The 72,089-nt window shown below is 41.9% G+C and overlaps 3 protein-coding genes across 4 annotated transcripts in view; 1 reads left to right on the top strand and 2 right to left on the bottom strand.

The window, feature by feature from the left end:
- SLC16A9 (solute carrier family 16 member 9) overlaps window positions 1-27,516 on the bottom strand; it is an 83,925-nt gene extending 56,409 nt beyond the window's left edge. Inside the window, exon 1 of one of the 2 annotated variants that reach the window (XM_086382448.1) lies at window positions 26,887-27,516. The gene's annotated coding sequence lies outside the window, so the exon portion shown is untranslated. The remainder of the gene's footprint in view (window positions 1-26,886) is intronic. The other variant, XM_086382450.1, reaches the window with a different exon arrangement.
- On the top strand, window positions 2,476-3,223 carry LOC147343083 (centromere protein W). Its single transcript, XM_086382452.1, has one exon. The coding sequence runs from the start codon at window positions 2,812-2,814 to the stop codon at window positions 3,076-3,078; it is 267 nt and encodes an 88-aa protein (XP_086238578.1). The 5' UTR covers window positions 2,476-2,811; the 3' UTR covers window positions 3,079-3,223.
- A 21,750-nt stretch (window positions 27,517-49,266) lies between the features above and the next one.
- Window positions 49,267-56,053, bottom strand: MRLN (myoregulin). The gene is made up of 3 exons (XM_086382447.1): window positions 56,025-56,053; window positions 51,892-52,002; window positions 49,267-49,497 (listed from the first exon to the last, which is right to left on the bottom strand). Exon 3 carries the CDS (start codon window positions 49,475-49,477, stop codon window positions 49,337-49,339), a length of 141 nt encoding a protein of 46 aa, XP_086238573.1. The 5' UTR covers window positions 49,478-49,497; window positions 51,892-52,002; window positions 56,025-56,053; the 3' UTR covers window positions 49,267-49,336.
- Window positions 56,054-72,089: the final 16,036 nt, after the last annotated feature.

Genomic DNA, 72,089 nt, shown 5'->3' with positions numbered 1-72,089 from the left:
GACAAATACGGGTCTGGAATCAGGAACAAGCTTAGCAGCTCTGGTGTAAAGTGAAAAGAGTGGATCTTCAAAGGCTTACAGAGGAAAATATTAGAAAGACAGCAGTTTCCACTGAAATTTAAGAGCAAAGTATCCCAAGAAGCTTGAGTTTAGAGCCCCAAGAAAGGATTCTTTTCACACTTTTTGTAATAAATCCTGGCATTAATAACCCATTATATAATCTAAATGGTGGATTTTTTTCCCCAAAAATATAGCAAGATCAAGACTTACCTGGTGGCCCAGAAGCTAAGACTCCCCACTCCCAATGCAGGGAGCCTGGGGTTCACTCCCTGGTCAGGGAACTAGACCCTACATGCTGTAACTAATAGCTTGCATGCCACAACTAAAACTTAGTGCAGCCAAATTAAAAAAGAAACAAGAGCAATAAGTACCAGAACATTTGGACTAGTGTTCCATGAGTATACTCAAAGTTTGGGACTCTTGTTCATATAACTGTATGAAAATATGCTTCTATATACTACATGTATTGTTGTATATTCTAGTACACTCTTTGAGAGTTTGGAATCTTTTAACCTGTATTAACTTCAGACTCTGATGACATCTTATAAAACTCAAAATCAGAAGCTATTTTGAAAGACAATTTGAAGAGACTTGATAGGGAAATCAAAGATTTTACAGACAAGCAATAGCTAGAAGAGTGCAGAACCACCAAACCAGCTTTACAACATATGTTCATAGAACTTCTCTAGGTGAAAAAGAAAAGGCCTGAACTAGAAACAAGAAAATCACAAAATGAAAAAGCTCACTGAAGGAAATACACAGTAAAGGTAGGAAATTATCTACACATTACAATCTAGTGAAAGTGAAAGTGAAGTCGCTCAGTCGAGTCCAACTCTTTGCGACCCATGGACTGTAGTTGGCCAGGCTCCTCCGTCCATGGGATTTTTCAGGCAAGAATACTGGACTGGGTTGCCATTTCCTTCTCCAGGGGATCTTCCTGACTCAGGGATCAAATCCAGGTCTCCTGCATTACAGGCAGACTCTTTACCATCTGAGCCACCAGGGAATCCCAAGAGAGGTTAAAAGACCAAAGTAGTAAAAATCATCTATATTCGTAAGAAACAGTTAAGGAATACACAAAAAATTAAAAGTAAAATATGATATCAAAGACAGTAATTATAAGGAGAGGAGAGTAAAAATGCAGGGTTTTTACAATGAATTTGAAACTAAGAGATCAGTAACTTAAAACTGGCACATATAAATACAGACTTCTATATTAAAAACTTCATGGTAACCACAAACCAAAAATCTGTAATAAATATACACACAAAAAAGAAAAAGAAATCCAAACATAACACTAAAGATAGTCATCAACCTACTGAATGGGAGAAGATATCTACAAATGATATGACAGATCAGGGATTAGTATTCAACATATATAAACAGCTCATACAATTCAACATCAAAAAAAACACAAAACAAGTCAATTAAAAACTAGACAGAAGGACTAAATAAATATTTTTCCAAAGAGGAAATACAGATGGCCAACAGGCACATGAAGGGGTGCTCAATATTGCTAATTATCAGGGAAATGCAAATCAAAACCACAATTAAACATCACCTCACTTATGTCAGAATAGCTGTCATCCAAAAGAACACAAATAACAATGTTGACAAGGATGTGGAGGAAAGGAAACCTTGTACATTGTTGGTGGGAACACAAATTGGTGCAGTCACTGTGGAAAACAGTATTGAGGTTTCTCAAAAAAATAAAAATAAGATTAGCATATGAGCCAGCATTTCTACTACTGGGTATATGTCCAAAAAAGACAAAAACACTAATTTGAAAAGATGCATGCATCCCAATGTTCAGAGCAGCATTACTCACAATTGCCAAGGTGTGGAAGTAATCTAATTGAGTCCATCAACAGATAATTGGAGAAAGAAGATGTGGAGTATGTATACAATGAGATACTATCCAGCCACAAAAAACTGCCAAATTTTACCATTTGCAGTGACATGAATAGACCTGGAGGGTGTTATGTTTTAGAGAAATAAGTCAGACAGAGAAAGGCAAATACTATATGATACCACTTACATGTGAATCTAAAAAATACACCTAGTGAACCCAGCAAAAGGAAGCAGACTTACAGAGAACTTTTAATAGTGCTTATCAGTGGGCAGGACTCTTGCCTGGAGAATCCCATGGATGGAGGAGCCTGGTAGGCTGCAGTCCATGGGGTCGCTAAGAGTCAGACATGACTGAGCGACTTCCCTTTCACTTTTCACTTTCATGCATTGGAGAAGGAAATGGCAACCCACTCCTGTGTTCTTGCCTGGAGAATCCCAGGGACGGGGGAGCCTGGTAGGCTGCCGTCTATGGGATCGCACAGAGTCAGACACGACTGAAGCAACTTAGCAGCAGCAGCAGCAGCAGCAGTGGGGAGGAAGGGCAATATAGGGGTTGTGGGGAGGAGGTACAAACAACTGGGTGTAAGATAAGCTCAGGGATGTACTGTACACCACAGGGAATATAACCAATATTTTGTAATAACTGTAAATGGAAAGTATCCTTAAAAATTATATGACTTTTTAAAATTTAAATAAAATGCCTGATAAAGTAAAAAATGTTGGTCTTTAAAAATATATCTATCCCACATATTATTATAAACCTCCCTCGGACAAGAAAGAAGAACAATGGTGGGAGCGTCTGAGTCGGGGTTCTTGGTGTACTCGCTGGCGTGAGCTTCAGTGCTGCGCAGGGAAGACCCAGGAAGTTGAGGCGGCTGCTGCCAAAACTCGAGGGTGAGAATGGCACTCTCCACCACGGTCTCGCAGAGGAAGATGATAAGGCGCAAGGCTCCTCGCGGCTTTCTAAAGCGCATTTTCAAACGACAGAAGCCTCACCTTCGTTTGGAGACGAGTAGCGACCTACTGGTGCATCTGAACTGTTTACTCTTTGTTCATCGATTAGCAGAAGAGTCACGGATAAATGCTTGTGGGAGTAAGTGTGGAGTCATTAAAAAGGAGCATGTACTGGCTGCAGCAAAGGTAATTCTAAAGAAGAGCAGAGGTTAGAAGTCAAAGAACACATATTTGAAAATTGTATGATGTATTATTTTAGGTGGTAACAGATCATGAAAGCACTTTTTATAAAGTAGTTAATATTGTGTATTAAAACATTGGCTAGTTGAAAAAAAAAAAAGAAGAACAATAAATAAAATGAACCATAATAAAATCACACCATTCAACAAAATTAGATTATCATTAGTATAAAGGATAGCATGTACTCCTAAAGTTATCATTTGTTCTGTTAAAGGAAAAGGAGAGTTATGTAAATTGCAAGACATTTGCTTCAGAAAATGAAAAGGACTGTTGATGAAAGTCTACATTACACTCATGGAAAACTTTTAAGCTCTAACATCTTAGATGGCATTCAGTTCTGTTCAAGTGATGCCAAGTCTTTGTTATTTCCTCAACTCTACACTGGCTGAAAATTTCTATTCTCCTGGATATAGGATGGGATGTCAGAATTGAGTATTTGACATTTATGAACACTTAATGTTGACACAGAAGCTTCCTGTCCCTGAAATGTATACAAATGTTCTACACTATTTTTGTCAAATACAGAGTGATTTACAACTGTTTGGTCTTATTTTCAGTCATAGCTGCCTCAGTAATTTTTCTCTAGTAACTCCTTTTTGAATGTTACCATTAAATATCTGTCTAAGGATTCCTAGATACATTTTTTACTTGAACAAAAGTAGGCAAAAACAGCAAATTTTTATTTGAATCTCAATCACTACCAAATTATGTGGTGCTGAATTATTACTTTATTTTAATTGAGGGCCTACAATCATGGGCTACATCCTGGGGGAAAGCAGTTTATTCCAGGTTGATTTTATCTTCATCTAGGCATCCATCCGTGAGGAGTGTCAAAAGTCTGAATTAGCCTGGGTTTCATGACCTTTCCTCAGTCACGTTAATGCCACAGTCATGTGGGCAGCTCTAAAGGATGGGCAAGGAGGTAGATCACAGACAGCCTCCCGTGTTGCTGGCGGGGATGCAAAGGCAGTGGCCACTCCGGAAAAGTTTGAGGAGTGGAAATGGAGAATGACTGGTAAAGGGACAAGGTTTCTTTGGAGTGATAAAAATGTTTTACAATTATTTTTATTTATTCATTGGCCGAACCTTTTGTCATATGGAACCTCCCTGACCGGGGATCAAACCCACATCCCCTACAGTGGGGGCTCAGAGTCTTAACCACTGAACCACCAGCGTAGTCCTACAATTATTTTTAAATGTTTTAAAATTAGATTTTGGTATAGTATGCACAACTCTTGAATAAGATCCATTCAACAGTACACAGTAGGTGGGTGAATTTTATCACATGTGAATCTTTATCTGTCAAAAGAAAACACATTCAAAAGCTCCTAGAGTATAACTGATTCATTTTGCTGCAAAGCAGAAATTCACACAACATTGTAAAGCAACCATACTCCAATAAGAATTAAATTTTTAGAAGTTCCTAGAAATTGTGTTTTAGTTCTGACTCCAATACAGGTAACAAGTTTTATAAACTCAAGAGCAGACCTGCTCTGCCAGAGCTGTTCTAGTGTTCATATTGTTCTTTCCCCACTGTGCCTTTGTCCCAAACATACATCATTTATTGCCTGCTACCACAGTTTGGGAGAAAGGGATTCTGAGAACTGGGAATTCTAGTAAAATCGTAGGTAAACAAATCAGTCTTTGGGTGCTGTGATAAAAAAAGAAGGTAAGCAAATAATTCTTTGTGAATTACTGTGAATTATGCTTATTAAAATACAGACAAAGAAATATATACTGCTGCTGCTGCTGCTGCTGCTAAGTCGCTTCAGTCGTGTCCAACTCTGTGAGACCCCATAGACGGCAGCCCACCAGGCTTCCCCGTCCTTGGAATTCTCCAGGCAAGAATACTGTACATACTAAAGTTCATTGTTGTTGTTCAGTCACTAAGTCATGTTCGACTCTTTGTGACCCTATGGACTGGAGTACATCAGGATACCCTGTCCTTCACTCTCTCTCAGAGTTTGCTCAAATTCATGTCCACAGAGTCAGTGAAGCTATCTAAACATCTCATCTTTCTGCCTTTTTGCCTTCAATCTTTACCAACAACAGGGTCTTTTCCAATGCACTGGCTGTTCCCATCAACTGGGCAAACTATTGGAGCTTCAGCTTCAGTATCACTCCTTCCAATGAATATTCAGGGTTGATTTCCTTTAGGATTGCTTGGTTTGATCGCCTCGCTGTCCAAGGGACTCTCAAGAGTCTTCTCCAGCACCACAGTTCTAAAGCATCCATTCCTCCATGCTCAACCTTCTTTATGGCCCAACATTCCGTCCATACAAGACTACTGGAAAAACCATAGCTTTGACTAGATGGACTTTTGTCAGCAAAGTGATGACTCTGCTTTGTCACATGCTATCTAGCTTTGTCATAGTTTTCCTTTCAAAGAGTAAGTGTCTTTTAATTTCATGGCTGCAGTCATCATTCAAAGTGATTTTTGAACCAAGAAAATGAAATCTGTCACTGCTTCCACTTTTCGCCATCAATTTGCCATGAAGCGATGGGACTGGATGCCATCATCTTAATTTTTTGAATGCTGACTTTTAAGCCAGCTTTTTCAATCTCCTTTTTCACTTTCATCAAGAAGATCTTTAGTTCCTTTTCACTTTTAGACATCAGAAAGATATCATCTGCATATCTGATGTTGTTGATATTTCTCCTGGCAATCTTGATTCCAGCTTGGGATTCATTCTGCCTGGCATTTCGCATGATGTACTCTGCATATAAGTTAAATAAGCAGGGTGACAATATACAGCCTTAATGTATACTCCTTTCCCAGTTTTGAACCAGTCTGTTGTTCAATGTGGGGTTCTAACCATTGCTTCTTGACCTGAATACAGGTTTCTCAGGAGACAGGTAAGGTGGTCTGGTTTTATTTCAGTCTCCTTAAGAATAATAGCTGGAACATTCTCTGGCATTGCCCTGCTTTGCGACAGGAATGAAAACTGACCTTTTACAGTCCCGTGGCCACTGCTGAGTCTTCCAAATTTGCTGGCATATTGAGTGCAGCACTTCAACACATCATTTTTAAGGACTTGAAATAGCTCAGCTGGAATTCCATCACTTCCACTAGCTTGGTTCGTAGTAATGTTTCCTAAGACCCACCTGACGTCATTCACACTCCAGGATATCTGGCTGTAGGTGAATGACCACACCATCATGGTTATTTGGGTCATTAAGACCTTTTTTGTATAGTTCTTTAGTGTGTTTCTGCCACTTCTTAATCTCTTCAGCTTCTGTTAAGTCTTTACCATTTCTGTCCTTTATCATGACCATCCTCACATGAAATGCTTCCTTGATATTGCCAATTTTCTTGAAGAGATCTCTAGTCTTTCCATTCTATTATTTTCCTCTATTTCTTTGCACTGTTCCTTTAAGAAGGCCTTCTTATCCCACCTGGCTATTCTCTGGAACTCTGCATTCAGTTCTTCCCCCTTGCCTTCCACTTCTCTTCTTCCCTCAGCTATTTGTAAAGCCTCCTCACACAACCACTTTGCCTTCTTGCATTTCTTTTTCCTTGGGATGGTTTTTGTCACTGCCTCCTGACTAGTTCTTCAGGCACTCTGTCTACAAGATCTAATCCCTTGAATCTATTTGCCACTTCCACTGTATAATATACCTGAATGGCCCAGTGGCTTTCTCTCCTTTCTTCAATTTAGCCTGAATTTTGCTAAGGAGCTCAAGGTCAGAGTTACAGTCAGCTCTGGGTCTTGTGTTTTGCTGACTGTATAGAGTTTCTCCATTTTTGGCTGCAAAAATAGAATCAATCTGATTTTGGTATTGACCATCTGGTGATGTCCATGTGCAGAGTTGTTTCTTGTGTTGTTGGGAGAGAGTGTTTGCAATGACCAGTGTGTTCTCTTGACAAAACTCTGTTAGCCTTTGTCATGCTTCATTTTGTCCAAGGCCAAACTTGCCTTTTACTCCAGGTATCTCTTGACTTCCTACTTTTGCATTCTAATCCCCTATGATGAAATGGACATCTGTTTTTTGGTGTTAGTTGGTGAAAGTGCTGTAGGTCTTCATAGAGACATTCAACTTCAGCTTCTTCAGCATTACTGGTTGGGGCATAGACTTGGATTACTATGATGATGAATGGTTTGCCTTGGAAAGGAACCCAGATCATTCTGTTGTTTTTGAGATTGTACCCAAGCACTGCATTTCAGACTCTTTTGTTGACTCTGAATGCTCCATACATATTTATGTGTGTATATATATACATTTTATACATATATATTATATATACAGTATAAAACTGAATCACTTTTCTGTACAACCGAAACCAATACAACATTGTAAATCAACTATTTGTTGTAGTTCAGTTGTTCCATCATGTCCGACTCTTTGCAACCCCATGGACTGCAGCATGCCAGGCTCCGCTGTCCTTCATCATCTCTGCCCTGTCTCCATTTTTAAAAGTCTTATTAACTAAAATTTTTTAAAAAGATGTATAAGTAATGATGCCTGTACCTAGTTCTTGACTTCTCCTATCATTTCACATCTACTTTCATTTCCTATTTCTCAAGCACTTTAGTTCTATGATGTGTTTTAGGGGTGAGAAGTGTAACATCTGCAGTTACAAGAGTGTCAAAACTATTATGACTGATTTTTGATAATTTATGAGTAGCATAAAGCTTTAAAATAATGTAAGTTTCTTCTGGGTCAAAAACGTAAACTTCCTATGTATTGATTTATATATTTTTGAATAGAATAACCCTAACACCAATGTTTGGGCTTCAAAATCACTGCAGATGGTGACTGCAGCCATGAAATTAAAAGACATTTACTCCTTGGAAGAAAAGTTATGACCAACCTAGATAGCATATTGAAAAGCAGAGACATTACTTTGCCAACAAAGGTCCGTCTAGTCAAGGCTATGCTTTTTCCAGTGGTCATGTATGGATGTGAGAGCTGGACTGTGAAGAAAGCTGAGCACCGAAGAATCGATGCTTTTGAACTGTGGTGTTGGAGAAATTGGACTTCTTGAGAGTCCTTTGGACTGCAAGGAGATCCACCCAGTCCATTCTAAAGGAGATCAGCCCTGGGATTTCTTTGGAAGGAGTGATGCTAAAGCTGAAACTCCAGTACTTTGGCCATCTCATGCGAAGAGTTGACTCACTGGAAAGGACTGATGCTGGGAGGGATTGGGGGCAGGAGGAGAAGGGGATGCCAGAGGATGAGATGGCTGGATGGCATCACTGACTCGATGGACGTGAGTCTGAGTGAACTCCGGGAGTTGGTGATGGACAGGGAGGCCTGGCGTGCTGTGATTCATGGGGTTGCAAAGAGTCGGACACGACTGAGCAACTGAACTGAACCAACTGAACACCAATGTTAGTCCTTCAAAAGTAATAGTCGTTGGATCAGTTTTGACACTTACCAGTGACATTTCATAAACAGCACAGTTTATGATTTCTAAAGTAAAATAATTTGTTATATATCAATATTATTTTTTAAAAGAAAAAGAAACTACATGTTGTCTTCGTAAATTAACTTTAAAACTCCTTGTAAAACCATATGAGTTATCCTTATTTTATACAGATACACGCACATATATATTAGGGCTTCCCTGATGGCTCAGCAGTAAAGAATCTGCCTGCAGTGCAAAAGACGAAGGAGACATGTGTTCGATCCCTAGGTAGAAAAATCCCCTAGAGGAGGAAATGGAAACTCACCCTAGTATTCTTGCCTGGAGAATCCCATGGACAGAGGAGTCTGGCGGGCTACAATCCATAGGGTCACAGAGTCAAACACAACTCAGAGACTGAGCCCACACATGCACATATATACATATGTATATATATTTCTATATCTACAATTCTATATGGAGAGGGCAATGGCACCCCACTCCAGTACTCTTGCCTGGAAAATCCCATGGACAGAAGAGCCTGATAGGCTGCAGTCCGTGGGGTCGCTAAGAGTCATTCACGACTGAGCGACTTCACTTTCACTTTTCACTTTCATGCATTGGAGAAGGAAATGGCAACCCACTCCAGTGTTCTTGCCTGGAGAATCCCAGGGATGGGGGAGCCTGGTGGGCTGCAGTCTATGGGGTCGCACAGAGTTGGACACGACTGAAGTGACTTAGCAGTAGCAGCAGCACAATTCTATATGCATTTTCCACAGTATTAATAGCTATAAAAGAGAATTAACTCCAAGCAAGAATTTTAGTACAACTGTAAATCCAGTTGTTTCGACCTTAATCAGACTGTCTCAGTAGTCAAGGGAGGACTTCCTGCATGTGTGCTCAGTCGCTTCAGTTGTATCTGACTTTTTGTGACCCTATGGACTATAGCCCACCAGGGCTCCTCTATCCATGAATTCTCCAGACAAGAATATGGGAGTTGCCATGGGGGATTTTCCCAATCCAGGGATCGAACCCAGGTCTCTTGTGTCTCCTGCACTGGCAGGCAGGTTCTTCAACACAAGCACCACCTGGCAAGTCCAAGCTACTTTATACTCCTGGCATATTAGTGAAGGAAAAAAAGCCTAAATGAGGATTTAAAAATCAAGGTATCTATTAAAGGTTTACTCTTTAAAAATCAGTGCTAGGGGACTTCCCTAATGGTCTAGTGATTCAGACTTCATCTTCCAATGCAGACAATCTGAGTTCAATTCCTGGTCAGGAGCTAAGAGTCCACATGCCTTGCGGCCAAAAAACCAAAACATAAAGCAGAAGAATATTGTAACAAATTCAACAGGCTTTAAAAATGGTCCTTATAAAAAAAATCCTAAAAGAAATCAATGCTATCAGCCAAAAAAGTAGAAACAACCTGAATATCCAACAACTGATAATAAATAAAATGTGGTATATCTACACAATGGAATTTTTTCTTTACTATAAATTGTATTTAGCTTTTGGTCTCCAAGTTAACTGAGGAGGTAGGTTGTTTTATTCTTTAATTTAAAAAAAATCATTTTATTGAAGTATCGTTGGTTGACAATGAAGTGTTGCTGTTGTACAATGAAGTGTTTTACAATGAAGCATTTCTGTATATGTGTAATTCTTTTTCATACTCTTTGCCATTATTGTTATTACAGGGTATTGAATATAGTTCCCTATGCTATACAATAGGACCTTGTTGCTTACCATCCTGTGTATAATCGTTTGCATCAGATAGTCCCAAACTCCCAATCCATCCCTTCCCCACCCTTACCCTTGGCAACACAAGTTCTCCATTTCTGTGAGTCTATTTCCATACACAATGATATTATTCAGCAAGGAATGAAGTATTACACATGCTACAACATGTATGAACCTTAAAAACACTGTATTAAGAACTAAGGGAAAGCAGCCAATCACCAAAGACTACATATTACATGGTTCCCATTTCTATGAACCTTCCAGAACAGGCAAGTCTACAGAAAGTAGGTGAGTCATTGCCTAGGACTAAAAGAGTCGGGAGAAAAAGAGAAATGACTGCTGACAGGTATAAGGTTTCTTTTGGGGGCTGATGAAAATATTTCAGAATTAATTACAGTGATAGTGGTACATGTCTGTGAATACACTGAAAACCATCAACTTGTACACTTTAAATAGGTGAATCATAAGGTTTGTGAATTATGTTTTAATAAAGCTGTCAAAAAATTAATGCAAACCCCAACTGTTTGCATTATTTCTCAATATTTGCAATATTTCTCAAAATTCATCATACTGTATGCTTAGACCTGTTGGATTTTATTGTATATAAAGTATACCTCAGTAAAGTTGACTTTATAAAGACAAATTATTAATGCTATAAACACACATATGGTTCCAATGACTGCTCTATGACCTGATTTGGAGATAAAATCAACAATATCTGTTTAAGGTCTTTCATAAACGTGAGGTTCCCTCCCCTCCTACACACCTCCCAACACACACACACAGATTTCTTTTTTCTGTGATGACCCCTCCAGGTCATGATTCTTTCATGTAACTTAACTAATGCAGACACGGTCACTTCCTAAGTCAGAGCATCAAGTTCACTTCTGATCACACCCAGATTTCTAACCTAGGTACAGATTTAAACAAGGGCAATAAAATCAGGAGATTATGCTTTGCTTATTCTGTTTGCATTGTAGCTCCTCAAATAAAGCAGTAACAAAGCTCCAGTTCAAGTGCAGGAATGACTACACATCATAAAAGAAGAATCTAAGCAATGAAAATAAAATGTAGGTTCAGGGCTTCTAAAGTAAACGTCAGTGATCCCTGGCTGCTTTGTGTACGTATAGAAGAATGTACAGAAAATGATAAGGAGCAAGTCAATACTTTCACTTGTTTGATAGCTTCCTTTTTTTCCTCTTAGTTTCACCATAAAGACAGGGTAGAGAGGAAGAGAGGTTTTGCCAGTATCTGGTTGCACAGCAGAAGGAACTGAGGAATGGTTAAGGTCATGAGCTTTATTCAGTTCAGCTCAGTCGCTCAGTCGCGTTCAACTCTTCACGACCCCATGGACTGCAGCACGCCAGGCTTCCCTGTCCACCACCAACTCCCGGAGCATGCTCAAACTCAAGTCCTTCAAATCGGTGATGTCATCCATGATGCCATACATGAGCTTTGTTATCACATGTATATCTGGTTCTGAACCAGTCTACAGTACTTACCATATGTTTTTGAGCTAAGTACTTAATGTCTGTGAGCCTCAGTTTTCCCCATCTGTAAAATGCTGAAGCTGAATCTCCAATACTTTGGCCACCTGATTTGAAGAACTGACTCATTTGAAAAAACCCTGATGGTGGGAAAGAATGAAGGCGGGAGGAGAAGGGGACAACAGAGGATGGGATGGTTGGATGGCATCATTGACTCAATGGACATGAGTTTGGGTAAACTCCGGGAGTTGGTGATGGACAGGGAGGCCTGGCGTGCTGCAGTCCATGGGGTCACAAAGAGTTGGACACAACTGAGTGACTGAACTGAAAATGGTAAATAATGAGTTTAAAGTACAAAGTTGACTTATATGCGGAATGTTAAAAAAGAGTACAAATGAACTTATCCACAAAATGGAAATAGAGCTACAGATGTAGAAAATAAACTTGAGGTTATGGGGAGAAGAGGGGAAGGGATGAATTGGGAGACTGGGATTGACATATAGACAGTATTATATATAAAATAGATAAAAAATAAGGACCTATTGTATAGCACAGGGAACTCTACTCAATACTCTGTAATAGCCTATATGGGAACAGTATCTAAAAAAAGAGTAGCTATATGTATAACTGATCCACCTTGCTGAACACCCGAAACTAACACGACATTGTAAATCAACTATACTCCAATAAAAAAAATTTTAAGTTCAAATCTCAGTGTCTGGTACACAATAAAACATTTTACTAAGCATTAGCTATGATTTTATTCCTATAAAGGATTTCTGGGGACTTGATAGCCACTTTCTCAGAAGTAGTTCCTTGTTACTCACACCAGAATTCAAGATCAACTAGTTACTGAATCATTTCTCACTCTAGGGCTTCTAAGACTTTTTGATCTTTAGTTATTTCTTAATCTTTAGTTATTTCTTAATACTAAGGACCTTGAAACCAAGATCTGGATACTGGCAGGTTGCATTTGGAATGATTCAAAACCGTGTTTACTCCTGTTAAAACTTGATTTGGTTTCAAGTTTAGGAATTCCAGAATTTGCATTTTTAAAAAGTCACCCTATGGGGAACTCCCAGCATTCCAGTGTTAGGACTCAGAGCTTTCAATGCCATGGCCCCAGATTCAGTTCCTGGACAGGGGACCAAGATCCTTCAAGCCTCGCAGTGCAGCCAAAAAAAAAACCACCCAATGATTCTGATACAGGTTATCCACAGATACACCTTGAAAACTGCTGCCCAACCACAGTGATTCTCGGCCATGACTGCACTAAAATCATCTGCTGCTGCTGCTAAGTCACTTCAGTCGTGTCCAACTCTGTGTGACCCCATAGACAGCAGCCCACCAGGCTCCCCCATCCCTGGGATTCTCCAGGCAAGAACACTGGAGTGGGTTGCCATTTCCTTCTCCAATGCATCAAAGTGAAAAGTGAAAGTGAAGTCGCTCAGTCGTATCCGACTCTCAGCGACCCCATGGACTGCAGCTATCTGGGAAGCTTTTAAATATCCCTGATGCCAGGTCCCACCACCAGCCTGCTCTGGGGTGGAGCCTAACACTTCCAGCCACTCTAATGTGTAGCTAGGCTGAGCATCACTGTCCTAGAGGATAGAACACCTTCTGACCAACCGTCCCATCTTCCACCCCAGTGGAAGAAAGACACAGGTAAGGGAGACAGAGAAGAAGATAAGCAGTTGGCGATAGTGAACTGAGCAAGTGGAAACTCTGCCTGGAGCCCACCACCCCAATGCAGCATCCAGCACTTGGCTGTCCTTTGACTCTATTCTGTCATTTACCCTGTCAAAGACAAAGCTTACTCAGCCCCACACCTAAATCTCTACTGATCATCAGGTCTATGTTGGTTTCAAATAGAAACAAAAGCAAAAATTCTTACAGCAGTGATAACCATGGCAAAAGTTAGTTTCTTGATTTTCTATAAATGCTTGCAGAAAAAATGCAGAAGAGGATCACTGTCTATAATAAAAAATTTAAAAGATGATTACATCCATTTATCTGTTTTTTTTTTAATGAAAAGAAGAGAACGTGGTATAAGAAAGTATATCAAACAATGCAAAAAATAAATAAACACGCCTACCATGCTAATGCACCTAAGTGACTTGAAAGTTATAGAAAAGTCAGCATCTCTCTCCAAAGAATCAAAAGTTTACCAAACAAGAGAGCAGAATAATTGGACCATCTCAGGACAGCATGACTTTCATTTTTCTAAAGCCCCCTGGAGTGTAGAAGAAGGAAAAAGAAGGAATGAATGGTTGCAAGCTCCCTCTTCACTTGTGACATCTGGCGCTGTCCCCACTGGCGGTGGCAACGTTATTAATCCCACCCTTTGATGTGGCAAGTGCCCAAAACCTGTTGGCTGGTTTCTGGCCAGAGAAGGAGCAATTTCACCCTGACGGCTCCAGAGAGGGCAAACACACACACTGCCAGATAGAAGAGGGAAGAATCTTTTCCCATCTCTCCCACTGTCCCAGATGGCCAAGTCTGGGTGCACTGCCTCTAGAGCATCACTTCACCACCCATAATGCCGTCCTGCTACTACAAGTGCAGGGAAAGACCTGGGAAAAGCAGCTTCAAGAATCTCCAGGCAGGGGCTTCCCTGGTGGCTCAGTGGTAAAGAATCCAGCTGCCAATGTAGGAGACACAGGTTCAATCCCTGATCCAGAAAGATCCCACGTGCCATGGAGCAACTAAGCCCATGTGTCACAACTATTGAGCCTGTGCTCTAGAGCCTGGGAGCTGTAACTACTGAGCCTTTGTGCCCCAAATGTTGAAGCCCATGTGCCTAGAGCCCACGCTCTGCAACAAGAGAAGCCACAACAATGAGAAGCTCGAGCACCGCAACAAAGATCCAGTGCAGCCAAAAATAAATAAGTGTGTGTATGTGTGTGTGTGTGTGTGTGCATGCTCAGCATGTACGACTCTTTGTGACCCCATGGACCAATACAAAAATAAAAATTAAAATAGATATATATGTATAATTGAAGCACTTTGCTGTACAACAGAAAGGAACACAACACTCTATATCACCAATACTTCAATAAAATAAACTTTTTTAAAAAAAGGGAAGAGAGAAGTCTCGGTGAGGAAAGACCCCAGTGACAATGACAGTCTGCTCTTAGGTCCTAAAGAGCCATCAGATCACCCACAGCCCAAAGAAGACAAAACAAAGAGCCACTGAAGTCAAAGAGAGGCTTACTTTCATTCCTTTCTTTCATTTCCTTCCTTCTTTTTCCTATCAACTCAGGGAGCTATGTAACTTATGCACACCTCTTTGCCGCATGCTACTCCAGTTACCAGGGTACTTGTTGGTAGAATGGAGGTGAAGATGTATCCTCAAAGATAACAGGACAAAATCAATTCCTTTGTCTCCTGAGCACTGCAGGAAGTCAAGTTCACCTTGACAGTCTTCATACCCAGTTTTCTACTCTTCCCCAGTTCAAAGATACCCCTTTCTGACTTCAAATGTACCAAAGATCTTGAGGACACCCTGGTTGTTCAGTGGTGAGGATTCCATACTTTCCCTGCCAAGGGTGAGGGTTCAGTCCCTAGTCCGGGAACTAACATCCTGAAAGCTGTGAGGTGTGACCATAAAGATACCTAAGATCTTGTTTTCTAAACTAGTTCTTAAGAAAAGGTGATGACTCTGTGAGCATTAAAAAAGCAAACAAAGGACCCAATTTTAAGGTTGTATCTCCACACAAGCATGTTTCTAATCATTAAAGCATATACTTTTCAGGGGATTTCAAACCTGGCTGTGTTGGCTCAGACAGTAAAGAATCTGCTTGCAGTGCAGGAGACCAGGGTTTGATCCCCAGGTCGGGAGGATCCCCTGGAGAAGGGAATAGCTACCCACTCCAGTATTCTTGACTGGAGAATCTCAAAAACAGAGAAGCCTGGTGGGCTACAGTCCATGGGGTCGCAAAGAGTCGGACACAACTGAGCAACTAACAATTTTCATTTCAAACCTGGCTGTACCTTAGGGGCTTAAAAATGACCAATGTCTGCGACTTCTCTAGACACATGAAAACAGGATCTCTGGGCTTGAGGCCAGATTGCTAAAGGGCTCCAGGTGATCTCAATGTGAAGCTTCTAAAAGAAAGGAGTGGACCACTGCACTAGCTTACATAATTGCTCCTCTTGCCAGACAAGCCTAAATTGAAAGACTTGACTGATTTTAGTTATTTAAACTGATCTAACATCTATTTCTGCTTTATTGCCTATGCCAAAGCCTTTGACTGTGTGGATCACAATAAACTGTGGAAAATTCTGAAAGAGATGGGAATACCAGACCGCCTGATCTGCCTCTTGAGAAACCTGTATGCAGGTAAGGAAGCAACAGTTAGAACTGGACATGGAACAACAGACTGGTTCCAAATAGGGAAAGGAGTACATCAAGACTGTATATTTCCACCCTGCTTATTTAACTTATATGCAGACTACATCATGAGAAACGCTGGGCTGGAAGAAGCACGAGCTGGAATCAAGATTGCCGGGAGAAATATCAATAACCTCAGATATGCAGATGACACCACCCTTATGGCAGAAAGTGAAGAGTAACTGAAAAGTCTCTTGATGAAAGTGAAAGAGGAGAGTAAAAAAGTTGGCTTAAAGCTCAACGTTAAGAAAACGAAGATCATGGCATCTGGTCCCATCACTTCATGGGAAATAGATGGGGAAACAGTGGAAACAGTGTCAGACTTTATTTTTATTTTTCTGGGCTCCAAAATCACTGCAGATGGTGACTGCAGCCATGAAATTAAAAGACGCTTACTCCTTGGAAGGAAAGTTATGACCAGTCTAGATAGCATATTCTAAAGCAGAGACATTACTTTGCCAACAAAGGTTCGTCTAGTCAAGGCTATGGTTTTTCCTGTGGTCATGTATGGATGTGAGAGTTGGACTATAAAGAAAGCTGAGCACTGAAGAATTGATGCTTTTGAACTGTGGTGTTGGAGAAGACTCTTGAGAGCCCCTTAGACTGCAAGGAGGTCCAACCAGTCCATCCTAAAGGAGATCAGTCCTGGGTGTTCATTGGAAGGACTGATGCTGAAGCTGAAACTCCTGTACTTTGGCCACCTCATGTGAAGAGTTGACTCATTGGAAAAGACTCTGATGCTGGGAGGGATTGGGGGCAGGAGGAGAAGGGGATGACAGAGGATGAGATGGCTGGATGGCATCACCGACTCGATGGACGTGAGTTTGAGTGAACTCCAGGAGATGGTGATGGACAGGGAGACCTGGCGTGCTGCGATTCATGGGGTCGCAAAGAGTCGGACACGACTGAGCGACTGAACTGAACTAAACGGAACACTTTCTATGTATCAGACACAGTGCCAGGATTTTCAGATGTTATCTTTTTAATCTACGTAAGATAAATTAGAAAAGTATTAATAACCCTCCTTCTACCTCCAATGTCCACAGAATTTTTGCTAGATTCTACTTAAGGCTCTCTCTCTCCATTTAACCCTAGGATTGATCACCTAATGGAGGTTCATAAATGGTTCGTAAGTTTGCATTCTTTTACTTTGGGAAGTTATCTTAAACTTTTTTTAATGGATACTCTTTAACATAACTGGACATGCTAGCATCCTTCAAGGGCTTATAGTGGACAAACTAATGTCTACATAATAATAACGATAGCTTGACCACTTCAAGGACCTTTGAGAATAATACATAGAATACTGTGGTCTTCAGATCTCCTTTGGCCCTAAGTCCTAAAAGTCTTTACCAAAGACATTTCTATTTATTTCATAAAAGTCTTTTAACATTCTTGCAGCACACACACACACCAGTATCCATCATTATCCCTATGTTCCACAAGCCATTCTACATGGCTTGCCCCTCTCTTCTTCTTTTTTTTTTTTTTTGCTGGTCTGCCTTATCATTAGCCATTAATTGTCTTTCCCTTCACTACACTGAAAATTCCTTGGGGTTAAGGGATACCATATGTTCTTTATGTTCCTTCCACATCTCTGCAAACAGTAGGCACTGAATAAATGTTTGCTGATGTTAATAGAAAAAGATATTAAGCTATATAGTTCAGGGAGCAACATAAAGTAGCTAGCGGGCTAGAGGGGTGTGGTCCAAACTCTGTAGTACATCATCGGTCGTGAGCAGCAATGTTTAAAAAACTGAAATTCAGACTAGAATAACATCGGTTACAGTAGCAAATATAAGCCCTCCTGCACGCTGCTAAGGGTTGAGCACTACTTTGAGAGACTTGGCTTCAGTTTACATGTGCGCCTGTGTTTGCTGGCAGGGTCAGGCTGTAAAATAAATCTCACTATGAGTCACAGTCAAAAACACTGAAAGCCCCTAGTCCAGAAGGGTCCATGTTCAACCTGGGTACCTAGGTGAGGTTAGACCACAATTAATAGCAGAGCATTAGCCATGTGAATTTAAGCAAGGTAAAAAACCTCAGTTTCTTCATCTATAAAATGAAAATAGGATAGGAAGAACTCCTTTGTCATAGAATTTTATGAGGAACATACGAAATAATCTCTATGAAATACTAGGCGTTGATACTTGGCACAGAGCAAATGTTTACCAATACTGTTACTGTTGTGGCATGTTCTAAAGGTTTTCTAGAAAAACTTGAATGAGTACCTCCCTCCCCTTCACTTTCTCATTTCCTAATCATTCTTCAACTCAATGTTTCCTGGCTTCTATGCATCCAGAGAAAAAAAATGTCCTTACTGTGATGTTTAACTTTTAAGTGCAAAACAAAATCAAAGATGATTATTCCTGCCCTCATGGAGATTCAAGCCAGGCATCAATGAACAGTGTGATCCAAAAATTATAAATAGGGTTTCCCAGGTGGCTCAGGGGTAAAGAAGCCACCTGCCAATGCAGGAGACACAGGTTCAATTCCTGATCTGGGAAGATCTCACATTTCATGGAGCAACTAATCCTGTGTGCCATAACTATCGAGCCTGTGCTCTAGAGCCTGGGAGCTGGAGCTACTGAAGCCCATGTGCCCTACAGTTTGCACTCTGCAACGAGAGAAGCCACCACAGTGAGAAGCCTGAACACCACAATTAGAGAGTAGCCCTGCTGTCTGCATAGTTGCAGAGAAAAGCCCGTGCAGCAACAAAGACTCAGCATAACCAAAAATATATAAATAAAATTTTTTAATTATAAAAAATTATAAATAAAAAATAAAAACTGGTTTTACAAATATGTATTTTGTTCATATGACATTTGGTATTTAGATCTTTCAATACCCAGCTAGCTACCTGATTCTTTCTATTTTCCCTAAAGATTTGCAACAATTCAGCCCCAACTACCTCTGCAGGATTACCAAAACCTGGGCTCTCTAAACCACTGTCACAATTCATCCCTTAAGCCATGCTCCTCTCCTTCTGCATGCCTTAGACTCTTCACTCCCCACCAGCTGCTGGAGAGGCTGTAATCCTTTCTGAAACTCCTGCTTCAAGTTGTTCAGTTGCTCAGGCGTGTCCAACTCTTTGCAACCCCATGGACTGCAGCACATCAGGCTTCCCTGTCTTTCACCATCTCCCAGAGTTTGCTCAAACTCATGTCCATTGAGTCAGTGATGCCATCCAACCATCTCGTCCTCTGTCATCCCCTTCTCCTCCTGCCTTTAATCTTTCCCAGCATCAGGGTCTTTTCCAATGAGTCAGCTCTTCACATCATGGGGCCAAAGTATTGGACCTTCAGTTTCAGCATCAGTCCTTCCAATGAATATTAAGGACTGATTTCCTTTATTGACTGGTGGGATCTCCTTGCAGTCCAAGGGACTCTCAAGAGTCTTCTCCAAAACCACAGTTCAAAAGCATCAATTCTTGACTTAGCCTAAATGTCTCCTCTTATTTGATGCCATCCAAACCCTTCAACAGTTAGTCATTCCTTCTCGAAGGTTTCACAATAATTTGGGCAATCTTGTTCTTACAACATTTATCACAATATGTTATTATTCATTAAGGTATGTAACCAACAAGATTATCCTGCATCCCTAGCACTAAGAATTGCGCTTGGCACATAGTAAAGGCTCAACAGGTCTTTATGAAATGAATGAATAAATGAATGCATAGAAAGCCTACTGACCTAAATCTCCTGTATATCAAAATGATTAACCATACAGCTTTCATTCAACAGAAAGAATTGAGTACATTTGGGAGGTATTTGTGTATTTGGAAGAAAATGAATGTATTTTGAAGAAAATGAATGTATCTGGAAGGTGTTGTGGACCAAAGGTGGATCTGGTTCCTTCCTCCAAAGGGCTTAGAGCCTGCCTCCATCATTAAACCTGAAAGGCTAGCCAAATACTTGGGTAAACATAGAATCGACTTTTTTAATTTAAAGTTGTTATCAGTATAAGATCAGATGGTATGTCTTTAATGATCAGACAATTACCTGATTCTTGCAGGTTTGTTTTAAATGATAAACATCCAGGATTGGCTGACAAACTCCCATAGGTGCAAGGGAGGGTCAACTCACCACTGGAGCAGGGACAAGGACAAAGTGTGGCTCACAACTGTCACTGACAGCCTTCCTCTGGTCCTCTCTGTCAGCTCAGTCACAGTAAGGTCTGTGATTTCTCTGAAAACGCCAGGCTTCTTTTACTCAGATGCTTCCTTCCTGTTGTCAGTATCTGCTCTGAGCTTTTCAGGTAGAGGCTGGCCCACTTGTTTGTAAAGCAGCTTATTAGCATAAAGCAAAGAATACATCTTAGCTCATCACATTCATGAAACTCTGCTTTAAAAATATTATATTATAGAATTTAACTGTACTGTTCCCCCAGGAATGAGTTATTCAAAAGAACTGGAGATTGGAATCACATGCAAGTCCACTACTTTTGTTCTCATTTTTATTTTTGGGGATCCATATAAATATGCTTTTAAAAAAAACCCTAAACTTCCATATTAACACATAAGAGCCAAACTCTTAACTTATTCACCTTGTTGCAATTGAAGAACATCCCCAGATTAAGAAGAGAGACAGACTACAGGGCAGACTCTTGCTCAGGTAAAGATGATGAAGATTTGTCTAAGCACTGTAAGACAAGCCTATTGGGAATTCCCTGGCGATCCAGTGGTTTGGACTTCAAGCTTCCAAGACCAGGGGTCTGGGTTCCATCCCTAATCAGGGAACTAAGATCCTGCAAGCTGAGTAGCATGGCAAAAAATAAAGAAAAGAAAAAACTAAGCTTATAAATACACCTTGTCCAAGTGAAAACCAGGATCTATTTTCCAGCTGTCATTATCTTCTTACGTTTGAGTGAGAAGAAAGAACAGGAAGGAAAATATTTAGAGAAACAGCTCTGGGTCCCGGAATTAAACCAAACTAACTGTCCCTGAAAGGGATAATTAACACAAGCAATTAACTGCCGGGGCCTCTGAATTATGTCAACAGCATGGCCATCGAAAAAGGGCATTCTTTGATCTTAAAGGCCTTATAAATCTATCATGGTCCAGCACTCACCAAAGAGATCTTCCAAAGCTATCATGCTTTAGATCCGGTGAGTACTGGAATATGTGTCAGTACAGAAGAAGTGGGTTAGAGATCAGATGGACTGAGTGTAGGATCATGGAAGTCTGAAACCAGAAGAAAGCTTGGAAGTCATCTAGCAAATTAGTGGCAAAAAAGCCAAATCTGATCTCTAGAGGTGTTTTGTTTGGCCTGCTCAATTCTTATTTTCTTTTATTTTTAGCCATGTTGAATGAATTGTCAATGTTTTCCCATCAAAATCTGAATTTCTGGATTCTCTTGAAGATCTGGCAACACTGGGCTCTTGTTCTTACATAACAATTGGCTGGAACTGGGTAGCTCCGGCCCTCATGAATGGGCATGTTCTCCCCAGCTCCTTCCACTCCCTCCTCACCCTTTCACAGGACCAAGGCTGACTTGCCTTGGAGTTTCACCTGTGCCCTCCCCACTTCCCACCCTGGTCTGCTGCTCTAAGAGGCCAGTCAGCCCTGGGAGAATCTAGAGAACTTACTGCCCCTAATCTTAATAATTCCTCAATTTCTTCCTCTGTTCAAGCTGGTTTTAGAAAAGGCAGAGGAACCAGAGATCAAATTGCCAACATCCGCTGGATCATGGAAAAAGCAAGAGAGTTCCAGAAAAACATCTACTTCTGCTTTATTGACTATGCCAAAGCCTTTGACTGTGTGGATCACAATAAACTGTGGAAAATTCTGAAAGAGATGGGACTACCAGACCACCTGACCTGCCTCTTGAGAAATCTGTATGCAGGTCAGGAAGCAACAGTTAGAACTGGACATGGAACAACAGACTGGTTCCAAATAGGAAAAGGAGTATGGCAAGGCTGTATATTGTCACCCTGCTTATTTAACTTATATGCAGAGTACATCATGAGAAATGCTGGGCTGGAAGAAACACAAGCTGGATTCAAGATTGTTGGGAGAAATATCAATAACCTCAGATATGCAGATGACACCACCCTTATGGCAGAAAGTGAAGAGGAACTCAAAAGCCTCTTGATGAAAGTGAAAGTGGAGAGTAAAATAGTTGGCTTAAAACTCAACATTCAGAAAACGAAGATCATGGCATCCGGTCCCACCACTTCATGGGAAATAGATGGGGAAACAGTGCAAACAGTGTCAGACTTTATTTTTCTGGGCTCCAAAATCACTGCAGATGGTGACTGCAGCCATGAAATTAAAAGACGCTTACTCCTTGGAAGAAAAGTTATGACCATCCTAGATAGTATATTGAAAAGCAGAGATATTACTTTGCCAACAAAGGTCCGTCCAGTCAAGGCTATGGTTTTTCCAGTGGTCATGTATGGATGTGAGAATTGGACTGTGAAGAAGGCTGAGCACTGAAGAATTGATGCTTTTGAACTGTGGTGTTGGAGAAGACTCTTGAGAGTCCCTTGGACTGCAAGGAGATCCAACCAGTCCATTCTGAAGGAGAACAGCCCTGGGATTTCTTTGGAAGAAATGATGCTAAAGCTGAAACTCCAGTACTTTGGCCACCTCATGCGAAGAGTTGACTCATTGGAAAAGACTCTGATGCTGGGAGGGATTAAGGGCAGGAGGAGAAGGGGACGACAGAGGATTAGATGGCTGGATGGCATCACCAACTCGATGAACATGAATTTGAGTGAACTCAGGGAGTTGGTGATGGACAGGGAGCCCTGGCATGCTGCGATTCATGGGGTCACAAACAGTCGGACACGACTGAGCGGCTGAACTGAACTGCGTCTTTGTATTTAAGGCTGTGAGATTCACTAAAGTTTTTCTCATCTCATATCCCATCTCTTCTCAAAGAGCTTAAGAGTTTCTTTTGAGTGGGTCATAAAAGCACAAGATCATATAATAGTTTGAAGATGAGGCTTCCTTGGTGGCTCAGAGGTAAAGAATCTGCCTGCTAATGCAGGAGACACAGGTTTGATCCCTGATCCTGGAAGATCTCACATGCTTTGGAGCAACTAAGCCCATGCGCCACAACTATTGAACCTGTACCCTAGAGCCTGAGAAGCGGAAACTACTGAAGCCCCTGTTGCCCATTTTTCTGCAATAAGTAAAAAAAAAAAAAAAAAAAAGCCAGGACAATGAGAAGCCTGCAGCGAGAGAGTAGCCCCTGCTTGCTGCAACTAGAGAAAGCCCACGCAGCAATGAAGACCCAGCACAGCCCAAAATAGACTGATTAATTTAAGAAACAAGTTTGAAGATGTGTTAAAACACTGAAATATGGGTCATCACTGAACCTATAAAGTAAAAATAATCAGATAATGTACAGTATAGTGACTGTAACATACTGTGGTATATATTTGAAAGTAGCCAAAAGAGTAAATTTTAAAAGTTCTCATTCTGTTGTGTGTGTTAGTGTCCGACTCTTTTCAACCCCACGAATTGTAGACCACCAGGCTTCTCTGTCCATGGGATTCTCCAGGAGAGAATACTGGAATGGATTGCCGTTCCCTTCTCCGGAGGATCTTTCCGACCCAGGGATTGAACCCTGGTCTCCTGCTTTGCAGGCAGATTCTTTACCATTTGAGCTACAGGGAAATCCTCAAGTTCTCATCAGATACATAAAGAAATTAGAACTACGGTGGTGCATGTTAATTAAACTTACTGTGTCACCATTTTGCAGTATATATATAGAATCATCATGTTGTACACCTAAAAGTAATATTTTATATGGCAATTATATAAATTAAAAAATAAAATTAAAATGATAGAAATGAGGATGCAAAGGAAAAACAGAGAAAAACTTCTCCTACAGGTAGCAGGCCCAATTTCTAATTACTGTGAATAACAGTTAACATATATTATGCCCCTGCCCAAAGAATGGGCTATCAAGACAAACTTCCTGGGTTCAATACCTGGTTCTACCATTTACTTAGGTGAGTGACCTTATTAAAATTCTCAAGATCAAGAGATCAATGTGACTTCCCTGGTGGTCCAGTGGTTAAGACTCTGCACTTCCAATGCCAGGGGCTTCAGACTGATCCCTGGTCAGGGAACTAAGATCCCACATGCTGTGCAATGAGGCCAAAAAGAAATTCTCAGAATAAGTTTAAAATTATGTCTCCCTAGATAAAAGAAGGTATGTAGCTCACTTAATATGTCATGTTTAATAAAGATTAATAATAATTATTATTACTGTCAATAATCAAAACAGTGAACAGAAAGTGACTTTACTCTGCATATTGACCCACGAAAGTGGGGGTATTTTCCTATCCAAAGTTTTAATCAAACTAAAAGTTGTTGTATCACAAGATTGCAAATTCAGGGGAAATCATTGTTGGATTTGAATAAAGCATTGAAATCTACTTGAAAACACATTACTTTTTCACATTTATAGAAAGTAAATGCTATTAAGATCTTGTTCATTTACTTATTAGGGGAAGCTCACAAAATTGAACTTCAAGGAATAAACTACAGTGAAGGATGTTAACCCTGTTAGTATAAATACAATAATAATGTTCAATCACACTTTAATTTCTTACCATGGCTTGTCATCTCTATAATCTAGCCCCGTTCTACCTCCCAGTCTTCTCTAAAATTCCAGACTCCAGCCATTCCAAACTGCTCTGCTACCTTTGAACACACCAGACTTGCACACCTCCATGCAACATGCTTGTTCCAGCAGCCCTCCTTTGCATCAAGGAAATCCTCTTCCTTCTTCAAGTCTTAGCTCAGATGCCACACCCACCACATAACTTTTCTCATTTCTTAACCCTGAATGAACCTCTCTGCCATTCAGTCATACACTATTGATGTCACTGCCATATGACTACATTTTTACTATCATGTATTATAGATATTTATAAACAGGCCTATCTTTCCCACCAGACTAAATGCTTTGAAGGCAGCGGTCATGTGTTCTTTCCTTGAACTCAGTTTTAAGTCACACTTCAAGCTCATTATCTGCAGGGAACACTCGAATGTCTACAAAGAACCTCCCAAAGAAAAGGCCAGCTAGCTCAAAATATATGCATTCTGGCCAACTTTAATTAAAATTAAAGTCATTAGGTGATACTTTCTCGTAAAGCAATAATTAAGCAAGCAAGACACTGTTTCTTTTGTACCTACCCACTGGCTTTCTATACCCAATTGCATTGTATGAAGTAAGTTCAAGTAATGACTCGCTCAAGAGAAAGACTAAAAAAATTGCAGGCTCAAAATATCAGGTGAGAAAATAAAGCTTGAAAAGCTAACTACATCTAATTGTCATTCTCTTGCTCTAGTTTTATGACCAGAACCACACCCAAAGCACCAAGCTCTGCCTTGATACAGATTCAGACACCAATCAATGCACATATCACCACCATCTTTTCAGAGTCTCAGTCAGAAACTAGAGAAGGCTTCCCAGTGTCCTGATCTACCTCTGCGTATCTTTTGTCTTTCCCTATAGGCATCCCACAGAGAAAAAGGGTCCTTGTTACCCCCTCTTGCCCACACACAAAAGGGAAGAAACAGAGAAGTGTGTTCTTGGGCAGTCAGTGCTGCTACAAGTATGAGTTATTGCAAAATTGCAATAATTTTTATTATGTAATTTCCACTTCTAGGGCCTGAAAAGAAATACATTTCTTTCTAGCAATGACATGGATAACCCTGTTATGATCCACAAGGTATTTAAAAAGAAGGTGTGATCCTAGAAATGAATAATTGGTGCTTTCACTTCAGAATCTTGTCGGGCTTCCTCAGTCCTCTGCCTGAACCAGCCAGAACAATTTCTCACAGCTGAAACCAACTCAAATCTGATAAACTGTTAGGACATATCAAATTAACAGGATTTGCTGGGAGGAACTCACCTGCAACCTGAGCTACTATCCAGATAATTCAAGATTAAAAAAAATACATCCAAACTAACTGTGACCCAAGACACTGATCCAAAAACACAAGATATTAAATAACTTACTGTGTAAGTAGTATGTCTATTTAGTGTAAATCCTACCCTACCTCCAGGATATATTGATTGCTTTGGGCTGGATTAGACATGGCAACCTAAGAAGCATTGATCTACTTCTGATGACCAAGTTTTTAAGCGTTTATTATTTCTCTCCGAACCCTCTAGGAGCTCCTGAGGCTAGAGGTGGTTACCTAGAGTGAGCCACAGATGGAGCGTGAAACACCAGGTCCTCGCAAGTTCCGGCTCTGTGTCCAGGCGGCCGAGGCGCCCGTGCCTCCTGCGCTCGCCCGAGCTGACCCCGCGGTGCTGAAGCTGGCGCCGCGCCTGGAACCCTTGGGCGCCCCAGTGAGACCCTCCCGGGGTCATCTGCGTGCACCAGCTCCCAACCAGGGCACTTGGAGGCCTCGTGCCCCCTAGGAAACAGGGGCTCACCTGAGTCGCTTCCCCCCCAACTCCCACCCTGCTCTGCCACCAGCAGTCCCGGCGCAGATCTCTAACCCGAACTCAATCCGAGGGCACAGGACCTCCTTTCTCCCTCTCTCCCGTCCAACTCCGTGCACAATACCGCCCTCAGAGCGCTGGGGAAACTGGCCCGCTGCAGGGCAGCACCCTACCAAAGGGTTGGGAGTTGTCACGCGGTGGGCGCGAACACCCCGAAGACGCTCTCAGCTCCCCCGCACACACTCCAAACAAGAAACCGGCTCCGAGCTGCTTGGCCCCAGATGACAGCGTCGCCCCCGCCGCCTCCGGCCGCTCGGAGACCGAAGAGTTTCTCCTAGCCTCTGGGAGGCAGACGGGGGACCGCCGACCCCCGGACCCTCCCCGCGAGCTCCAGCTTTTTACCTGGGTACCGGCCGCAGCGAGCGGCGTCTCCGGGGCGCAGCACAGGGCGCACTGCCCAGGCGGGTGGTGCGGGGAGAACCGCGGCCGCCGCTCTCCCCGGCAGCTCCGGGCCTGCCGGGAGGCTATTTATCCGGGGGCTCGGCCCCGGCCCCGGCCCCTGCCGGAGTATTGGGCAATTCGTCCCGCTACAGGCTGCCCCGGGAGCCGCCGCCCTCTGCCCGCGCCGAGCCCCGCGGCAGCGGCGGCGGCGGCCACATGGAGGGAGGGAGCCGGCCCCTCCAGTGGGCTCCACCTTCTCGCCCTCCTTCTCCTTGGGAAGTTATTTCTCGTGGTTTCCCCCCGGTCTCTCTCTTTTGCGGGGCACCCTGGCCAGTCTGAACCGGTTGTGACTGAGCGGGTGGCTGGGGGAAGGAGGAGGAGGCAGAGGAGATGGAGGTGGAAAAGCGGGCGGTAGGGGCGCTGCTCTTGCTCTCGCGGCGCCCAGCCCGGCCAGTGCGGCCGGGCGGAGGGAGGGCGGTGTGGGGGCCGCGGCCCCGGCCCGGCCCGGAGCCACGGAAGCCGCGGGAGAGCTGGGCACCGCCGGCCAGGCGCCCTCTCGGTGCGCACATTCGCGCGTCCCCCGGCGCCGCTGCGCCCCCGCCGCCCACCGCGTGCTCGCGCCGGCGGGTCCGGACCGTGCGCACTTGGAGCGAGCCCGAGTGTGGAGATGAGTGCGAGTGCCCCCCGGGTCTCCCAGGCTCCTGGGCCGCCGGGCGCCCTCCTAGCCGGAGCTGGCAGCGATCCCAGAGAAACGGGCACCAGAACTTTGAGGAGTCGGTGCTCCTGGGCAGTGAGGAGTGAGGATGCCAAGTGCTGTCCTTTGTGACAGTTCCAAGGAAAAGGGGGGCGCCCCCGTAGTGCACAAAGTGTGCTGAAGCAGAGAGGCTGCGTCTGAGCACGTTCTGTCTATAAGGTAGATGCGCTGCACTAAAGATACTCTCCTGTCTTCAGTTAAAAGGTAACAGGCATGGCGCTGAGATTTCCAGTCGCCGCAGCAGACTGGGGCCAGTCCATAGGTAGGTATCTAGTGCTTACCAGCTGTGGCAACCTCCTAAAGCGATGTGCAATTTTTGTGTTCCTGTATATATAGGTATTTCTGAGAAGGGACACCATACATTCTACTAGCTTCTCAAAGAGGGCTGTGACCATCCACCACTGAGATGCAAATTTCCTTTATACACTGAATCTCCTCCAGTTTTGACCTAGACAAAGACTCTACACCTTGCCAAGGGTTGGTTTCTGAAGTCCAAATGAAGCTGCATAAGCTTCCTCAGCCTCCCTGTTTCATCTTTTCTGCATCAAAGAGTCTATGAGATGAAAGTTCCAACAAAAAAACCTGTGGACCCTGGCCACGTTGGTGAATGTTCTTACAGACAGGAAAATAGTATTCCATCTATTTGCCTCACACCATTCGTTTCCCTGCAGTTTACTGAATTTTATTCAGGTCATGGGGAAGAGTGCATGCCTGCGTGCTAAGTTGCTTCAGTCCTGTCCTACTCTTTGTGACCCCATAGACTGTAGCCCACCAGGTTCTTCTATCCATGGGATTCTCCAGGCAGGAATACTGGGGTGGGTTGCCATGGCCTCCTCCAGGGAATCTTCTCAACCCAGGGATCGAATCCACATCTTCTGTGTCTCATGCATTGCAGGCAGATTCTTTATCAGCCAAGCTACCAAGGGAAGCCCCAATGGGGAAGAGAATGACCAGTTATTAGTTAATGGTTAATTATTACTTTGTTTTGTCCTCTTTGGTAGGTCAGCTGGTAAAGAATCTGCTTGCAATGCAGGAGACCCTGGTTTGATTGCTGGGTCAGGAAGATCCCCTGGAAAAGGGATAAGCTACCCACTCTAGTATTCTTGGGCTTCCCTGGTGGCCCAGATGGTAAAGAATCCACCTGCAATGTGGGAGGCCTGGGTTTGATTTCTGGGTGGGGAAGATCCCTTGGAGAAGGGAACAGCTACCCACACAGGTGTTCTTGCCTGGAGAATTCCATGGACAGGGGAGCCTGGTGGGCTACAGTCTATGGGGTCACCATGAGTTAGACATGACTGAGCAACTTTCACTTTAAAGATGAAGAAAGGTTAAGGAGGGGAGTCGGGGAGTAACAGTAAGAATAATAGGAAGGTGGTCCTAGAAAGTTTCTGGAAGGAAAAATGGAGAGGTGGTGATGTCAACACCATCAAAAATTTATTTCTGAGGAGAGGGGATCCAATAGGGACTTCTTATCCTCTTCTATTTTTGACCTGGTTTGCAACCACACTCAAGTACATTCACTTTGTAATAATGTGTTGACCTGTACACTGATAATTTTTGTACTTTTCTCTATGTATTTCAATAAAAGGTATTTTTAGAAAGTTTTTTCTTTGATTCAAATACCCCCTAACTACTAGAGCAAATGTCATCTTGACAGTTGGTTGAACCAATCAATGCATTTTGTTGTTAGGCTACCAAGGAAGCCCGATCAAAATGTATGAAATTATATTTGGGGGACAAGGAGACCCTGCTTGAAAAATATTTCTTTGTTCACCAGCTGGCTACTGAAGTTGCTCTGTCCCTGTTCTCATCTTCACCAAGTTCCCAGATTTCTTTTAAAGAGAGGATGTAATCAGCATTCTCCTATCTGCTCAGCCAGTCCACACCTATCACCTAAGAAGCAAAAATTAGCTCATTCTTCCATGCAGCATGGTTCCAACTTTAGTGTAAAACCAAATCCCAGGAGTCAAAAACTCAAATGGCTTAGGGTCCAGACTCATAATGTTGTGAATGAAGCGGGCAGAATGCAAACTGGGAGCATGGAAGCTGGCTCCAGGGGATATGGGGTAGGGGATGGGGTGGGGAGCCACCTGGTTTAAGGGATTATTGCCTGGCTGGAATGTGAAAATTGCCACTGATGAAGGTTTATTATTCAGTCATACCTCAGCAGAGCATTTAGACATACTGAGAACTCAAAAATCTAGTCTAAACCCGACACTTTACCTATGAATGGAATTTGACCCAGAGAAGCCAGGGATGAGTTCCTGATCAACCCCAGGTCAGAGTGGTGGGGTGGGGAACAGGTGTGGCAGACAGAGACGGGTTACCGCCTTTGCTCCTCAAAGCAATCTCAAGTGGTCAAGTATGTTAGCTCCATTTTGCGGATGATGTTACTTGCTAAAACTTTCAGTCGGTAAAGACCAAAATGACCTCCTGACCACCCAGAGTTTTTATTCCCAGTGAAGTGAAGATGCAAGATCTGCTTGAGAGGTGAGGGTCAGACAAGTTCAACATTGTTGCTCTGTGCAGCCCCTGCCCTTTGAGTTTCTCTTGGGCCTAGAAGTTGGTGTACTTTCAACATGATGGAGTGAGAGAAAAAGGTGGATCGTGAAATAAATTGGATTTAAATGAGCCTCCCTTGGGAAGAAAGAGACCTAAGGGAAAGCATTTAAGGAAAAATGATACAGAAGTGGTGCCCTGAAGGAAGACATCTGTTGTCTTGTGTTGTCCTTATAGAGCATTTGTTAAGAAGTCTGTGGTTGGTGTAATATTCTAAGCTCCCCAGTTCTTAGACTATCTGTTGCCTTAAGCTTTTAGAGGGTAAGATAGAGAAATTAACCTAAAATCAGCCCAGCAAGGAAGCCAGAAATACAGATGCCGGCAGAGGCAGGTATCAGTGGGTAGGGAAGGGTTAGGATGAGGGTAGCCCCTGAGACGCAGGTCCACCGCCTGCCTGGCTGACTGGACTTCTGTTCCCGACTTATGTTAGTACATCAGGGCAGGTTTCTTTTGTAAGTCTTGTTCGTCCCCTGTTTATGAATGACAGCACAGCCACATAGGGCTTCCCAGATGGTGCTAGCAGTAAAAAACCTGCATGCCAGCGCAGGAGACGTAAGAGATTCAAGGGACACGGGTTCAATACGTGGGTCGGGAAGATCCCTGGAGGAGGGCATGGCAACCCACTTCAGCATCCTTGCTTGGAGAATCCCATGGACAGAGAAGCCTGACAGCCTACAGTCTATAGGGTCACAAAGAGTCAGACACGACAGAGCAACTCAGCACAGCTACATAGACACTACACTTTCACATAAAAATAACACACGCACACAAATAGACTTTAGCATGTTTATAGCTCAGAGATCTAAAGATCATTCTATTAACTCCCTTTCACTCACTCCCCCTCTAGCAGGATCTAATCTAATGCTTGATGATCTGGGAAACCAGGTCCCGAAAGCATCCCCCGACCCTAGGGTCTGTAGACAAAATGTTTTCCACAAAACTGGCCCCTGGTGCCAAAAAAGTTGAGGACTGATGCTCTAACTGATAAAAGATCAGAAAAGAGTAGATAGAAGTGGATAAATCCTTCCCCTCATGCTTATAGAGCTTTTACTGAAAAGGACACAATTTCAAATGTCAAAAATTACCTGAAGAACATACTATATCACTTTCTTCTTGCAGTCCTCCAGAGTACTGTTTCATCTTTTTCTTGCCTTTTCTTTTATAATTTATCTGGCTTAAACAATTTTAAATCTTAGAGGAAGGAGGAAAGAGAGGTGAATACTGTTCTTTAAGTGCCTGGTAATCGTCAAGAACTATGCTATCTCATTGACTCCTCAAAGTAATCTATTGTAGTCTTGTATCCTTATCTTCACTTTGTAGATGAGGAAACTGGAATTCAGAGCTGTTAAGTTACTTGCTGAGTCACTCAGTAGGTAAGTGATGGAGTCCGATTCAAGCCCTGGTCTGGCTGATGGCTAAGCCTGTGCTCTCCCCAATCTACCTTAGAAAAATGCATCAAGGCTTGGATGAGCTAATGGAGGACTGCCTTCTCAATGGTAATAACTCATCTGAGGCTCACAGTAAACCTAAAAAGGAAGAGCTCTTATGATTACCCACAGTTTGTCAATGATAAAAATGAACTACAGAGCAGTTAAATAACTTGCCCCCAATCACACAGTTAATGCCGTCTATGGGGTTGCACAGAGTCGGACACGACTGAAGCGACTTAGCAGCAGCAGCAGCAGCAGTACATGTGTGAGTCCTCAATCACTTCGGTCATGTCTGACTCTTTGTGACCCTATGGACTGTAGCCCCCAGGCTCCTCTGCCCTTGGGATTCTCCAGGCAAGAATACTGGAGTGGGTTGCCATCCCCTCCTCCAGGGGATCTTCGCACCCAGGGATCAAACCCACGTCTCCTGCAGCTCCTGCATTGCAGGTGGATTCTTTACCACTGAGCCACCTGGGAAGCCCAATGATGGGTAGGCTGGGGTTCAAATCCAGGCATCCAAGCTCTGAACCACTACCCTGTTTCATGAAAATGGAAATCAGAAATGTAAAATTGTATAGAATGTACATGCCTTCTGTGTGTGTGTATGTGTACATATATATCCACTTTACATCCTCCTGCCCTGTGTTGCATGGTTTCAAGGCCATAACCAAAAGGAACCTACATCTTTATGCATACCATTTCCAAAACCCTCAGTGTATCTCCCGGTGTTGGACTGACAGCATCTGTAATGTCCTCACTGTCTTGTTTGTGTAGCAAAACTATAACCTCCTGAGAGCAGGTACCAGAAGAGTCCTGTTCATCACTGTTCTCTAGAACACAGTGGCAGCAGCAGAACAGAACTTCACTTAATGAGCTTTTGTTGAAGGAAGAAAGGATCGAACAAGCAAAGGAACGAATGCATGCTCGAAGTATGGGCATATTTTTGCTATAGCAGATAATTGAAATTCTTCAGTTGCCTTACTCTGCCAAGCTCAATTCTAAGTAATTATTACAATCATTTCATTGAATCTCATAGGGCAACTACTACTTTTCACTCCTTTTATAGTTGGGGAACTAAGGCCCCCTGAGGTTAAGTGAGCTGCCCAAGGTGAGGCACCAAAGCAGAGGCAGAGACAGGTAAACACAGGTAGATAAGTCCAGGATGCATGCTTGGCTCCTTACTCTGCTAGTTCACAGCTTACTCTAGCCAAGGGTCAAGTATGGTGCTTGGGACATAGTTGACTCTCTACAAAGGTATTAACCAAGAAAAGGAGGAAATTCCCTCATGTTTCCAGGACAGTTTAAGACCCTTTCCCACATTTAAATTCACTCATGAAATCCTACAAGTGTATCCTACAAGTAAACAAGAGGCACCCAGACTGGACAGTGGGCAGTGATTATTGATTCTGGGCTTTAAGTAATAAAAGGAAGATCTAGTGTTACCAATGCCTGGGAGAGCAGAACCTGCAAAGCAGGGATCACCCAGCAGGAGCTGGAATTTGGAAGAGATTTTGGTTTATTGCCAGAGACAGAGAGTCCAGGTGCGTGTGGAGAGAATACTCCCACCTCTTTCTTTGCTTTCAGATTTCTTGGTGGCATCTATCATTGGCCAAAGCCAGGCAGAAGCCAGGCACTGAGGGAGTCCAGAAAATGCTGCCCATCCAGGGTCAGCCTCTGGCCCACAGAGCAGGGCAAAGAAGGTAGACATTGGGTTGGTCTGGGGAGAGTGGCAAAAGGAGAACGACCAGGCCCACCAGGCACTTAACTGAGCTCTGCATCTATCACGTGACTGTGACCTTATCATTGCTACTTTGATCAATGTGCCTTAATCTTGTCAGCAATTTAGATTACGGGGAGTTTCATGCATTTTATGTTGATTCTGTGAACTGCAACTTACAAGCCATTTCTTGAATTCTGGAAATGTGCCTCACTTGTTGCTTGGAAGATAAATCTCCACACAGGGACTCCAAACTATGCAGTCAATTCTTCTTTGTTCATTCATCCAAATAACTCTTAATCATTTATGCTGTGCCAGCAGTAAATGAAAACAAAGAGTCTTGCAATCTAGGAGGGAAGAGCGTCAGGTGAACAATCACTAGAATGTGCTAAGTACCTCAGCTGAGGTACTTAGGCTCTGTTAAGAGAGCAGAGAGGAGGAAACACTGCTTGAGTTGGGAAGGGGACATTCCAGGACTGAGGGAAGAACACTTGCAAAGTCTTAATGGTGTAAAATGCTCCTGGACTATGGAAATACAATGGATAATCACAAGTGATTCAAGGTCAGAGTACTTATAGGAAGTGGGAGGTAAACAGGAAGAGGCCTTTTGATCATCAGCAACAGCTCCTATCTCTTGGCAGGACAACATAAATAGAGAACTGGGGAGAACTCTGGTGTACTTGGAGATCTACAGGGCAGGGGCTACATTGCCTCAGCAGGAAATGAATGAGCTCTGTCTGTTTTCTCCAGCCTTACAGGATTTTGTTAAGATTAAGTCCCAGAAGAAAGAGTGTGACTGGCCTGGTGTGGGCAATATAACCATCACTCAGAGGAAGAGGAGGCACTTTGAGAGGACACTCCAAAAGCAAATTGGAATGCCACCTAGCCTAAACATAGTAAATGTCCTCTTCAGTCGGTTAGACTCTGTGTCTCTATTATGAAGGGGTTCTCCAGGAAGCAAAGAGGAACCATTGAAGGACTCTAAACACTGGAATAATATGGTTGGCTTTGTTTCAAAACCATCACTCTTAGAAACCATGTTAAAAGACAGATTGGGAAAGAAGTAGTCAGAGTCTGCTTTAATAGCTGAGGCAAAAATACATATTTGAAAATTTAATACCTAGAAAATTTCAAAATAAGGGGATCAATTTGAGAGATTAAGAATTCAAAGTGAAATTCTTAATGCACTTATGAAATTAAGTGCCATGACTGATGGATACAGGGATGAGTAGAAAGAAAGGTTGGGAATGGCTTCTAGGTTTCCCATAAGAGCTTGTAAAGAATTGCTATAAAATTAAGGAAGTATGCCTCACACTGCAGGATCCTCTTAGTTCAATTCAGTCGTTTAGTTGTGTCCAACTCTTGCGACCCCATAGACCGCAGCACGCCAGGCCTCCCTGTCCATCACCAACTCCTGGAGTCTACCCAGACTCATGTTCATCGAGTCAGTGATGCCATCCAGCCATCTCATCCTCTGTTGTCCCCTTTTCCCACCTTCAATCTTTCCCAGCACCACGATCTTTTCAAATGAGTCAGTTCTTCGCATCAGGTGGCCAAAGTATTGAAGCTTCAGCTTCAACATCAGTCCTTCCAATGAACACCCAGGACTGATCTCTTTTAGGATGGACTGGTTGGATCTCCTTGCAGTCCATGGGATTCTCAAAAGTCCTCTCCAACACCACAGTTCAAAAGCACCAATTCTTTGGCACTCAGCCTTCTTTATAGTTCAACTCTCACATCCATACATGACTACTGGAAAAACCATAATCCTCTAGAATAGTCCAAATTTCAAACACTGTATCTCATTGTTCCAATAAAACATTAAAAATTTTTCAAGAAACCTCAAGTTAAAATACATCTCCAACATTCCTTTTGCAGTTGGGTACGGTTCAAAGTTCTTTGGTCTGACTCTCCTGACTTCTGGTATGGATAATATGATCATAGATGAGTGAATATATGCAACAGAAACAAAAAGCAGGAAACATTCAATATCAGTATAGTGAGTAGTGGGCTTCACTGGTGGCCCAGACAGTAAAGAATCTGACTGCACTGTGGGAGACCTGGGTTTGATCCCTGGGTTGGGAAGATCCCCTGGAGAAGGGAATGGCAACCCACTCCAGTATTCTTGTCTGGGAAACCCCATAGATAGAGGAGCCTGGTGGGCTACAGTCCATGGGGTTGCAAAAAGACGGACACAGCTGAGTGACTAACACACACACACATAATGAGTAGTGGTGCCTGCAAGGTATATGCTAGGGTTTTACAGGCTTATCCTAACTGAGAAGAATCTGGGTTGATTATCAGGTTAAAGAGACCTTAGAAGGAAGGGGCCAGATCCTTTGGCAGCAACAAGCAAACATCGATAAAATACCAGATGTACAGCTGGCTCAGATGGAGACATGCCAACACTAACATCAACAAACAAGATATCCACAACCAAAGCCATCAGTCTGTATGTAAAGAAAAATCTATGTTTCTAAATCTGGTGTGGTATGACCCACAGTATAAATGCTTGGACTCATCAAACAGACCCTGGCGCTCACCAAGTGAAAGCTGAATTAGCTCTCAATATCACGGACAATAATAATTGCAGGCATTTCCTTCCATTGAACCTGCTCCTCCTGACCCTGTTGGAGAGCCAAAAAGGCTGCTCCTGGGTATTTCAACAACATACTTTGTGTCTTCATTGTTTCTCTTAGTTACACACAGTCATGAATGCTTCTTTAGAGACAGCTGAATTTGAATCAGAGTCTAAGAACTGGAAGAGGTCTTGAAGATTAGCAGATAGACTATCATACTTGCTGTAGCATTTAATCTAATAATTTTTCAGATGAAGAAACAGAGGCCCCAAGAGGTTGAATGATGAGGTGGAAAGTGTAGAGGATATGAGCGCACAACTTGAAGCCAGACTACTGACTAGCTCTGTAACCTGGACAAGTTTCCTTCTCCCTGTGCAGAGAATGATACCTATCTCGTATGATAGTTAAAAAGGATCAGTGCATTAAACCACATAAAGTATTCCTAACACATAATAAGTGTCATATAAATGTTTATATTCATGACCCCATTTCAACTGGGAAACTGATCCTACCTTCCCTACACATAGTTAAAAGAGGAAATTTTTACCTAGTGGCAAATTTACAATGATTACAGATAGTTGTCATATATAATATCCTTTAAGGATGTCTTATCAAAACCCGCATTTGAGTTCTTAAAATTCACTCAAGAAGAGCTCCTGTAGTGACAGGCAGGTATGATAACCAACCCAGGAAATCAATAAAGTCCAGTGACCAACAAAGTCTGAAAATGATCCTTTTTAAGAAGTAGATCCTAATTGCTCCTCAAGTGTTAGCCTCACTCCACATCACATGAATATCTCTACAACTTGAGTCCATCTTCTGTCAACTATGGTCTTAATGAACTGAAGATGTTTGACTCAGATGCCGTTTTTGGCAAGACTCTTAGTTCAACTTTTCTTTGGCTGGTCAAGATTATTTTTCAACAGGTTCTTTAGCGGACAGGGTTACAGTATAGCTCCAAAGAAATCAAAAAATGAATATTGCTGTGGGTGGAAAAAGAAATACAGAATGGAACTCCTATCATGCTGATAATTATAATCTACAACATGTTTGATTTACTGAGTGTGGCCAAAGAGCATATTTTATAAGAAGTTTGCAGCATAGATATCAAAGGGTGAAAACTCAACTGGCAAAAAGACTGTTCATGGAAAATGACATTTAAGAGTCATTTGCACCATAACCATATGACTAATGAAGTTGATTTCATCACTGCAGATGGCTGACTGCAGCCATGCAATTAAAAGACACTTGCTCCTTGGAAGAAAAGCTATGACCAACCTAGACAGCATACTAAAAAGCAAAGACATTACTTTGCCAACAAAGGTCTGTCCATCTAATCAAAGCTATGGTTTTCCCAGTACTCATGTATGGATATGAGAGTTGGAATATAAAGAAGTCTGATTCTTCGGCTGAGCACAAAGAACTAATGCTTTTGAACTGTGGTGTTGGAGAAGGTTCTTGAGAGTCCCTTGGACTGCAAGGAGATCAAACCAGTTGATCCTAAAGGAAATCAGTCCTGAACATTCATTGGAAGGACTTATGCTAAAGCTGAAACTCCAATACTTTGGCCACCTGATGCGAAGAACTGACTCACTGGAAAAGACCCTGATGCTGGGAAAGATTGAAGGCAGGAGGAGAAGGGGACGACAGAGGATGAGATGGTTGGATGGCATCACTGATTTGATGGACATGAGTTTCAGTACGCTCTGGGAGTTGGTGATGGACAGGGAAGCCTGGTGTGCTTCAGTCCATGGGGTCGAAAAGAGTTGGACACAACTGAGTGACTGAACTGAACTGAATGAAGTTGAACCTCCTAGAATTGAAAACAGCACAGAAAATACCCAGCACCTCAAACATACCTGGCTTAGAGTACGTATCCAGTGAAAATTAATTGAATAAATCTAATCTTCATCAATTAAAAATTAACTCATATTAACTTGGATCTTTATTATCTGACCTACGGTACTTGAAAGAAATGTGATAGATTTCTTATGTAATGAATTCTTTGATATGGAATGGGTACTTAAGGAGACCAAATAATGAGTTCTGATAGGCAGACAGCATAAAATAGAGATTTAAAGAAAATCGATGAAGGTTTTAAAACTGTAATGAAGAGGAAAAGAGTAAATACTTTCATCTTTAGCCTTTATTTCATAACCTACCTGTTTAATATTTGAAATCCTGAGGATTATCAGGATGACAAAAATGTTCTCTTTCCTTTAGAGATCAGGAGACAACCTTCTCAAAGATTATAGTTGTGGGGCATCTGCTTTGTAAAATAGTCTGGCAGTTTCTGAAAAGGTTAAAGGAAGAGTTACCATCAGTTCTGTCCAGTTCAGTCTGACCCAATAATTTCACAAATTGATGTATACCCAAGAGAAATGAAAACATCAGATCAGATCAGTCACTCAATTGTGTCCAACTCTTTGCGACCCCATGAATCGCAGCACACCAGGCCTCCCTGTACATCACCAACTCCTGGAGTTCACTCAGACTCACGTCCATCGAGTCAGTGATGCCATCCAGCCATCTCATCCTCTGTCATCCCCTTCTCCTCTTGCCCCCAATCCCTCCCAGCATCAGAGTCTTTTCCAATGAGTCAACTCTTCCCATGAGGTGGCCAAAGTACTGGAGTTTCAGCTTTAGTATCATTCCTTCCAAAGAAATCCCAGGGCTGATCTCCTTCAGAATGGACTGGTTGGATCTCCTTGAAGTCCAAGGGACTCTCAAGAGTCTTCTCCAACACCACAGTTCAAAAGCATCAATTCTTCGGTGCTCAGTCTTCTTCACAGTCCAACTCTCACATCCATACATGACCACTGGAAAAACCATAGCCTTGACTAGACAAACCTTTGTTGGCAAAGTAATGTCTCTGCTTTTGAATATGCTATCTAGGTTGGTCATAACTTTCCTTCCAAGGAGTAAGCATCTTTTAATTTCATGGCTGCAATCACCATCTATAGTGATTTTGGAGCCCCGAAAAATAAAGTCTGACACTGTTTCCACTGTTTCCCCATCTATTTGCCATGAAGTGATGGGACCAGATGCCATGATCTTCGTTTTCTGAATGTTGAGCTTTAAGCCAACTTTTTCACTCTCCACTTTCACTTTCATCAAGAGACTTTTGATTTCCTCTTAACTGTCTGCCATAAGGGTGGTGTCATCTGCATATCTGAGGTGATTGATATTTCTCCCGGCAATCTTGATTCCAGCTTGTGCTTCTTCCTGTCCAGCATTTCTCATGATGTACTCTGCATATAAGTTAAATAAGCAGGGTAACAATATACAGCCTTGATGTACTCCTTTTCCTGTTTTGAACCAGTCTGTTGTTCCATGTCCAGTTCTAACTGTTGCTTCCTGACCTGCATACAAATTTCTCAAGAGGCAGATCAGGTGGTCTGGTATTCCCATCTCTTTCAGAATTTTCCACAGTTTATAGTGATCCACACAGTCAAAGGCTTTGGCATAGTCAATAAAGCAGAAGTAGATGTTTTTCTGGAACTCTCTTGCTTTTTCTATGATCCAGCGGATGTTGGCAATTTGATCTCTAGTTCCTCTGCCTTTTCTAAAACCAGCTTGAACATCTGGAAGTTCACGGTTCACATATTGCTGAAGCCTGGCTTGGAGAATTTTGAGCATTACTTTACTAGCATGTGAGATGAGCACAATTGTGCAGTAGATTGAGCATTCCTTGGCATTGCCTTTCTTTGGGATTGGAATGAAAACTGACCTTTTCCAGTCCTGTGGCCACTGCTGAGTTTTCCAAATTTGCTGGCATATTGAGTGCAGCACTTTCACAGCATCATCTTTCAGGATTTGGAATAGCTCAACTGGAATTCCATCACCTCCACTAGCTTTGTTCATAGTGATGCTTTCTAAGGCCTACTTGACTTCATATTCCAGGATGTCTGGCTCTAGGTCAGTGATCACACCATCATGATTATCTGGGTTGTGAAGATCTTTTTTATACAGTTCTTCTGTGTATTGTTGCCATCTCTTCTTAATATCTTGTGCTTCTGGTTAGGTCCATACCATTTCTGTCCTTTATCAAGCCCATCTTTGCATGAAATGTTCCCTTGGTATCTCTAATTTTCTTGAAGTGATGTCTAGTCTTTCCCATTCTGTTGTTTTCCTCTATTTCTTTGCATTGATTGCTGAAGAAGGCTTTCTTATCTCTTCTTGCTATTCTTTGGAACTCTGCATTCAGATGCTTATATCTTTCCTTTTCTCCTTTGTTTTTTGCTTCTCTTCTTTTCACAGCTATTTGTAAGGCCTCCCCAGACAGCCATTTTGCTTTTTTGCATTTCTTTTCCATGGGGATGCTCTTGATCCCAGTCTCCTGTACAATGTCACGGACCTCATTCCATAGTTCATCAGGCACTCTATCTATCAGATCTAGGCCCTTAAATCTATTTCTCACTTCCACTGTATAATCATAAGGGATTTGATTTAGGTTCTACCTGAATGGTCTAGTGGTTTTCCCTACTTTCTTCAATTTAAGTCTGAATTTGGCAATAAAGTGTTCATGGTCTGAGCCACAGTCAGCTCCCGGTCTTGTTTTTGCTGACTGTATAGAGCTTCTTCATCTTTGGCTGCAAAGAATATAATCAGTCTGATTTCGGTGTTGACCATCTGGTGACGTCCACGTGTAGAGTCTTCTCTTGTGTTGTTGGAAGAGGGTGTTTGTTATGACCAGTGCATTTTCTTGGCAAAACTCTATTAGTCTTTGCCCTGCTTCATTCCGTATTCCAAGGCCAAATTTGCCTGTTACTCCAGGTGTTTCTTGACTTCCTACTTTTGCATTCCAGTCCCCTATAATGAAAAGGACATCTTTTTTGGGTGTTAGTTCTAAAAGGTCTTGTAGGTCTTCATAGAACCGTTCAACTTCGGCTTCTTCAGCGTTACTGGTTGGGGCATAGACTTGGATTACTGTGATATTGAATGGTTTGCCTTGAAGACGAACAGAGATCATTCTGTCGTTTTTGAGACTGCATTCAAGTATTGCATTTTGGACTCTTTTGTTGACCATGATGGCCACTCCATTTCTTCTGAGGGATTCCTGCCTGCAGTAGTAGATATAATGGTCATCTGAGTTAAATTCACCCATTCCAGTCCATTTTAGTTCGCTGATTCCTAGAATGTCGACATTCACTCTTGCCATCTCTTGTTTGACCACTTCTGGTTTGCCTTGATTCATGGACCTGACATTCCAGGTTCCTATGCAGTATTGCTCTTTACAGCATGGGACCTTGCTTCTATCACCAGTCACATCCACAGCTAGGTATTCTTTTTGCTTTGGCTCCATCCCTTCATTCTTTCTGGAGTTATTTCTCCACTGATCTCCAGTAGCATATTGGGCACCTACTGACCTGGGGAGTTCCTCTTTCAGTATCCTATCATTTTGCCTTTTCATACTGTTCATGGGGTTCTCAAGGCAAGAATACTGAAGTGGTTTGCCATTCCCTTCTCCAGTGGACCACATTCTGTCAGATCTCTCCACCATGACCCGCCTGTCTTAGGTTGCCCCAGGGGCATGGCTTAGTTTCATTGAGTTAGACAAGGCTGTGGTCCTAGTGTGATTAGATTGACTAGTTTTCTGTGAGTATGGTTTCAGTGTGTCTGCCCTCTGATGCCCTCTTGCAACACCAACCGTCTTACTTGGGTTTCTCTTACCTTGGGCATGGGGTAGCTCTTCACGACTCCTCCAGCAAAGCGCAGCCGCTGCTCCTTACCTTGGACGAGGGGTATCTCCTCACCACCACCCTTCCTGACCTTCAACGTGGGATAGCTCCTCAAGGCCCTCCTGCGCCCGCGCAGCCACAGCTCCTTGGACGCGGGGTTGCTCCTCCCGACCGCCGCCCCTCCTACTTAACTCACCGCTAACCAATCAGAAGAATGTCCACAAGCTTATCACGACCTTTTTGAACCATTACCATGGAACTCCTCACCGCACTCTCCAGGCTGAGACACACAGTTATGAGGGCATTAGCCTGCTGTGGCTCCCTTTGCCCGGCAAAGCAATAAAGCTATTCTTTTTCAATTCAGTTCAGTTCAGTCATTCAGTCGTTTCTGACTCTTTGCGACCCCATGAACCGCAGCACGGCAGGCCTCCCTGTCCATCACCAACTCTCAGAGTTCAGCCAAACCCATGTCCATCCAATTGGTGATGCCATCCAACCATATCACTCTCTGTCGTCCCGTTCTCCTCCTGCCCTCAATCTTTCCCAGCATCAGGGTCTTTTCAAATGAGTCAGCTCTTCGCATCAGGTGGCCAAAGTATTGGAGTTTCAGCTTCAACATCAGTCCTTCCAGTGAACACCCAGGATCTCCTTTAGGATAGACTGATCTCCTTTAGGATGGACTGGTTGGATCTTCTTGCAGTCCAAGGATTCTCAAGAGTCTCCTCCACCACAGTTCAAAAGCATCAATTCTTCGGCACTCAGCTTTTTTCACAGTCCAACTCTTACTTCCATACATGACCACTGGAAAAACCATAGCCTTGACTACACGGACCTTTGTTTACAAAGTGATGTCTCTGCTTTTTAATATGCTATCTAGGTTGGTCATGACTTTCCTTCCAAGGAGTAAGCGTCTTTTAATTTCATGGCTGCAATCACCATCTGCAGTGATTTTGGAGCCCCCCAAAATAAAGTCTGACACTGTTTCCACTGTTTCCCCATCTATTTGCCATGAAGTGATGGGACCAGATGCCATGATCTTCGTTTTCTGAATGTTGAGCTTTAAGCCAACTTTTCCACTCTCCTCTTTCACCTTCATCAAGAGGCTCTTCAGTTCCTCTTCACTTTCTGCCATAAGGGTGGTGTCATCTGCATATCTGAGGTGATTGATATTTCTCCCGGCAATCTTGATCCCAGCTTGTGCTTCCTCCAGCCCAGCATTTCTCATGATGTACCCTGCATATAAGTTAAATAAGCAGGGTAACAATATACAGCCTTGATGTACTCCTTTTCCTATTTGGAACCAGTCTGTTGTTCCATGTCCAGTTCTAACTGTTGCTTCCTGACCTGCATACAGGTTTCTCAAGAGGCAAGTCAGGTGGTCTGGTATGCCCATCTCTTTCAGAATTTTCCACAGTTTATAGTGATCCACACAGTCAAAGGCTTTGGCATAGTCAATAAAGCAGAAGTAGATGTTTTTCTGGAACTCTCTTGCTTTTTCCATGATCCAGCGGATGTTGGCAATTTGATCTCTGGTTCCTCTGCCTTTTCTAAAACCAGCTTGAACATCTGGAAGTTCACGGTTCACATATTGCTGAAGCCTGGCTTGGAGAATTTTGAGCATTACTTTACTAGCGTGTGAGATAAGCACAATTGTGCAGTAGTTTGAGCATTATTTGGCGTTGCCTTTCTTTGGGACTCTTTTTTACTTCACTCAAAACTCTGCCTCCAAAAATGAACTCAATGTTGCCGTACAGAGGCCAGGTTTGTCTTCAAGAACAGTGACTGAAATATTTCCCTGTGCCCACAGAGCTACCAGATAGGTAGTTAATGCTTGATAAATATTTATTGAGTACATGATCTCCACAGGCAAGTCATAATCAACTTCGTAAGCAGCACCTGAAAGGTCAGGCTCTGTACCTTGAGATCACACCTCAGATAGGAGTCCCGGGACACTGACCCTTCAGAGAACAGTCTGTAGCCACCGCCAAGCTGAAAGGGCAAAGGGCTGAGACTGAAAGCCCAGTTGGCCACCAAGGGCTTCCTCTGCTCCTGCACTAATCTTCCCTCACTGTGGTCCCGGGTCAGGTGGTGGATGGCTCAGGGGCCTTTCCTGTGGGTTTATAAATAAATCTGGGCTCATGGCTGACCCCAGAGTGGCCCATATGGCAGCATGCCTTCAGCTTGCTCCATAAGTAGGACTGCTCACAGGAAGCACAGCGAACGATAGCCATGCAGAAGCCACCCAGAACAGCAGCCTACGTCTGTGTGGTCACACACATATCACATGCTTCCGATTCTCTCTCAAAGGACCTACTATACAGCACAGAGAACTCTGCTCAGTATTCTGTAATAACCTAAGTGGGAATAGAATCTGAAAAAGAATAGATATTTAATACATGTGTACATATAACTGAATCACTTTGCTGTATATGGGAAACTAACACAACATTGTTAACTTTACTCCAATATAAAATATAATTTGATCTCAGTCTTTGTAGTAGCAGTTCATCCACATCATACCCCAAAGTTAGGAAATATCCATTATAACTCAGATATAACGTATAAATATCAGATCAGTTGCTCAGTCGTGCCTGACTCTTTTCGATTCCATGAATCGCAGCATGCCAGGCCTCCCTGTCCATCACCAACTCCCGGAGTTCACCCAGACTCATGTCCATCGAGTCAGTGATGCCATCCAGCTATCTTATCTTCTGTTGTCCCCTTCTCCTCTTGCCCCCAATCCCTCCCAGCATCAGAGTCTTTTTCAGTGAGCCAACTCTTCCCATGAGATGGCCAAAGTATTGGAGTTTCAGCTTTAGCATCATTCCTTCCAAAGAAATCCCAGGGCTGATCTCCTTTAGAATGGACTGGTTGGATCTCCTTGAAGTCCAAGGGACTCTCAAGAGTCTTCTCCAACACCACAGTTCAAAAGCATCAATTCTTCGGCACTCAGCATTCTTCACAGTCCAACTCTCACATCCATACATGACCACAGGAAAAACCATAGCCTTGACTAGAGGAACCTTTGTTGGCAAAGTAATGTCTCTGCTTTTGAATATGCTATCTAGGTTGGTCATAACTTTCCTTCCAAGGAGTAAGCGTCTTTTAATTTCATGGCTGCAATCACCATCTATAGTGATTTTGGAGCCCCCCAAAATAAAGTCAGACTCTGTTTCCACTGTTTCCCCATCTACTTCCCATGAAGTGATGGGACCAGATGCCATGATCTTCGTTTTCTGAATGTTGAGCTTTAAGCCAACTTTTTCACTCTCCACTTTCACCTTCATCAAGAGGCTCTTCAGTTCCTCTTCACTTTCTGCCATAAGGGTGGTGTCATCTGCATATCTGAGGTTATTGATATTTCTCCCAGCAATCTTGATTCCAGCTTGTGTTTCTTCCATTCCAGCGTTTCTCATGATGTACTCTGCATATAAGTTAAATAAACAGGGTGACAATATACAGCCTTGATGTACTCCTTTTCCTATTTGGAACCAGTCTGTTGTTCCACGTCCAGTTCTAACTGTTGCTTCCTGACCTGCATACAGGTTTCTCAAGAGGCAGGTCAGGTGGTCTGGTATTCCCATCTCTTTCAGAATTTTCCACAGTTTATAGTGATCCACACAGTCAAAGGCTTTGGCATAGTCAATAAAGCAGAAGTAGATGTTTTTCTGGAACTCTCTTGCTTTTTCCATGATCCAGCGGATGTTGGCAATTTGATCTCTAGTTCCTCTGCCTTTTCTAAAACCAACTTGAACATCTGGAAGTTCACGGTTCACATATTGCTGAAGCCTGGCTTGGAGAATTTTGAGCATTACTTTACTAGCGTGTGAGATTAGCGCAATTGTGCAGTAGTTTGAGCAATCTTTGGCATTGCCTTTCTTTGGGATTGGAATGAAAACTGACCTTTTCCAGTCCTGTGGCCACTGCTGAGTTTTCCAAATTTGCTGGCATATTGAGTGCAGCACTTTCACAGCATCATCTTTCAGGATTTGAAATAGCTCAACTGGAAATCTTTCACCTCCACTAGCTTTGTTTGTAGTGATGCTTTCTAAGGCCCACTTGACTTCACATACCAGCATGTCTGGCTCTAGGTCAGTGATCACACCATCGTGATTATCTGGGTTATGAAGATCTTTTTTGTACAGTTCTTCTGTCCATTATAACTCATTATAGCTTATAAGTATCCATTTACAACCATCATAAAACTCAGGCTTTCTGGCTTAGTTTTCTTGCAAGTCATTTCATTCAAGTGAATATTTAATCACTAATGTTTCATCAGTTGTACAGTGCTTGTCACTCAGTTATCTGTTTACCTAACCCAGACTGCATACATACAAATACGCCATGGATATTGGGTGGATATTGTCGCCACTTAGGAAAACAATCTTTTCCCAATCCTACTGAAGGTAGTCACAGGTCCCTTACTTCACAGAGCTACTCCTGTCTTCTTGATATTTAAACAACATCTTAGATTTCTAGAACTCCTTTCTGTTATATGTCTTCCTGCAAATAGCAGTCCAGTTCATTTAATAACTATGGAGTTTCTATGTGATATGCAAAGCCAATGATATTAATGCCACTTTTGATCTTTTCTTCGTTCTGTTTTGACACAGGAAGCGCAGGAGACCCAGAGAAGCGGTGTAATCTGAGGTCACAGAACTGTTCAGTAGCCAGACAGTAGGAACACATAGTCCATGAACTTCCCTCCACATCAGCATTTCTCAAATGCCTAGTAATCTCTGGGGATCTGGTTACAATGCAGATTCTGAATTTAATAGGTCTGGGGGATTGAGGGGCAAAACTAGGATTCTGTATGTTTCCTAATCTCCCAGGACTTGTTGCTACTGGAGGTCCTCAGAACATCTTTCCCCACACCCTTCATGACACCCCAGATGTGTCCATCCTACTATCTCCTCCGATGGCAGTTGTAGTATTTGGGTATTCACTAATTTCCACCACTAACCTATCAAGCTCCATGAGAGCAGGAACTAGGTTTTATTCACTGCTTTGACCTGGCCACCCAGCAGCATGCATGCCAAAAAAGAAACCAAATGAATATTTTTGAAAGGTTAAGTGACCTATTTCCAACTACACAGCCATATTAATTAAGTCTGTGATTTCTTATACAAATGAAATTATTTACAAAACAGAAACAGACTCACAGACTTAGAAAACAAATTTATGGTTACTGGAGGGAAGTGATAAATTGGGAGTTTGGAATTAACATATATACACTACTAACTTAAAAATAGATAGCCAACAAGGACTTACTGTATAGCACAGGGAAATCTGCTTAATATTCTGTCATAACCTAAATGGGAAAAAGAATTTGAAAAAGAATACACATATGTATATGTATAACTGAATCATTTTGCTAAACACCCAAAACACAAAACTATGAATCAACTATAGTCCAATATAAAGTAAACAGTTAAAGAAGAATCAGCCACTTAATCAGTCTTTTAAAAGGCTATTCATCAAGTATCCTTTGTTGTCTGGAGTCACATTATGATACCCAGTTGTCATTGGGACCAAAATAACCAAATAAAAGCCACATAGGGTCAACCAGGTTTTACTGGCTACAGAACAGTGTAAGGGGTCCGGGGGACAGAATCACATCCTTGGGCCTCCAGGACTGGTTAACCTAAGGTCATTCCAAGGGCAAGGGGAAGGTGTGGACCAGTCAGGGTGATGGAGGCTCGCTGGAACTCAGCACCACCTGTGGATGCTGAGAACCCCAGTCCTCCGTGGACGGCGCCTTTTTCATATGCCAGGCATTCAACTAAGCACTTTGCACCTGTCATCTCATGCCATCCTCTGGACAAACCTATGACACAGGCACTTTTTTAATAGGTAAGGAAGCAGAGACTTAGGGTTATTAAACCGTAGGAGATACAGCCAAGATCTGGACCCAGGCAGTGTGCCTTCAGCATCAGTGCTTCTAACCATATCGTTGATTGCCTAGAAATACACGGGGACAAGAAGCAATTGCCCAGGCCTGGGAGTGACTCGACTCTCCACTCAATAACCTGATAAAAGGCTCCAACAAATCCCAAATAGAGGCGCTTGGGAAAAAACATATCATATCCACATTATATCCTAAAGGATGTCCAATGATATAGCATTGGAAAAGAGATTCTGTTACAGCAAATGCTCTCATAGTGTGATTCTATTTGGCTTATGGTTAAATATACAACTCCACTCAAAGGTTAAGTAAGAGTCAGTGAAGTAAGAAGTCTCAAAGGTCTCAGATTCCTTTCACACTTCGTTAGGTCTCTCATGAAACCTTGCACTAATGTCTGGACCAAAGCTGAGAAGATGCTCATCACACGGAAGAGATCAGGATTTTGTGAAGCGTGTGTGTCCAATGTAAAAAGTTAAAAAGTCTAAAGGACAGAGAGAACTCCATTTTTCAAAGACTTAAAGAGCAGAATTCAACAGTTATAGTTTAATACTGTCAGGAAACGAGGGAGTCAAAAAAACAGAGGAAGAGAACACATTGTTCAGTTGGATATGAGGAAAGGGTAAACTTAATCTGTTTTTGATAGAAGATTCTTAAATGTGGAATAAGAAAATAAATCAGGACAATACTAAAATATACCCACAGGGTCTTGAATAAAACATTACTGTCAAAAAAGTTGAACTGTATTTTAATTGCACTTGTTTCATTATTATTACCTTTGGGGGCAGCATGATATGATGGATTGTGAAGGCACAAGGCCTGGGTCTGCCACTCCCTAGGGATGGTCTCCAGCTAGCATAATTCTCCCAGTATTCGGCGTGCTCATCTGTGAAATGGACAACACACCCTTGCCTCCTAGGATTACTGGGAGTCGTATGTTAAATGACATACTGTGAGCATTTAGTTCCAAACAGAAAATCAACGCAGGTTGCATTCTGTATTCTCTTCTTTCTTATAAGTTCTGTTTTCCTAAAAGAATCTCTTTTTAAGCATTTCTATTCCTAACTTAAAGATTTGTTTGTTGGTAGAAACATAAAACTGTGGGGGATTAAGAAAAACAATCTACCTACACACAGATGAAATGTATATATAAGAAAATGAGAATAAACTATTAGCATATCATATGGAGAGATTATCTTATGCTAAGTTTGGTGTGTTAAAAAATAGAATCACATAATAAACAACAAGGTCCTATTGTATAGGAGAGAAAACTATATTCAATATCCTGTGATAATCCATAATGGAACAGAATATGAAAAAGAATGTTATATATGTACAACTTAAACATTTTGCTGTACAGTAGAAATTAATTCAACACTGTAAATCAACTACACTTCACAAAATAAATTTTAAAAACAAAGTAAAAATTTAAAAATAGAACCATATAAAATTTCACATAGGCATGCATCCGTAATAAAAAAAATCACTCATAATTGTACACATTGTAGTCAATCTATTAACTGTATCAATCAATCATGGTAAAAATTAAGAAGTTTTATGACAGTAGTATAGATTTTTGAAAAAAAATTCCATTTCAATTTATGTGAATGTTTTATAAACCATAAAGTTCTAAATAACATACAATGTTGTTTTTATTGCAATGTCTTATTAGCTTCTAGAATAACTGGAAATGTCATCAAATTAAAATCACTCAACGTATTAAATTATAAAATTTTATTCACTGGAGTTCAATATGAAATTCACAAGTAAAGTAAAGGAAATCAGTTTTCTAAGAAGTTATAACAACATATATAATAGACAGGAAGTCAACAAAGATTACAAACAAAATTTTTAGAAGTCTTCCCACAATTTCATCTTCTAGACTTGTGGGGGTAGTAGTAGAAATTAATATCCAATTTTTACACGTCATATCCAAAATGCTTCTGCTTCCTAAGAAGTAAAATAAAGAGAAAATATCCTTAAATAAACACATTTGTAATCCTGATTTTTTAAACTCAATCTAATAATTTGCACAGTAAAGAAACAGTGATCAAGACATGTCTTTCAGTCAGGACTTTGTACATTTTAGTAACCAATCAATGAACTAAAATATTTTTCTCCTTAATGAATTAACGAACTTTTATCCACTAATTCTGACCATCTTAAGTCATAATCATTGAATTTTCTATTTGTCTGTCTATTTTTTGGCTGAGCTGTGAAGCCTGTGGGATCCAAGAGGGGATCAAATCTGGGCTGCAGCAGTGAATGCATAGAGTCCTAACCACAGGACCACTAGGGAATTCTCTTGTCTTTCTTTCTTTAAAAAAAATAAGCAAAATTTTTTTTAAAAGCTTAAGAACTATCAGAATTACCACTCTCTTCCCAATGTTATAAATTATCAGTGTATTTTTGAAGTCTTTTCTGCAAAGTCACTTATAACCATTTTTATGGAATCAGTGAAATTGCCACTTTTCTAACCTATAGCCAGTATTACCAGGAAATAAGAATTTGAAGTCATGCAAAAAGGCAGGTGATAAAATTTTTAAAAATTAAACAACAAAAGGTTTATTTCATTTCCTTGATCTTTCCTCAAAATCCTCTTTCTTATATTTTCAGTTCAGTTCAGTTCAGTCGCTCATTTGTGTCCAACTCTTTGTGACCCCATGAATTGCAGCACTCCAGGCCTCCCTGTCCATCACCAATTCCCGGAGTTCACTCAGACTCACGTCCATTGAGTCAGTGATGCCATCCAGCCATCTCATCCTCTGTCATCCCCTTCTCCTCCTGCCCCCAATCCCTCCCAGCATCAGAGTCTTTTCCAATGAGTCAACTCTTCGCATGAGGTGGCCAAAGTAATGGAGTTTCAGCTTTAGCATCATTCCTTCAAAAAAACACCCAGGACTGATCTCCTTTAGAATGGACTGGTTATTTTGGTCACTTATTAAGACATTAAATATTTTCATTTCCACCACACTTCTGTGTTCAGATGGTAAAGAATCCCTTCGCAATGCAGGAGACCTGGATTTGATCCCTGGGTCAGGAAAATTCCCTGGAGGAGGGAATGGCTACATACTCCAGTATTCTTGCCTGGAGAATCCCATGGACAGAGGAGCCTGGCAGGCTACAGTCCATGAGGTTGCAAAGAGCTGGATACTGCTGAGCAACTAACATTTACTTTCTGTGTTAATCAGTTTTTTAAAAATATCTGGAATTTTTTAAGTATTATGGAATTGCAAAAGGTATTAATTTGTAGTCTGTTGAGCACACTGTTAGAATGTTTTACTGAATGCCTGTCAGGTAGGGAATTTAGAACCATTTCCAACTCCTTTTTCCAGGAATGTAAGTTCAAATGAGTTAAGTAATTTTCAAAGCCTTGTATCCAAGTCCCTTATATACACTCAACTTAAAATGAGCATCAATACTTTTAAAAAGTGGCAAGATTGGGGTGGGAAAATATTTTCTGCTATTTTTTGCTCAAGCCCAAAAAGGCAGGTAGAGTTTTAGGAGAGAACATGAAAGAGAAACAGGGAGATAGATGCTGCTGCTGCTGCTAAGTCGCTTCAGTCGAGAACACTAGAGTGGGTTGCCATTTCCTTCTCCAATGCATGAAAGTGAAAAGTGAAAATGAAGTCACTCAGTCATGTCCGACTCTTAGCAACCCCATGGACTGGAGCCTACCAGGCTCCTCCATCCATGGGATTTTCCAGGCAAGAGTACTGGAGTGGGGTGCCATTGCCTTCTCCAGGGAGATAAATGAGATGTATACAAATACCTTCTCCCTCTTTTGATTGATACCTTCTCCCTCTTGATTTATCTCTGTGATAACTAACCCCTCCCTAAAGGAGGGGATGATTTGCCCCAAATTTGGCAGCAATCATTGGCAAGTGGTGATGGTGGTGGTGGTGGTTTGTGACCACAGAGAGCCCGTCAGGATCCTCTGTCCATGGCATTTCCCAGGCAAGAATACTACAGAGGATTGCCATTTCTCCAGGGGATCTTCCCAACAGGGATGGAACCAGCATCTCCTGCATTGCAGGTGGATTCTTTACTGCTGAGCCACCAGGGAAGCCCACATTGGCAAAGTAAACACCTAGAATTTCCCTTAAGTCCAACAATTCCTTGTTCCATGTTTGGGAAACAAGGGGTAAGAATAACACATGAATTTGCAAAGTGATATTCCTTGCCTCGTATTTTCTCCACCTCCAGCTTGTGTTTCTTCAGTCTGTACTCCGAGGGGTACCTTCAATTTTATCCAATTACAGTAAGAGAGAAACAGAATAGGAAGCAAGGGAAAGACCAGATGAGTGATGGGGATTGAAGAGTGCACAGAAACCCACTTCTCACCTGATTTAATCCAGGTAACGGTAGATAATGCTGCTCCTCGGTTTTCTCTCCAGCTGCTCTTCCTGGGACAAAGTGCATTCAGAACAGGTGGTCTCTTAGCAAGCTTGGTTCCTGTGTCAAAGCACATTAAAAGCCTTTACTGAACGGTGATGTAGTCTGTGAAGTGGACAGTCAGGGAGCCTGCGTGGAAAAACTCTCAAAGAAGTTGAGAAAAGGTCATACGTAAATTTTAGTGGATTACAGAAACTATAGCCAAAAACTACACCTTTCACAGAAAAGTCAAACAGAATTCTAGAATTTTCCTGACAGGGCAAACATTTACCACTCTTTTAATCACACTAGGACCACAGCCTTGTCTAACTCAATGAAACTAAGCCATGCCCCTGGGGCAACCCAAGATGGGCGGGTCATGGTGGAGAGATCTGACAGAAGGTGGTCCACTGGAGAAGGGAATGGCAAACCACTTCAGTGTTCTTGCCTTGAGAACCCCATGAACAGTATGAAAAGGCAAAATGATAGGATACTGAAAGAGAAACTCCCCAGGTCAGTAGGTGCCCAATATGCTACTGGAGATCAGTGGAGAAATAACTCCAGAAAGAATGAAGGGATGGAGCCAAAGCAAAAAGAATACCCAGCTGTGGATGTGACTGGTGATAGAAGCAAGGTCCGATGCTGTAAAGAGCAATATTGCATAGGAACCTGGAATGTCAGGTCCATGAATCAAGGCAAATTGGAAGTGGTCAAACAAGAGATGGCACGAGTGAATGTCAACATTCTAGGAATCAGTGAACTAAAATGGACTGGAATGGGTGAATTTAACTCAGATGACCATTATATCTACTACTGCGGGCAGGAATCCCTCAGAAGAAATGGAGTGGCCATCATAGTCAACAAAAGAGTCCAAAATGCAGTACTTGGATGCAGTCTCAAAAACGACAGAATGATCTCTGTTCGTCTCCAAGGCAAACCATTCAATATCACAGTAATCCAAGTCTATGCCCCAACCAGTAATGCTGAAGAAGCCAAAGTTGAACGGTTCTATGAAGATCTACAAGACCTTTTAGAACTAACACCCAAAAAAGATGTCCTTTTCATTATAGGGGACTAGAATGCAAAAGTAGGAAGTCAAGAAATACCTGGAGTAACAGGCAAATTTGGCCTTGGAATACAGAATGAAGCAGGGCAAAGACTAATAGAGTTTTGCAAAGAAAATGCACTGGTCATAACAAACACCTTCTTCCAACAACACAAGAGAAGACTCTATACATGGACATCACCAGATGGTCAACACCGAAATCAGATTGATTATATTCTTTGCAGCCAAAGATGAAGAAGCTCTATACAGTCAGCAAAAACAACACCGGGAGCTGACTGTGGCTCAGACCATGAAAACCTTATTGCAAAATTCAGACTTAAATTGAAGAAAGTAGGGAAAACCACTAGACCATTCAGGTATGACCTAAATCAAATCCCTTATGATTATACAGTGGAAGTGAGAAATAGATTTAAGGGCCTAGATCTGATAGATAGAGTGCCTGATGAACTATGGAATGAGGTCCATGACATCGTACAGGAGCATCCCCATGGAAAAGAAATGCAAAAAAGCAAAATGGCTGTCTGGGGAGGCCTTACAAATAGCTGTGAAAAGAAGAGAAGCGAAAAGCAAAGGAGAAAATGAAAGATATAAACATCTGAGTGCAGAGTTCCAAAGAATAGCAAGAAGAGATAAGAAAGCCTTCTTCAGCGATCAATGCAAAGAAATAGAGGAAAACAACAGAATGGGAAAGACTAGAGATCTCTTCAAGAAAATTAGAGATACCAAGGGAACATTTTATGCAAAGATGGGCTCAATAAAAGACAGAAATGGTATGGACCTAACAGAAGCACAAGATATTAAGAAGAGATGGCAACAATACACAGAAGAACTGTATAAAAAAGATCTTCACGACCCAGATAATCACGATGGTGACGTCCTGGAATGTGAAGTCAAGTGGGCCTTAGAAAGCATCACTACGAACAAAGCTAGTGGAGGTGATGGAATTCCTGTTGAGCTCTTTCAAATCCTGAAAGATGATGCTGTGAAAGTGCTGCACTCAATATGCCAGCAAATTTGGAAAACTCAGCAGTGGCCACAGGACTGGAAAAGGTCAGTTTTCATTCCAATCCCAAAGAAAGGCAATGCCAAAGATTGCTCAAACGACCGCACAGTTGCACTCATCTCACACGCTAGTAAAGTAATGCTCAAAATTCTCCAAGCCAGGCTTCAGCAATAGGTGAACCGTGAACTTCCTGATGTTCAAGCTGGTTTTAGAAAAGGCAGAGGAACCAGAGATCAAATTGCCAACATCTGCTGGATCATGGAAAAAGCAAGAGAGTTCCAGAAAAACATCTACTTCTGCTTTATTGACTATGCCAAAGCCTTTGACTGTGTGGATCACTATAAACTGTGGAAAATTCTGAAAGAGATGGGAATACCAGAACACCTGATCTGCCTCTTGAGAAATCTGTATGCAGGTCAGGAAGCAACAGTTAAAACTGGACATGAAACAACAGACTGGTTCCAAACAGGAAAAGGAGTACGTCAAGGCTGTATATTGTCACCCTGTTTATTTAACTTATATGCAGAGTACATTATGTGAAACGCTGGACTGGAAGAAACACAAGCTGGAATCAAGATTGCCGAGAGAAATATCAATCACCTCAGATATGCAGATGACACCACCCTTATGGCAGAAAGGAAAGAGGAACTAAAAAGCCTCTTGATGAAAGTAAAAGTGGAGAGTGAAAAAGTTGGCTTAAAGCTCAACATTCAGAAAACGAAGATCATGGCATCCGGTCCCATCACTTCATGGGAAATAGATGAGGAAACAGTGGAAACAGTGTCAGATTTTATTTTGAGGGGCTCCAAAATCACTGCAGATGGTGACTGCAGCCATGAAATTAAAAGACGCTTACTCCTTGGAAGGAAAGTTATGACCAACCTAGATGGCATATTCAAAAGCAGAGACACTACTTTGCCAACAAAGGTTCATCTAGTCAAAGCTATGGTTTTTCCTGTGGTCATGTATGGATGTGAAAATTGGACTGTGAAGAAGGCTGAGTGCCGAAGAATTGATGCTTTTGAACTGTGGTGTTGGAGAAGACTCTTGAGAGTCCCTTGGACTGCAAGGAGATCCAACCAGTCCATTCTGAAGGAGATCAGCCCTGGGATTTCTTTGGAAGGATTGATGCTAAAGCTGAAACTCCAGTACTTTGGGCACCTCATGCGAAGAGTTGACTCATTGAAAAAGACTCTGATGCTGGGAGGGATTGCGGGCAAGAGGAGAAGGGGACGACAGAGGATGAGATGTCTGGATGGCATCACTGACTCGATGGACATGAGTCTGAGTAAACTCCGGGAGTTGGTGATGGACAGGGAGGCCTGGCGTGCTACAATTCATGGGGTCGCAAAGAGTCGGACACGACTGAGCGACTGATCTGATCTGATCTAAAACAATAGCTCTCAGGGGGTGGGGGGAAGAGAAGAGATGTTGTTTAAGGGTTACATATGTGCCACTGATAGACAAATAAGTTCCAGAGCGGTAATATACAGTACAGTGAGCATAGTCGTAAAAGTGTATTATATACATTAAACTTGCTAAGAGACTAGGTATTAATTGCTTTCAGCACAGAAGAAATGACAATCATGTGACATGAAGAGGTGTTAGCTAGCACTACCATGGCAGTCATATTACAATATAAACATATCAAACCAGTATACTGTACACCTTAAACTTACACAATGTTTGTGTCATATATAACTTAAATTTTGAAAGTTCCTAAAATTATTTTTTAAATATATCTTTCATTATCTTCCATAGTACAACAAACAAAATTTCTTTCTGCATAAGAGGCAATACTTCATGAGATTTTATATCTGCTATAAATTTTATAAGTTTTAAGATTTTGTGTCACTTTTACAAACAAATTAGAAAGTGGAGGAGTGAATTTATTTGCAAAGACCAGGCTGTAAAATTCAGACACAACTGAAAAATTATTTATCCAAGAAAATGATGATTATTACAACTATGAAATAATAGAAACGTTACTTAGAAAATCATGTTGAAATATTTAAGTATGATGAAAACCAATACCTGAGGACCAGTCATTACAATCCTGGGTATATACCTGAAATACAAGCATAGATATTCACACCAGGACACACATTCAAACTTTATTTGTAATATACTGAAGCAACTTAGCAAAAGCAGCAGCAGCAACTTAAAAACAAACCAAATGCTTATTAGTAGATAGATAAATCCATATAATGGAATATTATACAATAATGAAAATTAAGTTACAGCTACATGAAAAAAATAGTGGTGAATTTTACAAACATAATATTGAGTTTTTAAAAGGAAGATACAAAAGAAAACACATGGTAAATACATTTATATAAAGTAGGAAAACAATTAAAGCTGTATGACTTAGGGGTACGTAATATGGGTAGCAATGGTGTAGGTGATTAATTGATCAAGTGAAGCAAAGGACTGACTATCATAAAATCAGGATGGTGGTGGTGTTAATGGAAGGGGTGGAGAGCTTCCAGAAGTATTTCCTTTCTTTCTTTTAAATTTGGCCCTGCCACGCGCCATGCAAGGATCTGAGTTCTCCCTGCAGCGGAAGCACTGCGTCTGAGTCTTCATCACTGGACCACGGGGGAAATCTCTTTTATTTTTATAATTTTCACTTTCTGTCCTTAGTGGTGGTTATGTTGATAATTAGTTTTTAATTACTTCCTAAACTTTTGAACTATGGTGCTGGAGAAGACTCTTGCAAGTCCCTTGGACTGCAAGGAGATCCAACCACTCCATCCTAAAGGAGACCAGTCCTGGGTATTCACTGGAAGGACTGATGCTGAGGCTGAAACTCCAATACTTTGGCCACCTCATGCAAAGAGTTGACTATTGGAAAAGACCCTGATGCTGGGAGGGATTGGGGGCAGGAGGAGAAGGGGACGACAGAGGATGAGATGGCTGGATGGCATCACTGACTCGATGGACATGAGTCTGAGTCAATTCTGGGAGTTTGTGACGGACAGGGAGGCCTGGGGTGCTGCGATTCATGGGGTCGAAAGGAGTTGAACAGGACTGAGCGACTGAACTGAACTGAAACTGCACATAGAAATTTTATAGGCCTTTTTCTAGGTATGTACACAATTGAAATATTCTTTTAAAAAGCCAGAGAATTCTCTACAAATGTCAATAATGGCTATAGTTGTCAAGTTTGGGTGAAGGACTATATGTGATTTTTTCCCCTTTGTTTCTTTCACTTCTCACATTTTCATTTAAAGGATGTCACTTATGAAACTTCAGAACACTAAAGAAAATAGTCTTCTAACTCCCTGTCCTCTTTCTTGTCCATCTATTTAAAAGTAATGATTCTATCTCTGTCAAACAAATCATTTTAACAAATATGAACTCGGGAAAATTAAATGTATCAGTGAGAGATGTGAATGAAAATATGTAACCTACACTTAATCCAATAAATTATGCATTTTCATTAAAATGTTTCACTGACCCATTTCATTTTTCTTGAGTTTATATTAAATCTCTTTGGCTAAAGAACATGTTCTTGCTTCATTGCAAAATGCTCATGAAAAACAGGAATGTGGGTGGTTCCTGTTTGGGTCTTCTCCTTAATGTTAGATCTGTTTCTAGAACTAAATCAGCGGAAGCACTCGAATCTGTACCGCCACAAGTTTACTAGCACACTCAGACCTTACTGAGGATTAACTGACGCCTGATTTACATTTTGCCTGATTAGTCCTTGCTATGCTAGAAGCTTGGTAACCATGTGTTTTTTCTCTTAGGAACATTCTTTTGGAGGAATGGCTATTTCACAGCAGCATTTTCAGAAAAAAAGATGATTTGTAGTGTTTTTTAGTGGCTAAAACATGCACTGAATAAACACATTTCAAAAATAAGTTGATTAATTTTAAACAAGTTAGCACGCTTCTTAATGTGTAATAGAATGTATTGAGTGGAACGATCTTATTTTGAATACAACATTTAAAAATCCTAGCTGAAATAACATTAACTCCAATTTCTGATATAAGACATCCAGGTTATTTGGGGCCTAACATATTTCATGTTGAAATTTCAGATGCCTGCAAATAATTGCCCCTATGTTTTGAATGTCTCTCTATACCTTTCTTTTCCCTATTTCCAAAAGGCAATGAGAAACAATTTATTTTGTAGAAATTAATTTCTAGAAAGTTATATTGAAAGTAGTATGAATAATCTCTTATCTAGTTTTCAAAACCTGTCTTTATTATATTCTCTTTTGACTCCACCAAGAGTCCAAATAATCTAACCCAAATTAATCTGTTTATTGAATGGTTGAACAGTGGTGTCCCACGAAGAAAGTTAGACAAATGTCTAGTAGTAGTCACTTTTGGTCTCTGGGGGTTGAATTTCATTGCATTCTCTGTTTTTTACCCTGCCATCAGCTTGTAGGCACTAGCCTTTCAAATCTCTAGAATCCTGTAGATTGTAGAGACTCCTGGGACCCCAAGAAAAGTGCACTGTTGCAATTCATGGGGTCACAAAGAGTTGGACATGACTGAGCGACTGAACTGAACTGAACTTGGTCCCCTAGGAAAATCAAAACATGCAAATGAATCAGTAAAACCCCCTCTATTACATAAAATTATTACTTGTCCAAAGACTTCACACATTTCTCAATCTCTCCCAACCTCTACTATTTCTACTTATTAGGCGTGGAGTCTCGGTCAAGACAAAGAAGAGAACATACTTTGCAAAGTCTGTTTTTCAATCAGAAGAAAAACACTTTTCATTGGATTCAAGATTATAGTCTTAAACACATGAGTCACATTTCAAAAATATTTTCTGTTTTGATAAGAATTTGCTAATCCTACTTGTTTCCATCAATATCTAATGGTCAAGATAACATTCATAGACGTTCCCTAGAGACACAAATAGAAAAATGAGACACAATTGAAATCTGTCCACTCTTGCTTAACAAGTCACTTAAAGTGGCTCAGACAGTAAGGAATCTGCCTGCAATGCAGGAGACCTGGGTTCAATCCCTGGATTGAGACGATCCCCTGGAGAAGGAAACGGCTAGCCACTCCAGGATTCTTACCTGGAGAATCCCATGGACAGAGGAGCCTGGCAGGCTCCAGTCCATAGGGTCACGAAGAGTTGGATAGGACTGAGCAACTACCTGTTTCACTTTTACGTTTAAGTATAATAATAGCCATTTATCATGGGTCTAGTATGTGCCCAGTTGTGATTAGGCCCTACTGGGACATGGAGAACTGCCCAAGGTTCGAAGCTAGAGCCTTGACGCTAGTAACCTAGAGCTTTAGCCCCCAGATGCCACTCTGTTTCAACTGCATGGATTTATTAATGTTTTCAAATGAAATGGACCGAAATGGAAATATCCACATGTAATTACCAACAGCCATTCTTTCTCTTTAGTCCTGACTCCTTTCTGTATATGTGAACTGCTGGGTGAACAAAGGGATGGATAGTCTTGCAGTTACCCCTCTGGGCCTGATAACCCTGAATTTGCTGGAATACTTTTACAACAGCCAGTTTTATTCACATCAAAACCATCTTCTCTTTATAAATGGATCTTTCACAGGCCACTACTACAAGCTTACTATCTAACAACCTGATTAGCTGAAAGTTCAGGTTTTTTTAATCTGTTTTTTATGAGCTTTTACTCTCTGCAATTTTATTCTCTCCTATTATTCGTTTTGTTATCGACCCACTGATCATCTTATGACTGACAAGTTTGTCCCCTTGATCTTTTTTTTTTTTTTCGGCTGTGCCAGCGGCTTGTGGTATCTTAGTTTCTCAATCAGGGATTGAACCCATGTCCCCTGCAGTGGAAGCAAGAAATCTTAACCACTGGCCCACCAGGGAATTTCTCCTCTTGATCTTATTAATATTAGCTGGATGGAGAAATAACAAGAATGCTTCCAGGACTTGGTAGTTGAGAGATGGGTCAGGAATAAGATTGGTGGTATTTGACTTGGATCTGCCACTTACCATGAGACCCTGGGCAAGTCATGTTAACTCTCTGTGTCTCTGTTTGTTAGCACTTCTATAAAATGGGGATGACAATAACTGTGTGTGTGCGTGTGTGTGTGTGTATGTGCACGCTCAGTTGTGTCTGACTCTTTGTGACCCCATGGACTGTATCCCACAACGCTCCTCTGTCCATGGAATTTTCCAGGCAAGAATACTGGAGTGAGTTGCCATTTCCTACTCCAAAGGAATCTTCCTGAACCAGGGATCGAACCCGAGTTTCTTGTGTTTCCTACGTTGGGAGGCGATCCTTTACTACTGTGCCACCTGGGAAGCCCAATAAGGACAGTAGCCACTCCTTAGGGCAGTGTGAGGATTAAATGAGATAATACTTGTGCCTAGGGAGTAAACACTTAATAGGCAAGGGTAACTATGATTATCAGTTATACGCTACCATATCACCTCCTAGATGGTACCCCTTGAATGAATCAGTTTTCTCAGTTTCTCTTTAGGTATCCAAACATGCAAAACTGTCACACACCTACTCATCCTTTGAAGCCCAACATATCTCCTCTGTGATCCTTCCTGATGTCCTCTGGCAGCATTTAGTGTCCACTTATCTGGAATGTATTGAAACTCACCATAGTGTATTATGGTTATTTGCATGCAGCCCCCATGGGCAGCTGCTGTCTTCCTAGAAAGTGGGGATGGACTTACCCATCCTGAATCCCACTGCATCATGGTATCTGATGTTAATCATTTTTAACAATATTGATTTAATAATTGCACATCAAGCAGAAGCTTTCTTGGAAGACTGAAAGTTCATTTTGCTCAAAAGACAACTACAACAAGAAAAACACATATAGTAAGTCTACTTTTACCACCAAAATTTCAAAAATAAAATCCCAAAGTTGGGTGGTTTCAATTTTGTCTCCAGAAAATGTCTCTCTCCCACAAAATTTATGTTTAACAAAATTTATCTTTTAGAAACCTGAGAAATCTTATAGGAATCATACCTTGTTGATGTTTTTCTTTTTTTTTTTTTTTGGCCTGTAATTATGAGACCTGGTCAAATGTTGGAAGAGAACAAAACTTTTGTACCAGCCTACAGGGTTTCACGATGGAACTGTCCTGTTGGGATAGTTACTATTTCTTCAGCATAATGGTGATTTGTCTCTTTAAGATTCTAGAAACAGATGACAGCCTGGTAGGATAGGAGACATCAACTCCTTAATTTTGAGTCATTCAGAAGTTAACTAAAAAATCAGGCATATTCAATAGTTACAAGGATTTTGTGCATTCTGTAAGTTTCCAAAACAGAGTTCAAGGTGCATTTTCTGAATTAATTATGTGAAGAATTACATGAAGAAGAGAATTTAACAGATATCTGAGAAATTAACTCATCAATAATATGAGCATTGTACAGGGAAAGCTTGAATGAGAATAATTATAAATGGCATATGGTTTTACACCGAGGTGATTATGAGCATGATTGTTAAACCTAGTTTCTTGATTAAAATATGATTTCAAGGAGACCTTTCTCTAGCTAAGAAAAACAACTGTAGTGAAAAAATCTCAACTATGACAGAAATGTTAGCACTGGCAAAGAAATTAGAGATTTCTTCCAGCTTCTCATTTGACAAGCGAGGCCCAGAGAAGTACAGTAACTTGTCTGAGGTTACATGGTTACTTTTCTTCTGAGCTGCCATATTAATTGCCTCAGCAAGTTTTGGATACATTTATGATAAATTGGATTCTGCATTTCACCAGACTTGGCTATTTGAAGCTATTCTACCTTCAACACCTCCCAGCTGCTTTGATTCAGGCCAAGGGAAGGCCAATGTCCAGGATAAAATAAGCCACAAGGAGAACTTGGAAACTTGGGAGGTAAGACTTGCCAGAATTGACAAAGTGGACTTTGCTTGGAGACAGAAACACATGCTCTGTTGAGCGTTGGGGGTCAGGAAGGTTGTGGAGCCGGATGGAACTGGTTTGAGATCCTGGTTCTGGCTGGTATTAGCACAATAGCCATTGACCAGACATTTAACCTCACCTGCTATCTCATCTGGAGATAGACATAACCAGTCTTGCATGGGATTGAAAGGATTTTATTGATAACTATAGTTAAGAAGGGCCTGCACATATTCTGATTTTAATCTCATAAAGCCACATGAGGTGAGTGCTAATGCTTCTATTTCCTTAGTTGGAAAGACTGATGACCAGAGACCTCAGGGAGCTATCTGAGATCACACTCCAGGGGATGACCAGGGATTTGAATGGAGGTCAGTTTGGCTTCAAAGCCTTAGCCACTGCAGCATCTCAGTGGTAGTCAAAAGAAAAAGGTGAGTTAAGAGCCCAGCATGTTGCCTGGCAACAGATAAAAGAATGGTTGATATGATGAAGCTTGAGAGTCAAAAAGGTGGACACTTCCTGCAGTCCGACAATGATGGAGGGAGGTGGGGGACTCAGATGGACTTAAGAGATGGCAAGCCCCAGGAAGCCGGGACAGATGCGCAGAGATGTGGGCCAGAGGGCACTGTCTGGCCTGGCAGAGCTAGATGAGGGTCCACATGACTCCTAGGAGTGCAGAGAGGGTCCTAGACCTCTGTGGAATCCCTCTGTTCTCCTCCTCTTCGACTGTAGTTCTCAAGCTTTCTCTCCATGTCAATATCTGTCCAATCTGGGCTTTCCCAAGCCATATATGACCATTAATTAATTAATTAATTAATTGTTTTGACCATGTGCACAGCATGTGGCAGGGCTTCCCAGGTAGCTCAGTGGTAAATAATCTGCCTCCCAGTGCAGGAGATGCAGGAGCCTCAGGGTCAAGAAGATCCCCTGGAGTAGGAAATGGCACCCCACTCTAGTATTCTTGCCTGGGAAATCCCATGGACAGAGGAGCCTGGTGGGCTACAGTCCAAGGGGTTGCAGAGTCAGACACGACTGAGTGAGCACACAGGAACACACAGCATGTGGGATCTCAGTTCCCTGACCAGGGAAGGACCTTCCCTGCGTTGGAAGTGAGGAGCCTTAACCCCTGGAGCACCAGAGAAGTCCCTTGCCTCCCACATCTTGAGTAAATATTCCAGCCCTAAAATGAACAGTTTTTCTACCTATGAACAAACATCTCCTCTTAATCATCCAGTACCGAGATTCCTGAAAGCTGAAATTTTCCGAGACCCTGTTCCTAAACCAAATAGGAGATTGCATTGCCCCTAAGAAGACATAAATTACTCAGTTACAGGCACTTAACATTAAGAAAGATTCTGGAACCAAAACAATCAAAATGTTTTCAACCTTCTCCCTGCCAAGTTCCCCAACCCTTGCCAGGAATCACAGCTGTAGCGCAGTCTTACGAGGCCAAACTGTCCAGAGTTGTGGCGAGGACCAGCCCTACAAAGCTTCCTTGCAGAACCCCACAGGGCAGTGCCACATGACACCTTCCATGGTGTGATGAAGCAGGAGTGGAGCTGAGGCCGGGTGCTTATTTGTTGGCTTTGGGGGTTTTATCTGCAGAGCTCTCATATCGAAACAAGTGTCCTCCTAAGTTTGGCGAGTGGAGGGGAGGTCTCTGGACCTGTTTGACTTCTTAAAAGCATTCAGGAAAACCTTTTAAACTACTTTCTTGGCCTGCAACACACACTCCTTTGCCTAAATTCACTGCTAGCAGTTTTGTCTTTTTAATCTAATACTTGATTTCTGAAGCCAGCTAAGTGTTATTTGCAGTCAAGTTAAGCTGAGAAGGCAGATGGCCAGGTTGGAGTAACAGAATTTCAGGTTCAATGAAAGACTGTAACCTCTCCTAAGGCCAAATTAAATTTCTAGCATTTAGCACAGGGCTGGGGCTTCCCTGATAGCTCAGTTGGTAAAGAATCCAGCTGCAATGCAGAAGACATTGGTTCTGTTCCTGGATTGGGAAGATCTGCTGGAGAAGGGACAGGCTACCCACTCCAGTATTCTTGGGCTTCCCTTGTGGCTCAGCTGGTAAAGAATCTGCCTGCAATGAGGGAGACCTGGGTTCGAGCCCTGGGTTGGGAAGATCCCTGGAGAAGGAAAAGGCTACCCACACCAGTATTCTGGCCTAGAGAATTCTATGAACTGTATAGTCCATGGAGTTGCAAAGAGTTGGACACGACTGAGCAGCTTTCACTTTCACTTTGGAACAAAACCGGTACTCCAAAAAAAAACAAAAAACAAAAAAACTGGGGTGGGGAGGTTGAGATTCGGCTTCATGGTGAGTTTTTCTGTGCCTCCCAAGCTTGTTGCTTAGAAGGTAAACCCAGGGAGGAACACTGAAAAGCAATGAGCTGTTTTCTAAGAATGCACAGCTCTCCAAGGTAAGGTCTGATGATAATACCCATCCTCAGTGAATAAGTTTTGGAAATGATGGCCCTGTGGGATGCCGGCCCACTGTTCGTAGTTCTCATGTACCATGGATCAAGGCCATTCTGACTTACATCAGTTGCTCATGAAATGACTTCTCTCTCCTACCTTATTCTGAGTTTACTGACCCTTTGCTAATCTAGCATTGTGTCTTCACATAGTGGGAATTAAATAAACATTTGCAGAATGAAAGCTTGCAGTGGAAAACAAAAATCTCATCCTGTCTCCTGAGCATACAGGGTAACACTTTGGGAAGTAGGTTTTGTCTGAAACAACCCTCCTTTCTGTCTCATCCAGACACAGAATTGGAGCTAGGAAGTGGGGTAACCAGATCTTTCAGAATGACAGAAGCATGGAACCAAAAGAAAAAATTCAGAATGCTGATTATAGAAGAGCAGAAAAGTTTATTAAAACAATAGCTTGTGCTTTGAAATTGTTTTGAAAGTTTCCCCAGCATCGTTGATCTTGTAGTTGTTTAGTCATTAAGTCATGTCCAACTCTTTGCAACCCCATGGACTGCGGCATGCCAGGCTTCCTCATCCTTCACTATCTCTTGTAGTTTAGCCATAGCCTAATGTCCCGAACTGCTTACCATATGGCATCCTCCAATGGCCCCATCCTCAGCATTCCCATGGCTGATACGATCCTAAGGATGAAGTTATTAAAAGCACCGAAAGCCAATTATTGTCCCTACAGTTTAAACTTTCCCATCAAAGACCACGTTGGAGGTTCTAGGTTAAGAAGATTCAAGAAAAAATTCAAATGAGGGACTTCATCAATAATGTTTCCATACTCGGCCACTTAGAAACATGGTGAGTAAAACCCACCACCTTATCAAAGAGGTTATAACTCTCATCTCATAAACAAGGAAACTGAGGCTCAGAGAGGGTGACTACGTGCTTAAGGTCGCACAGCCTGTTGAGCCAGGCCTCAGTACCAAGCCAGCATCTGCCTCCTTCCAGTTCCCGTGATGCCTCTCTTATTTAGCAGCCTGATGCACGTGTTCAAGAGGACTGAACATACGTAACCGAAGCAGAAACTCTCTTAGTCTGTAATCCTGAGGAGGGACTGGAGTGTCAGCTTTCATCTTTTCTGAGAGGGCTGGGCGAGGCCCCAGCTTCAGGGTCCTCCTTTTCTAGACTGAAAACACAGTGACCTACTTTTCAGGACTCTCAGAAACAACCATTATTTCAAAAGAAAAAAAAAAAAAGGCTTCAAGGACAAAGCCTTTGGTAAACACTCAAGAAGGCAATAAATTCAAGCAACATGACAGACACCCTCTCTCTGCAGCAAATCTCAAACACGGGGAAATGACAGACAAGACCCAAGTGTCCAGTCCAATATTCCCCTGCAGACACTTTCCATATGTGAAACTTCTCTTTGAAATCACTGACATCCTCTCTTTGGGGAGGGGACACAGAAAGACAGAAATGCTGTTAATAATCATAATTAATATAAAATAATTATTAATAAATATTAATATCTGGCATGACCACAACGCTGGGTCAAGCTTTGAGATCATATTAATCCCTTGCTTCTCCTTCTGCCTTTATTAATCCAGAAGGAAATGGAGGGGATAGAATTCTAATTCATATTAGATCATATAACCAGCCTTACAAAAACTGGAGAGACATTGAAAGATAAGGAGAGAAAATAGTCTTCCAGAGTCTTTGAGCTTCCTGTATTCCCCTACCAGAACCAAGCAAGACTTCTGCTAAACTTTCCTCTTGTCAACATTTTAAAAGGCCACTTAAAAAAAAAAACTTACTGTTCAGGGGTTCGATAAGCGAAGTCCAAAGTCAAGGAGATGATCTCTTTCTTTTGTGAAAAACACCATCTGCTCCTAGGTGGCTCTGGAGACTTGCTGGGCTGTTATTAATAACTGGCTTAGCGCTTTGCTGAGAAACATGAGCCAGGCTGTCATGGGAGGAGGCGAGTGGGGAGGAACAGACAGACACAGGTGGGATAAATGATGACAAAAATACCCTTAGGCCCACAGAGGAGTGCAAATAACCCATGAGTAGGGGTGGGCCCCTCCACAATCAGTACTCATGTCAAAGGTGCTAAAAGTTCAATATCAACTAACCACTCTCTACTATCTTACTCTCTTGGAAAATGTCATGACTCAAGCAACATCAAGCTTTCCTTTGTTCTTCTGAGCAATTCTTTTCCATGTATATTAATATTTGAATATCTTCTCAAACTACAAATTTTTGCTTTGTTTATGTTGAATTTCCTCTTTTTCAAATACATAAACAGATGGATTTTCAAATGCACATTATCAATATGTTAAGGTTTGTTTTCTTGTGAGCGTGTCAGTCTCTCTCCCACAAATAATCCCAAAACCTTTCCTGGCAAAGTGCATGTATGTGTGTTGGGGGAGGGGTGCATTGTGACAGCATCATAATAAAGGGAAACCTGTAGAATTCAAGTTCAAAGAATAGAAATAGTCATGACCTGGCTACTGGTTTACAGCGGGTCTTCCCTTTTGAAAAACTATCAACTATTTCCAAAAAAATCTAAGTCTATGCTTCCCTTGGATTTTTTTGGAAATAGTTGATAGTTTTTCAAAAGGGAAGACCCGCTGTAAACCAGTAGCCAGGTCATGATTATTTCTATTCTTTGAACTTGAATTCTACAGGTTTCCCTTTATTATGATGAGTCTATGCCTCCTTCGGAGAAGGCAATGGCAACCCACTCCAGTACTCTTGCCTGGAAAATCCCATGGACAGAGGAGCCTGGTAGGCTGCAGTCCATGGGGTCGCTAGGAGTCGGACACGACTAAGCGATTCACTTTCACTTTTCACTTTCATGCATTGGAGAAGGAAATGGCAACCCACTCCAGTGTTCTTGCCTGGAGAGTCTCAGGGACGGGGGAGCCTGGTGGGCTGCTGTCTATGGGCTCGCACGGAGTCGGACACGACTGGAGCAACTTGGCAGCAGCATGCCTCCTTTCCCCTAACCACTGACACCAAATTGTTCAGACCAAGAACTACCTGTCTTCTAACTTACATGATCTAACTTACATTAAACACTGGTTCTGCATCTGTCTGAAGTGTTAAAAGAAAGCTGAGGATCACACAAAAGTTATTAGATTATACAAAGATACAGAATTGAAGGGAACAAACGCTCATCAAATGTCCAATTTGTAAGGATCCAGCTGCCACCCTGGTTCAGGCCTAGTAACTATTCTATTTTTCAAACTCAACTGGGGCGTCTCTTCTCCAGCTAGGCTCTTGACATTTGACCCACCTTCAACCTGAATCAGCATAATTCAGAACAACCCTTCCTTAATCATCCTCCCCCAGCCCAAAAGCTGACCATGAACATGGACATTCCCTGATCAATGGTCCAGCCATCACCTCGTTCACCCCATAGGCAACATCCAGCTCCTTCCAGTCTTGTTTACTCTCCTTTGGGGAAAAAATGGAAGCAGTGACAGACTTTATTCTCTTGGGGTCCAAAATCACTATGGATGGTGACTGCAGCCATGAAATTAAAAAACATTTGTTCCTTGGAGGAAAAGCTATGATAAACCTAGACAGTGTATTAAAAAGCAGAGACATCATTTTGCTGACAAGGGTATATATAGTGAGAGCTATGGCTTTTCCAGTAGTCATGTCCAGATGTGAGAGTTGAACCATAAAGAAGGCTGAGCATTGAAGAATTGATGCTTTTGAATTGTGGTGCTGGAGAAGACTCTTGAGAGTTCCTTGGACAGCAAGGAGATCAAACCAGTCAATCTTAAAGGAAATCAACCTTGAATATTCATTGGAAGGACTGATGATGCTGAAGCTGAAGCTCCAATACTTTGGCCACCTGAGGTGAAGAGCGGAATCATTGGAAAAGATTCTGATGCTGGGAAAGACTGAGGGCATGAGGAGAAGGGGGCAGTAGAGGATGAGAGAGATAGATAGCATGGAGATGAATTTGAGCAAACTCTGGGAGACAGTGAAGGACAGAGAAGCCTGACGTGCTGCAGTCCATGGGGTCGTGGGGTCGGACACGACTTACTGACTGAACAACAAACAACAAAATTTTTTTAAAAAGCCATTTTTCACCTGACCTTTGAGATGCTTGCAATCTTGTTCAACGTGTTATTTTGCAGTTGGCCCCTTCCCCATATTATAAGTCTTTTCTCTTTTTTGAGTATTTTTTTAAGTTGTGGTAAAAGGCACATATCGTAAACATTAGCACCCTAAACATTTTTAAGTGTGTGGTTTGGTCATGTTAAGTACGCTCACTTTATTGTGCTACAGATCTCCAGAACTTTTTCATCTTGCAGAACTGAAACTCTCCTCCGCATTAGAGAGCCACTGTCCACTGCCTGCCTTTCCTCCAACCTCTGGCAAACACTTACAATAGTCCTTTCAAATACTCCCCCTTACCTAAATCTGGATTTGTCTCGGACAGTTTGCTGGTGCCATGTCTCAGACTGAATGGCAGCCCTCCCGTGGACCAGGCCATCTTCACCTAGGTTTTCACATTGGCTTCTCTGAGCCTCTGTGTCCTAGGGATCTGGGATCTTCATTCAGGCTTTGGACGGCCGTCTCACATGACATGCTGAGTTACAGTGATTCTTCCAGGCAAGGTGACTTTCCTCTGGCTCTTCTGCGAGGCCCCTCCTATTTCTCTTTGGTTCCTCTTCTGAGATTTTTCCAGGAAGTTCCTTCAGCTCCTCAACTGAGGATTGAATGAAGGAGGATTCTTTGCATTGGGACAGTGTGAGAAGCATTAGAGCAGTAACATGAGGGGGATGATCTTTCCTGTCTTCTTTAAGGTCTTTATGTCTGATGTGATTATCTAATCCCATGGGTTACTAACTGGATGAGTTTCCTAGGGCTGTCCTAACAAAATGTCATAAACTGTGTGGCTTTGAACAACAAATTTGTTGTCTCAGAGTTCTGGAGGCTAGAATCTGAAATTGAGGTGTCAGCAGGGCCATCCTCCTTCTGTAGATTCTAGTGAAGTGAAGTTGCTCAGTCGTGTCCGACTCTCTGTGACCCCATGGACTATAGCCTACTAGGTTCCTCCATCCATGGGATTTTCCAGCCAGGAATACTGGAGTGGGTTGCCATTTCCTTCTCCAGGAGATCTTCCTAACCCAGAGATTGAACCCGGGTCTCCTGCATTGTAGGCAGATGCTTTACCATCTGAGCCACCAGGGACGATGGTTCTAAGGGATGGTTTGCAGGTTCTAAGGGAAGATTTTTTCTTATCTGGTCCTGGAGCTTGGTGACTGCCTGTAGTCCTTGGCATGACCCGATTTATGCAAATGATCTATATACATCATTTCTTCTTTTTTTAAATTTCCCTGTAAACCACCTCAAATAACTATTTTTTAAAAATAATCTAATTAATTAATGTATTTATTTTTGGCTGTGCTGGGTCTCCGTTGCTGTGCAGGCTTTTCTCTAGTTGTGCAGAGGGGGAGCTACTCTCTGGTTGCAGTGCAGGGACTTCTCCCTGTGGTGGCTTCTCCTGTCGCATAGCACAGGTTCTAGGGCACACAGGCTTCAGTCGTTGCAGCACGTGGGCTCAGCAGCTGAGGCTCCCCGGCTTTACAGCACAGGCTCAGTAGTTGTGGCACACGGGTTTAGCTCTTCGTGGCATGTGGGATCATCCCAGACCAGGGATCAAACCTGTGTCTCCTGCATTGGCAGGCAGATTATTTACCACTGAGCCACCAGGGAAACCCTACCTCATTTCTAATAAGATAAAATACTGAAATATTAACAACCAAGCATAATTTTAAGACTTTATATATTTTGATCTGTTAGTGGATGTGTTTTCTTCTGCCACATCAAGAAGCTGTACTGTAAAGATGTATGTGGCCATAAAAAGTTGTGAGATGTACATTCATAAGCTTTGCTATAAAACAGTGTGTGACAATTCACAATTATCCACTTCTCAGTTATTTCTGTGGAACAGAAGTTGCTGGGGTTAAAAGTTATGATCATTATCTGTGAATGAGTCTCTGGGAGAAATAACTGCATAGGAAAATAAATTTGTATGCAAGGTATTCAGGATGTGTTTTTGTTAAGGGAAAGAAGAGTAGCTTTGTCCTAAAGTAAGATGATTGGTTGTTTGAGAGTGAGGAGCAGGGATGCAGAGGACAAAATCTGCATGGATATAGAAAGTTGTAGAAGGCTCACAAAAAGGGAACTGTATTTGTCATGGTCAACATTTGTCAAGGGTTGGTGATGGTTTAGTCACTAAGTCGTGTCCGACTCTTCCCAACCCAGGAATTGAACCCAGGTCTCCTGCATTGCAGGCAGATTCTTTATCAACCGAGCTATGAGGGAAGCCTCCTTTGTAAGAGGGTTAATGGGCTTATTATAAGATTGCCTTTAAAAGATCACTAGTATCAAATATTATACTGGTGAAAAACTGAAATTCTATTTTCTCGTTGCCAAATGACAAAATTTTCTTGGATTACTGATCTGCTTCTTAAGAGATTAGAAAAGTGTTCTCAGTCTGCCTAAAAGGCAAAGGATTCTATGTCTTACCGGAATACTTTCCTGTGCCTTACGCTGACTTTACCACGTCCTTGATGACTTAAAGGAACAAAGTTTTCTCACTTTGGGAAGAGCTAAAGTTCTTTACAATCATGTGATCTTCTATTTTAAAAAAATATTTGTCACTTTCATTTCAAATTGATTTTATTTTGTTTTACATGGCCAGAAACAACCACATTTCCTCATCAATTGCACTGTTTTTGTAACAAACTTTTAAAAATTGATGTATAGATGATTTATGTCCTTTTTTTTTTTTTTTTACAGTTTCTTCCTAGCTGTGTATCTCAGCCCCAAAACAAACAACAAACAAAACATTGTTGTATGTTAGGTATAAAAGCTGTTAAGAGAGTAAATTCTAAGAGTACTCATCACAAAAAAATACTTTTTTTTCTATTGCTTTATATATATAAATATATGATATTATATATATATATGATGATGGATGGTCACTAAACTCATTGGGGCAACCATCTCATGATATGTGTAAGTCAAATCATTATGCTGTACACTTTAAATTTAATATAGTGCTGTATGTCAATTATATCTCAATAAAATGGGAAGAAAAAAAACACCCTTCATGTAACTTGGATGAGATTCATAGATACTCCCTCATTTACCTAGACACAAATTCCAGCCCCCCTTATTTGTCTATCAATGATTAGCTAAATTGTTTGAGCCCACTGACCATCAGGTGTACCTGGTGGCTCAAATGGTAAAGAATCTGCCTTCAATGCAGGAGACCCCAGTCCCTGGGTTGGGAAGATCCCCTGGAGAAGAGAATGGCTACCCACTCCAGTATTCTTGCCTGGAGAATTCCATGGACAGAGAAACCTGGCAGGCTACAGACCACAGGGTCATAAAGAATCTGACACAACTGAGCGACTAACACTACTAACCATTATGGACAAAACGCCTGCTGACATGGCCTGACCTAACTTTACTCTGGCTTCTTCCCTCCCCTGAGGAGCCTGAACCTTGACCCACTTTCAACCTGAGCCAGCATCAGAACACCGCACAGTCTTTCCTGACGAAACCTGTCGGCTGCTGCTGCTGCTAAGTCACTTGAGTCGTGTCCGACTCTGTGCGACCCCATAGACGGCAGCCCACCAGGCTCCCCCGTCCCTGGGATTCTCCAGGCAAGAACACTGGAGTGGGTTGCCATTTCCTTCTCCAATGCATGAAAGTGAAAAGTGAAAGGGAAGTTGCTCAGTCGTGCCTGACTCTTCGTGACCCCGTGGACTGCAGTCTACCAGGCTCC

The sequence above is a fragment of the Bos grunniens genome, chromosome 28 (assembly GCF_055505025.1).
Source record: "Bos grunniens cultivar Pamir isolate PY7600 chromosome 28, Bosgru_T2T1.0, whole genome shotgun sequence".
Taxonomy (NCBI): domain Eukaryota; kingdom Metazoa; phylum Chordata; class Mammalia; order Artiodactyla; family Bovidae; genus Bos; species Bos grunniens.
The sequence above is the reverse complement of the archived record's forward strand: the minus strand, read 5'-3'. Positions and strand labels throughout refer to the sequence as shown.

Coding starts and splice junctions, on each gene's coding strand:
- LOC147343083 (XM_086382452.1), top strand. CDS start 2,812: ATGGCACTCTCCACCACGGTCTCGCAGAGGAAGATGATAAGGCGCAAG.
- MRLN (XM_086382447.1), bottom strand. CDS start 49,477: ATGACGTGTAAAAATTGGATATTAATTTCTACTACTACCCCCACAAGT.